This window comes from Achroia grisella, unplaced genomic scaffold (assembly GCF_030625045.1).
Source record: "Achroia grisella isolate CSIRO2021 unplaced genomic scaffold, CSIRO_AGI_Agris_v1 utg511, whole genome shotgun sequence".
NCBI lineage: Eukaryota > Metazoa > Arthropoda > Insecta > Lepidoptera > Pyralidae > Achroia > Achroia grisella.
The window spans coordinates 3,871,600-3,943,688 of record NW_026712905.1 but is presented as its reverse complement, the minus strand read 5'-3'; the positions used below and the strand labels follow the sequence as shown (position 1 = coordinate 3,943,688).

Sequence of the window (72,089 nt, the reverse complement as noted above, 5' to 3'; positions counted from 1 at the left end):
AATTAGAATGAAGATTATTTCTATTTTTTACCTTATTATAATAACTCTCGTGTACTAAGTTTTACTGAGGTAGCCTTTGTATAAAATCTTCCGCGTGGATAATTCTGTATTATTTATTTCTGACACTAAGGAAATTGCTTTGTAAGAGGTGTATCATGATGAAGGACGAGACTTTTTATAATTATGCTAATGCTGTTGGCTTATAGCTAACCTTTTAGCTAATTTATTTATTAAAAAACCAACAGTTTACTATCCAATACATTCAAAAATGCTCAGTACATTTTATATATTAGCTTCTCCGGAAAGACGAGATATTATGACAGTGAAATTACATCACACCATAGGCCTCATGAATGACAACGCGTGAGTTCTACAGGCATCAAATGATCTCGGAAATGTCGTCAATACACATACATAAATAATAGGGCATGTAATGTGTGGCATAAACATAAACATGAATTTATGAATATTCGTTGTCTGGTCGCCAAACAGTCAGCACTAGGCTTTCAAGTTATTTTCGAGCTCCATTGAATCCCTGATGATGCTTAAGAGGAGAAAAACATGTTGCAATATGAGTGCAGTGGTATAAGGCGCGGAATTGATATAAAAGATCGTGACACTTCTAGCGGTTGTCTGGTTTTCGCGCTGAATAATAATATTTTGATAATTAATATTATTAATATTTGATAAAATAATATATCTATCAAGTGAGGAAATTGATGCAAAATAATACATAAATTTAGTAAAATATATAATTACCTGCTATTTTCCATCATTAAACCACTTGCTGCCATTTCAGTTGCATAAAAAATTACACTTACATAATTGCTAAACAATAAAAAAATTATGTGGGTGTACTATATAATTCAGTTGTAAATTACTGAATCTACAAATAAATCTTAAGAACAGGTTAAATATAGCTACGTCGTGTGGATCACTGCTCAATCTGAAACCAATTTGATTTATCCTACGAACCGAGCAACTGATAAATTAAATCCTGCTTGGCGCCGCGTGAATATGTGGCCTTGGTGAACATCAAGTAATAAATGTACAAGTACTAGCCGTTACCCGTGACTTCATTCTTTTTTTAAGACAAAAGATATCCCATATATCCATCTGTCATATTATCTATATAAATCTATAAAAATATAAAATAGAGAGAAATAGGCAGATTAGCTTTCGTATATAAATATAGTACATATTGGTATGATATAACTTACATGTATGTATAATATTAGTTATTTTCAACCGCAGATCAAACCCATATTCATTCAAAAGATAAAACCATTGACAACTTTACACTATAAAGGTCATATCTAAGCCAGATGAAAGTGAAATTCTGTAAATAAATTTTGAACTATTCAAACTAATTTCATCATGTGACCGCACAGTTAAATGTGAAGATTTAAAACGTATATTAAATTGTGTACCTTTTGGGGGCATTATTTTAAATATACGAATTATATTGATATTACTTTCAGATAGATAAAACTTTATTTTGCGTAAAACACACACACACGGTACAGTAAAATAAAGAAAAATATACCAAGTAAATACGTACAACTGCATTGGTCTGTCTACTATATACAATATAAATACGAAATCATATAACTAAAGTTTTGTATTGGTATTTAAAAGTAGTTACGTATTTTCTGAACACTCTTTAAATTATTGTTTAGACTTTGAGTTTCCATCTACCTTGAAACCATTCCGCAATTACTTGGAAGTCTCTCATAAACAAGAAAGTTGTGCATTTAGTACACAGATTTACGTAATGTAATCGTAAAAGCGAACAACATCCGAAGTCTTTTCCAATTTAACTTTACTAAATAAACGGAAATGACTACAACATTAGATTGAGGAACTATATTACATATTTTGCGAGAAAGAGCCTGCACAATAACTACAATACAAAAAAGTCCCTAATGTTAAATTGGTAGAGAATAAAATACTTTAACTACCGACAGTTATTCGCTTCTTCCGCACTGATCCGCAACGGAACCGTGTAGACTGGACAGTAAGAACTGCGAAACAAAACTCTAATTAAATAACATTAAAAACTACTTTCTGTTGGGATATATCCAACTATAAACTCGTGTTGCCATTATGTGAATAGTTGGATTATTCTTGTTAGCTCAAACTAGCTATAGTCTGCTTATTTACAAAAAGTAGCCTATGTTATTGCTTCTGATATACTCTATCTCTATATTAAATGTCATTACAATCCATTCAGCCATTTTGTCATGAAAATGCCATAAATAAACGGACGTACGCACTTTCGCATTATAAGTATGCAAACGCCACTATACATGGGTTGAACTTCTGAATGAAGCGATTGCAATGTGAATGAAATTTATAAATTATTAAAGATATAAAAATAAGTTTACGTACTATACGTACCATTTTTATAAGAATTGTACTAACCTTCATTATAAATAACCGACCCCTGTCCTTGTTTTTTTATAATTTAGGCTCTACTTCAAAATACACAAAGCAACATAAAATAGTTTTGTATACATTTTATAAATGGCCTTTTTAAATATGGTAATATGGAATGAAGGTGTTAATAGTCATAGTATTAACATCGCACATACTGCCATGACGCGCTCGTTATCCTGCGGCTGCTCGCCTTGCATATTGTGCATCTGTGGCGCTTTGCGTTTGCGCGGAAAAAACTAAAAAATGGTTTCTTCTGCAGATATTGCTCTAAACTATTGTACTTTTGATCACTAATTTTTTTATACTGTACTTCATTACTTTATCTGTCTGTAAATTACTTTTATTACAATTAAATTCTTATATACAACAAACCTGGCATATAAATAAAGCCCTAAAATATGATTATAGATCATACCGCCAACAGAAGGTCAAAATTGGGTACATAGAAGAAACTTGATTCATTTTGAAATGAAATTGTATGTATGTATTATTATTATAATAATTTTTGTTTTGCTTGTAAAAATGTTTTTCTATATAAATTAAAATCACGGTCGACCTGACATTGTATAATACTAGCAACGGTGATTCCATTATTCATTATTATAACTCTTCTCCATATTCTATTATATAAACGAACAAGTTTCATCTATATCGAGTATTAATACTAGGTACCTATCATCATCATCATCATCGCAGCCCGGAAGACGTCCACTGCTGGACATAGGCCTCCCCCAAAGATCTCCACGACGATCGGTCCTGCGCTGCTCGCATCCAATGCCTTCCAGCGATCTTGACCAGATCGTCGGTCCACCTTGCTGGAGGCCTTCCCACGCTGCGTCTTCCGGTCTAGGTACCTATAATTAAAGTTAATTGATATTACAAAGAACAATGCTAGTTATCTACTTGAACCTTTATCAATTATATGAAGGATATATAACTATACTTTATTACGGTAAATGCTCGTAATATAATATCCACCTAACTGAATAATATCTCGAATTACTACCTAATTAATTAATATGAAATTGGAGATATTGCAATCATCAATAAATGACTATTTATATTTTCGGTACAGGCAGCTTTATGAATAGTAATTTTAGACACAGACACTTAAATAAATACACAATGTATAACAAACTAGTTTTTTTAAAATAAGGAATTCATTTGAGTTTCTTGCCAGTTTAACTTAATTGAATCTATAGACTGAAATTGATACTGGGGAAATATATTATTACAAAACACTCGACTTTAATAAACAACTAAAATATTGTACTACATGAATAAATGATATTTGGTTTAATATGGTGCCCTCATGCTTGTCATTCGCTTATTCTAACCTCTGTCATGGTAAAACACTAGTTTTACTAGCTCCAATGTAATTTACAACTCCTAAAAACTTTGTGTTAATTTTATCCTGTTGTAATTATCCAGTTATAATAAACCGGATAATAAAACACTAAGGTAATTCGACAGATGATGGTCTCATCCGCTGCCGGGTTGCATTCAAGTACCTATAGCAATTACTACAACGTCTACAGTTCACGATCTCATTGAATACCCTATCTGGGATTATTATCGTACAGATATCTGAACATACACATACATATATAATTCTTCTATGCGTGTCTTTATCACCAAATTTCGTAAATGGCTAGATCGATTAGGGTGAAATTTTACGTGTATATTTAAATAGGTTACTCGATGGTTTGAAAATACAATTAGAGTCCGTATATAGATCTGCTTTTCAAAACAAGATGTTAGTCAGGTCCGCTAGTAGATTATATATTACATGCCAAAGTACACAACCCCAATAAACTTGGTATTACGTTAGGATAGGAGCGCTGAAATGTCATTTGTTTAAGTTGGCGGGAAATTGAAAAGTACGTGTAGCGTATCAAAATGAATTCACGAACACCACGAAAAAGTTTCAAGCCATCACATTATTATAGGTTTGTTTTTAGAGATAATTTTATACTATTATTATAAAAAGAGAAGACATTTTTATGTTTGTGCATTTGTAATGAAGATAATTTCAAAAACTACTTGACAGTTTTTATACAGAAAGATACATTACCGACGAATAACATACACCTATATGTATTTTTTAAAGATAATATACATTTAGCCTTAAACTAAAAGCAATGAATATTGTTATAGAAGGATTATAAATTGTATTTAAAAAACCGCGTCTAGGCCTAATAAAAACCGCCTTCTTGGACCTGACGAAAACTAGAACCAGACTTGTCCTCCCTGGATTACAACTAGGGTAAGCCCATAAATACTATCTACACTAATAGTTTATATTATTTAAAGTACAATATTTTCTACTCAAAAAATTCTTTTCTATTTTAAATATCTTTTCATCTATAGAAAACTATTCTATCGATGAGTAAATTCTGCATTTTATTAAAAAAAAAACTACAGACCGCTAAATTTGTGTGTGAAAAAACAGGCGGGTCGATAGTGATTAAAAAAACACTATATACAATACACTAATATTTGATTAAATTAGTACCAATAAACTCTTCAAATGCCTATTATAATCTAACAGTGAATGAATTGAATGTATATCGGAAAACTCATATAAATAGCATTAATATTAAACAAATAGATGATTCACATACTCACGTCTCTAAATAAAATAACGCTCGTAAATACAAAACGTATTAAAACAATGTTCTTTCCTTTATCACAATTCTCAATAATCAGAAACATCGAAAACCGTTCCACTGGAGCACATCGAATAATAAGAAAACAGTCGACACATCCATCACAAGTGTGAGACAAGGAAATTGCTATACACGCACACACCCGGCCTTATCATATCATTTTTCACAGTCAAATATTTTTGCGACGCAATAAATCTCTCGATTATTTGATGGGCACCTATTTTGGTCTAGAATATGGATTGAAACTACCCTAAGGTATAGGTTAGTTTCATCATTACATTATTAATCTTATAAATTTAGGCAGACTTCTAAAAATTTTTCTGTGTAGGTAAACTGTCTCACCTATATCAACCGTCTAACTGATGGTAATTGGTAACTCTATTACATATGTACAGCACTACGGACATCATGTTATAAAATGACTCCCGTAGTACTCAGTTGTCATTCAGGACTGAGATCAGTCAGACTTTTATCATATAATTTGCCTGCTTTATCTTACGCTTTATCTTTTTTTTATAACTACTGCTTTAAAACACTTGCTCCTAAACTTCTTAAATTGTTAAAAATGTGTCGGTAATGCGGAGAACTTCTTATAAAGTCTACCTCTTAAGTCAATTCTGAACAACACTTATAGAACATTTTATGCAATAATATGAGTATGAAAGATGTTAATTTAACAAAATAATAAAGGCAAATGGAATATATATAAAAATTGTTACTTTATTTTTATCATACTAATTTATTATGATTTTTTATAATGTATGTTGATAAAGGAATACCAGTTTGCATTATCGATATATGCAGGCGAAACACCAGTGAATAAGGGAGATAACTACGATGATTTCCTGAGAGGATCGCTTGGAAGTCAATCTGTCTAGTCGAGAGTATGTACCATGCCATATAATTTACCATATATTGTTAGCAATAGAGTCATCATTCTCCATTACTTACAATCCTGTATTTCTTACAGATACCAGTTACCATTATTCTTAAATCACTTTAATATCGGGTCAGACGTAAAGGATATATCGTATGAGGATCGATATAACTAACATACATATAAGCTAGGTGATATAATCAAGAACCTGAATCACTTTCACCATTAAACCAAGAAAGGAAATGTAAATTAGATAATTACTGAAATGAACTTCTGAATTAGATAATAAAGTAACTGAACTAAACTTCTGAACTTTTCACACCAAATTGACCACGTCATCGCGCAGAGTGTATGATGAAAAGTTATTTTCAATTTTCCACTTGACTTCTTTGGAAAAATTATTTGATTTAATTAATGTTATCAATATCTATCAATGACGTATAACCTTTAAACTACACTGTATACTAAGTAGAATATACGTTTTAATGAATTAACTTTTTTTGATCCAATTAAATACGTACTTTACATATATTTCTCCTGCCATATACGGGCGTAATCCTTTAATATGCTCTGATGCCTCCTCACAAATTACGAAACAGATCCTTTGAAATGTCACTGTATTTTTCGTCTGCATGTCCATTTAACGACTTCAAATACGTGATCTTCATAATACAGAATATTTTGTGGACATAATAAAATAATACATTATTAAGCGACATTGTTATGAATAGACACTTGCAAATCTCTAAGGGTCGGAAGTCAAAGTAATAATTAAATAGAAACTTAATTTAATAAAGCAGAAAGGCGTGGATGTCAGTTTTAATATAAAATTAGTTATATAAGTTCAAAGGAATAATGAAAAATAAATAGAACCAAGAAGACTGGAATGGTTATATTTAATATTACGTGGGTCGACCGATCTTTTATCAAGCTACTCTTCTCAAGCCAGAGTACGTTTGTGGTATTGTAATTAATTTTAAATGTTAACTAATTTATTTATGCATTCCTATACATATTATAAAGCAAAGTGGTTTTGAAGTTTTAGGCGTAATATTCTTTAAACTTTTCTGTAAATTGATTGAAATATACATACTACGCTTTGGTGACCCACCAATATTATCTAATATTTCATAATGATATACATTCACAAAAGTAATCATCAATGACGTAGCGTCAACCTCAGCGATGCAATGAACGCAATACTTAACATGCTCATATTTCACCAAATATATGTATATTTGAATCCATATTATATGTATATACATATTAACCAAATATATGTATATAGATATTAATTTGGTTCATTATCAATATTTTGTTCAATGATATATAATGAAAAAATTTAATACATAAAATCCCCTAGAAAATGAGTGTATAAAAATTAATACACTCATCACCTTTAGTTCTAGGGTTAATAAACCACCATGACACTCAAATATTTGGTTACTGTATATCTATATTTAGTTATATCTTAAAAATCTTCACTTATTTTTTGTTTTTTATTCCTCTACATACCCAGGGAAGAAAAGGACAAAAGGACAGTATTCTTACTCCATTACAACACGTAAAATGAAGACAAATTATTAGAGATTTCAAGATCTCATGAATAATTTACTGTTGCCATGCCAAGTTGCATATAAATCAGGCCAGTCGTTTTCTCATATTTATGGCATTGACAAAATGACAAATATATAGTTTTATTATTCGTATTGAAATGAATTTTGCAGTGTAGTAACCACAGACACAATTATTTTTCTTATTATTTCCTATGTATGTTAGTATATAAGTTATATATTAATAAAATAAAATAATTTTAATAAAATATATATAAAATTGCTTGAAATAAATAAATAAAAAATTATTAAAAATATTTTTTTTATTGTACGTACACAAATGTATTTTTTACTGACATGACGAATCTTGTTTTGCCATATAAATCAATTAGTTATCGACCTCCGAGGATAGAAAACTATAAAGGTACTAATATCGTTCACAATAATCATATATTTCTCTCGAGGTACGAGAGATTTACGAGTATTACAGTATTTGTAAAAAAACTCCTCCAAAACGGCTTGACTAATACTTATGAAGTTGTATGTTCTGTAGCTCTAGAAGTAAACCATTTGCATAGTAATAAGAGTTGGTCCACCCAAAAATTATTCATGGCAAATATTTCATTTTATTTGTACAATACCTACAAGGTAACATTATTAAACAAAGTCTAAACATATAATTACTTAGGAGAAATGTTTTACGACGTTAAAACATACAATTATACCTGTTGTTATTACTTTGTATTTTATCAAAGGCTGATATTGCCTTTGAATGTTCGTATCATAAGTTGGTAATGTATAACAATTTCACAGTCAAGAAAAAACATTAATTGGAAAAGTTTGTCCTTTGAACTAATCAGGGATTTCTTCCAGCCATGATAACGACAATAACATTTGACAATCTCTTTGATGGTTTATATTAGCCCGATGCCTTGAGTAAGTACGGTCCAGGGTTTGATTCTTTATTGAAACTATTATACACTAGCTAAGCCCGCGTCTTTGTACCCGTATAACCTTTTTATTTCTAACCTCATTAGATTAAAAGAAACAATACATTTTAAGAGCACTTAGTGCACATAGCGCACTTAAAGCGGTTTAGTCATATCTTAGATTAACGCACACAGACGCACAGACGCAAATACGTCTTTGTTATGAGTTCTATTAATCCGTTAATAACAGTTTTTTATTATACCTTTTATATTCAGACACATTTTTATTATAAATATGTATAGTAGGCCCTAATTTGTGATTTTTATTTGTTTTTTACTGTTTTTTCCATCGAGTTCTAATAAAAAAATAATATATTTAACAACAATACTATATTTTGCTTAAGTGATATTTTCATCTACGAATATTATAATATTTTTATGAATTTATTTATATTAGAGTATAAGCAGTGAACTAGATTTTCATGGGCCTTAGAACTGTAAAAAATTATCTGCGTACCTCAGTCTTACCTACTTCACTTTTTTATGGTAAAACTTAGGCAATACCTTTTTCAAGGTACAATTTAATTAAATTACTTTAAACAAGGTTTCAATTAAAAATCAATCCTATTATAATTAAATTAGATAGTACAAGCACTAAACAACGTTCATTATATTCTAATAATTGAAATATAATCGTGATTTACTTATAATAGAAATCCATTACTAATAATCAAACGCGAGCTTACTGCTGGTGACAGCTACTAATTACAAAATACAATTCTCACATTGTAATCTCTATAATTGCAATTAATCATCTAAGATTATCCTGCTATAATTAAATGTAGTACAGGATATATAATAAATATTTACCTTTAGTATCCCGTATCCCGCATCCCGCAACATTAATGTTCCGAGTTCGAAACTGTTGTGGTAAATAATCACCCAACATTGTAGGAAGGGTTGCCAACCTTAAAACTTTTTGCCTCGTACAAGGGAATTCTTACTTTATACGCTGTATATAATAATTAAAATTGTGTACTAAAGTCGGAACTTAATAATAGGTTTACGGGTGAGATATAGCAGTGAAGTTACAAGATAAGAGGCGTGACCTCTTTGTCGTCTGGAATTAAAATGGACGAGTGGTATCACTGGAGTTATCACGATAACGTTATGAAAATAGTGCTGTTCACGACAGTTACCACTTCCGATGGTACAACAAACAATTGTCATTACAGTTATCAAAAAAAAAATACTTCTAGATCTCCATATTTCAAAGTTTAGTACAATATTACAAGCGGATTCTCCTACTATTGGCATCCCTAATATGTTAAGAAATATACTACATTAGTGTCTGTTGACTATACAAATAAAAATATTTTTGTAAAGAGAAGTTGTAATTGTAATACTCGATAAATGAGCTCTATGAATAACCCCTTTATATATAGATTTTAAGATAAAAACAGTGTCGTAACCTCTCCTCCCTCTCCTCACAAGACAGGAATTAATTCTATATAGGATTTTATATCGTTGTCTACTCTCAGTGAAGTATTAATATTTTGTTTATATGTATTTAATAAAATACGAACCACTTTCAGTTAGGTTAATACGTATATAAAACTAAAAAATAACAAATATATAGGCAGATTTGAATTCCATCTTTCGCCTGTTAAGTTTAAGTATTGCTATAGTAATATATGTATGTGTAGATTTTTATTTGAAATGTTTAATGTGGTGTTATCATTATATAATTAGAATAAAAAGTAAAATACTAAAAGCTAAATATAAAAAATATAAAAATTAAACTTAATCATTATCTTTATACAATAATAACATCACAAAAAACTTATTTTTAATTTATGCAAAAGGCAGTAAATAAACGAACTTTCACGCATAAATTTTATTTGTATTACTAAAACATAACGCAAACAATAACATTTACATTATACAAAGGAACTTGAGACACCTATTCATTAAAGTAAAATATTTTTTATTTTCACAGCTCTAAACATATACCTACTTGTACTCCAATAATAGTAATATCACCATAGACAGGTTTGGTTACACCAATTAGAGATCATTGTTATCGTATTACATTAAATAATTTAATTACTGATATTATATGTACACAAACAGACAGCATCAAATTATTTGAATAATATATGCCTTTAATTCTTATCTCATATTATAAATACGTGATGTTTTTATTTCACTCAATTCAGTGAAGTCTAGAAATAAGACATAATATAAAATTAATATCAATTATATGAAATTTAAAGTTTTAAATCATACTAGGAAATGTTATAAATACATCTCGAGATGCCAGACTTCTTTTAAGATTATATTTTTCTACAATATTATTCTCGAGTACAATGCAAGCATAGAAATGATGCTTGTAAAACGCTTAAGAGAGAACAATGTTACTGTCGTTTGGTTCAAATATAAGTCGAATTTAAAATACAACGCAATAGAAATCGTTCATGAAAACAACAATACATAGAACAACTGTTGACAAAATAATATAGCAGAAAAGATTTAAAATTGGTTCCTATTTTGTTGTGAATATTTATGATCTAATTAAATAAAAAAAATCAAAATAATCCTGTAATAGGACTGGGAATGGTAGGTCTTACAGAAATACTGCATTGAAGTCTAGGTACTTATATAGAGAATGTCATAATGTTTAGTACACTATTAAAATTATAATTCTATTTATGTTTTTAATTTACCATGCCTCGTTTTAATTATCCAAATAGCTATATACTAATATCATTAGTAATCACATATATTTTGATTATTTAATACCACTTAGCACTTTAAAATGGGTAAAAATAAATTCAACTTTGGTTTAACTGACTCTGCCTTAAAACTAACCCCGTAACGTTTTCGTCATTTATTTTGCACTTTTTCTTTCGATTCTATGGCAAACTAAATTGTACCTAAATATGCTTAAATAAAATCAATTTGTTACATACATTAAAACTCCTAAACATGAATGAATATAATATAACAACTTAACATCATCAAAACTTTCAACCAGTCTCAAACAAAAACGAATCTTATCAAACATAAATAATTCACGTGAATTTGCTCGAATTGCAAAACTTTCTGAAAATTGCTTCATATACTTAAGTTACATTAACTTAGAAATATCAACATTTAAGAGCCAATCTGAGGTAAGCTCCATAAAGTTAATTAACCGAATAATAGATTTCATTGCTTGCGTTTAGAATTTGAAGATCTTAGTTACGTATTCGAATGATTCCATGATACATAAATTATTAAAATAGAAAGATAAGTATGCTTTTTCTGCACAAAACCTTTTAGCTGTATTTAAATTTTAAAGAGAAAACAACCAATTTTTTGTATATTAATAATAAGCTTGCAGTAGCTTTGTTTTTAATTGCAATAAAATATACAAAAAATTGGTTGCTTTCTCATTTTTTTTTAATTCTTTCACAAGAGATTCTTTTCCAAATGCTTTAGTCTTTATATCATGCGGACAAACCCACGGAGTACTGCGATTTATGTGAATCGACTTTGACTATTCTTTTTTTTTATTTGAGAGCCATCTCTCACGTCTCTCTGGCCCTTAGTTTTTAAGTAATCCTTCTAAATGCGATTGAAATCGATCTTTTTGTAGACTGATCACGGTAAAACTTGTATTACTCGTATTTTAGTTTTTATGAAGGATTTTACATTTATTTTAATGAAATCTACCATTTGAGCAGATATAATTTAAATACAGAGACATAACATCCTTAAAAACTTTCTTAATTAAATCAGAGATTTCCTTTTGCCAATGAACTTGTATGTTATTTATTAAAAGTATATGGATCAAATTCTATTACAACAAAAATTCGCCATTATCTCAATGATTGCTACCTTCTACGTTAGACAAATAGATATATTATTATTATAACAAAAATTGGAAGCAAATTACGAAAACAAATGAGAATACATTTAAATATTTCTAATTATGTAAATGAATACACAGAACAATACGAAAACGGAATTAAATCAACAATAAACAATATACTTAGTATTACTCCTAATTACAACATACTGGGTACAACTTAATCTACGTTAAGTTGTGACTGATTGCAAATTAAAATCTTACTTGTACTCTACTGTTAAATCATATATACTTAGAATAACTTAATCAACATGGCATTATTGATCGCAAATCTAAGGGACTAAATATCTGAAATAAATATTGTGTATAGAGAAGCGTTATATCTAGAGATACTGTACCTTTATAATATAAAAAATATTTCCAGTCGCGCAGTTCTATTTTTCATGCAACTAATGAGTGCACAACAAAGGCGCTAAAATAATAAAAAAGTACAATATCCCTACAAAGCTAAAGAGTTTATGCAATACGTACTTTAACTGTATATAAATGAATGAACTCAACTGTTCTTTACGCTGTAATAAAATCTAATAGAAATCATACAAAGTAAATGATACAGATATCATACGCAAGTAAATACACCGATGATAATTTTACTTCACAAATTGCTTTTTACAACAGCATCATTTCACACAGAGAATAGAGATTCTAGAATAAAATAAACATATTAACTTAAATGTGTATTTTCTAGACAAAAGCAATTTTCAAGACCTATCAACATAAATAATAAAACGACTCGCAAGTTCATACAACGATAGTTAGATTTTTAGTTTAAAGAGGTATTTTAGATACATTACCTACTACTATAAGTATACAATTGATTAGAAAGGTACGGAAGTATAAAAGGTCAGTAAAAACACTACAGGGACTAGGTGTATAATACAATATAGTACTCCTATATCGTCTCATATTTATTAATATCTCACTACATCTTTCTGATAAATCGCCTTCACGATTTTCTCTTAATATACGCACATAGAGTATCTACTACAATAACATTATTACCTAAAATTCGGAGGGTACTTGGTCACCCACTATAAACTATATTTCTCTAGTCAACAAATAATTTAATATAGATATATTTTATCTTAGAATTAATGACCAGAAAAGGAAATCACTGTGTGCTAGGCACAATGCATAGATTACATATTATCTAATAAAATTCTGAATACTAGATATTAAATCCAGTATATATTTTAGACCGGGCAGGGAAAAACAATAAGCGTATAGTTTACCATTACGTTCAGTCTTCAGGTTTCATAGTTTTTGATTTCGTCACAATGCTCCCACTGTCATTGATAACACAACTGTTGAATCTGTTTACAACGTCTCGTACTTTTCCTTTGCTTATGACAAGTTCTTTATCATATGTAGGAGTGATCTGACTTTTATTGCTACCATTACACACTGGTTTCGCGGGAATGATTGATGCAAAATTTGCGCTTTGTGATTTTCTGAATTCTCTAACGGCGTTGTCGATATTGTTGATAAGATCTTTCGCAACGAATGTTGCTATCTCGTGTTTTATGCGATCTCTTTCACTCAATATTTCAAGTGGTCTATGATTACCTGTATCCTTAGTATCAGTACCTCGTTCAGGGCTTTGACTTTGTGTGAGTGAGTGGGACGCCGGACTGTCGGGTCCTTGAAAAGTGATACTGGGATTGTTCACGATGTCTGTCTGAATGTGATTCAATTCCTCATATGATTGAGATTGTTGATTGTTAGATTTTTCTCTAATTAGCCAGTATGTTGTCATTTTACCTTTACCCTACAAAAAGATGTCAGATTATAGATTTACAATAGGTCTATATATTTCACATACAAGTATCTAATATATTGTATCATGTACGACATTAATGTCGTACATGATATTTATTTAAATAAATTATTTAATTAAAGTATTTCGATTGAAATGGCATTGTAGCAGTAAAGTTACTAAAACAATATAATCCTTAGATTTTACACAATGCCAATCTTGGGTCCCTAAATTTCAATAGCCATGGTTAGATGCCACAGTCTATCAGATAATCCGTGCGCTTGTTAAACATCCATATCATTGCTTCTATATAATGAGTACTAATGATATGCATAATAATAATAATAAAAATAGTACTTATGAAAGTAAATAGACGATATTTATTTCAACGCGTATGTAACGAGTGTTATTAAAATGTATTATAATACCTTCATAGTGATCTCGCCTCTGCATTCCAATTCGAAACAGTCGTAAATATCGAGAATCTCTTTTGTTTTTGGGCTGACGTGGATTTTGAGAGCTTCCCCATGGGACTCCATTCGTGAAGCAGTATTCACTGTATCACCGAAGAGACAATATCGAGGCATTTTTAGACCAACTACACCCGCCACACAAGGACCTACGATGAAAAAATATCCTTTACTTTCTAGAAAGTAAAATGTTTTATTATTAACCAACAAATCACACTAACACTAAATTGGTTGCCTACATATAATTATTACATTATAAGACATTCAGAATTGCTGTAATCCTATTTGGTAAGTGCGATTGGCATATTCTTAATTGGTAGTAGCGCCTGCGTGCTACTGTTGTATAAGAATTTAATAACTTATGTATATAGCTGGCCGCTACTGCTTCACATATACCTATGTACTAATGAAGAAAATGAGATCAGATTTCTGATGTCAATTTGTCCGTAATTAATTCTATAATTATGTTCCGATTCGAAAGATTTTATTAAGCAAACTTTTTCATTTTCTAAAATAGTCTGGTTCTGACTATTACAAAGAGAAAAAATGACTAAGTCTTGTTAGTATTTGACATCCGCTAATAAAACATTTTTTCATTCAAAAAGGTAACAAACTGCTCCGCACAGTTAAAGCAATGGCATAGGACAATGAATATCTCTGTATGACTATTTTTTTATTACAGTTTAATTAGACGTTTTCACTTAAAAGTTGAAACGTACAAAGTACATTTTAGTCACATTCATTCAATTTAAGAAAATAAATCGACAAAAAAGTTCACAACAACAACAACCGATAGAGTTGGACGGCTCGTAGCGACTCCATTGAATTTGAGTTGAATGGTTGTTTTGAAAGTTCTCTTTGGAGATGAGTTAATCGAACGGATAAGCCTATTCACAAACAAATCTAGTAAAAATTACAAATATTTTAAATATATGTAATATATTTGTTACATAGAAACTTAAAAATATCTAATAAAATTTACAAAAGTATATATATACATATACATACATATATCTATAGATAATACGTGTATATGCCACAAGACATTAAACTTAGTGACAATATCAAAGCAGTGGCGGAGAGCGTCGGATTTTCCACCAGGCGATTCACCTTCACCACAACTGCCCCAATATTGTTTTTGATTATATCTGCTTTGTCAAACCTGTGTGCATCCCAATCCTGAGCAGCAATCGCTCCCCAGGCCGATGGGGCACAGTCTTCAACCGCACAGCTCTTAGCAAAGCCAGCGACATCCTCGCTATTTCAGCTGCATGGCGATTGCCGTTTCTCATTGGTAACCCAGATACCACCATGTAGGCGTCTCCTATCGTCTCCACCTATACGAGCAACAACAATAATTACTCCACATACATAGCCCAACCATAACCGTTTACCATCAGATGTGCAGTGAGCTTGTTTGCTGTGCCGTGGATTTAAAAAAATATCGTAGTGACCAAATGGTACGAGGTACGAGTTAATAAACATAAATATTATCGTATACTGTCCATATAAAAATGTCATAAATATATAGATATATAAATGAATTCCTATTTCCTTTAGTCACTGTATCACGCGTTAGCGGCTGGACTGATTTCAAAAATCCTTTTTCTATTATGTTTGTTATTATCAGGAGAACGATCTTATAAAAAAATCGGAATTTAATATGAACAAATAGTTTTTTTTATTAAAACACAAGATTTATAGCCTTTAAGTCCATTTAAACTATGCAACGATGCTTACTGTTTTTTGCTATATTGAATAACTTTAATGTAGCTTAACATTAATATGTGCAGATAGAGATGATACTTGATATTGTAATACGCTCCATAATGTCTTATATTTCCGAACGCTCAATTAGTAATATCGTATATATAGTAATATTCGTATATATAGTAAATGTACCAATTAGATGTTAATGACAATAATGGCCAGCTACAACTAAATCCATACTGAAAGTAAAACTGTAATAGATTACAAATGGGTCGCCATTTTTCCAGGTAGCTACATGTCAGTCCTAATCGTATCACCACTCGAAGAGTTTCACTTTTCTCGGTTCAAATCTATATTCTGTGTGGCCCTGCCACAGAGTTCTAACGATTTACGACTATCGAATAAAGCTGGTTCTTTGTAACTTTACTCAAAAGACGCTGCAACAGAATGTTTCTTTAAAGAACTACTCGAGACTTTATCTGTACGGTATGTAATGTAATTTATGACCGTGCAAGTTTTCCAATGTCCATTTCCATGTCTAGAAGTTAAGTAAAAAGATATTTTGTCATGTTCAATTTACTAGATTTAACATATTGTATAGGTTTTATGTTAAATTCTTTTTTCTATGTCATTTTTTAAAATAAGAATGCCGTATTTTTATTTGTCATATTTAGAAAATTTCAATATATAGTTTTTCTGTTCATCTTCTATATTATTTTTTTTTTCTAAAACAATCATTTGACAATATAATATATCGAAACAAAATTTTGAAAATTTTACCTATTATTTTGGATTCATTATTGTTTCTTTAAATATAGTAACCATTTATCTAAGCACCATTACCTATCTGTCATAAGAATAAGAATTATTCGTCTTTCTCTTATTTTTTTAACGTATAATTATAATTACGTACCCTTTAAAAGAGATTTATTTTTGTCTTTTCTAGAGTACGTATTCATAATAATATATTTGAATCTTTTATATGAATAAATTTACATATAGTATGTAGACCACTATGTTTTGGAAAATTTTAATTACTCTGATTGCAGAGTAATTAAAATTTTCCAAAACATAGTGGTCGTGTATTGACACGAATAATTCAATTTGATAAGTTTGTAGGTACGTATAGGAATACCACATATATTTATTAAAATAAATAGTATTACATTAATATTTATATATTTTAAAGTAATAACTGAATTTATTTTATTTGAGAAACTAAAACAAAATAGTTAGAAATAGTTAGATATAATTTTCAATCTCATGTTATGTCTATATATATTTGAAACCATCTTCATATTCGACATGAAATAAAAATGACAAAAATAAAAACTTACTTTATAAACATCGAAGTTCTCAATAATAGAATCGAAACTTGTGTACAGATCGTTTAGGAGGTCGACAACCTCCAGTGGGGTTGACTCAGCAGATAGTTGGGTAAAACCGATGATGTCACTGAAGTAGATTGTGACCTGATCATAAGTCTCCGCCATCACTGGTTGACCCATGATAAGCTGTGATGCTACGGACCTGAACATAAAAACATTTAATACTGTATGTAGTTCACACATTGTAGGTGACACAGGTGGAATACAATCATAACGCACCTATTAAATCACAATATAAAATAGATGTTTCAGTAAGTCATTCCATATTCATAAAATAGATCACCTATGTTGATCTGCCCTCCTTCTCTCTAAACGGTATAGATAAATCTAGATAATCATTTTAATGTTGTAAATAGTTCGGTATATAACATATTTTAAGTTTTTCGTATATAAAATATTTATACCACAAACAGCATTAGAGTAATCCGGATAAAAATCCACAATCATCAAAAACATATGTCGAATTTTATAACTTTCCTATCTAGACGGTATAGACAGACTGTTGCTTTTAGTAGTCAGTAGATAAAATAGTAGAAAGCTAATGTAAGTAATAAATAATCTATCATATGGCAATCTTGTTTGCCACCTACGTGGTATAAAAAAATCTACATAATTAATTCAGACTAAAACCCATGGCCCCATAGAATTAATTACATATAACTCGACGAATTCTACCGAATTCTTGCTTTAATGAAATAATCTTAACGAAGTAGTTATGTTTGCATCGACGAATTATATTAGATAAATTCTGTCTCTAAAGCGGGGTTTTTAACCCCCTAAGTCGCAATCCGACCTTACGTTTCAAAGTGGGAATAGTCTAAATATATTTCACTACAAATATCCAACCAGACAGAATATAGTTTCTACACATAGATAGATCAATAAAAATCTAAAATTTTTTGATAGGGTTATACCCTAAAGTTTCTCACTTATTTCATCTAAGACATTGCGTTGGCGAGATCCCATTTTATGGTTCGTATATTCGCTTGGGAATCAAGGTCGGAGAGGTCATAGCGTAGATGACATATCATATCATAAAATACCCTTCTCTTATGAAATACGATGATATCTAATACCCATTAGTATAGTCAGGAAATCATATAGTACCATCATCAATTTGTATTTTGACTTGGTTTTGACTTCAGTCTTTTTGTAAGACCGGCCACCTGCCTGACGTCAACCCTCTTTGAGCTTCTTTTCATCAGGATATCAATTCCATAAATTTCAAAATATTACTAAAGCGAAAAGTTCCTTTGTCATACTTTCTATGAGAACATAGGACAATAACATAACAGGTAACCATCAGGTTTTGTCTAATTTTTGATAAAAATATTAAAATCTTCAAAAGGAACTAAAGTTTGTTTGAGTTAGAAATAATCCATAGGTAATATTATATCTTTTTATAAATTCAAAATACCAATACATTTTTTGAAGAATTTACAACATCTCAGGTGAATTCTATCAGAGTTATCGAAAATGAAAAAAATATAAGTTTACCAATTTTCCTAGAGGATAATTAAATTCTTAGGACTAGGTACTAAAATTTACATTTAAAGTATTCCTGAAAAGAAGGACCGAATAGAATCGTACAGTGCGTACTGCACTGTACGATTCTATTCGGTCCTTCTTTTAGTTGTCTATAGTGACGTATGAGGGAAGTTCTATTGTGTGCCTATCTACCCATAAAAACCTGCATAGATTAGGTACGATTGTAAGTAAGTGTACTTATTGCTCTTTGTTATAAGAAAAATCATTAGTTTTTCATATTTAATATACATGTCCATGATAACTCAACAAAGACAACAAAATAAATATATAACTTGAGAAAAAGTGATTAATTTTGCACAAACAACAATGAATTGAATGGTCCATAATGAAAGTTCTATTTTTACACACGAAGCTTAAAATAACATCGCCTTAATAAGTCTAGCCAGGTGATATTTATTAATAGAATTTGATTAATCAACTTTTCTTTGCAATAAAGAGTAAATATTCTTTTATCTCGCTTCATTTGCTGTTACTATCGTTTAGTTTAGAACTCAGACCTTTTTTCTATGTGAACCGATTTTTATTGGTTGAAATCTTATTTGAAAGCTAGTATTTCTCATGTAGTCCCGTATACATTTTAATAAGACCTACGGTATCTATTCATAATATTCCTTACTGTATGTAATCATAATATTACTTGTCATATCTCTAAAGATTGAAGACGGTCTTTTCGTATAATGAATACCCACACATAACTATTTCACTCGATATACTAACTTTGGTAAAAGTTGATAAAGCAACTCCTCGCATTTTCTCTTTTCTTCCAAGTAATCGGATGTGCGTTCTTCTACTAATGCTTCCAAATTATTGGCGTACTGTTCCACTTGAGTTAGAAGCATGTCCAACCGCGTTGATGTCTCGCAGTCTCTGATTTAACGAAAAACGATTTATAAGCATCCAAATGATAATACATATTATAATTAACGCAAGCTTGATGTGTGGATCAAATCAAAATATAAAAATTACATTTATATACGTCACTTTCAATGGTTGTCATAATTAATAATTAATATTCAATAGTTATTGTCACAAGATATAACGGACTTCGTGTAGTAATTTTATTTAACTCTACATAATACCGCAGTGTACTAAGTTTTATGTCTATGGAGTTTTTTTTTCTTTTTTGGTAGATAGGTATATAATTATTTGTGTAATAATTAAACTATTTCAAATTAAGTATTTTATTAACAATATCGCATTGAAAATAATTGTTACAAACCAGAGCAGAACTACAAATGATATTGTGACAATTTCTTTACTGTTTATATATATATACGTATATTATATTTAAATACAACTTATTTCAGTAGTCGGTTAAAATCTATTAGAAGGTAATACTTTAATGAATAAATAATAGCATCCAATTATGATAATCCTTGGGATGGAAAATGAAACTAAATATCAAATGGAGCTATTTATAGAATAAATAATTAAAATAGAATGATTTGTAAATTTTACAGTCCCTTTCTCGTCGGTTTATCATTAATATACGTTTATCATTAAGCAATTTTGACACATTTTTCATTTTCGATCTGTTTTAGAATACCTAAAAATTCATTTCTGAACAAGAGGTCAAATAAATGGCAATTGAATCTATTTATAAATCTACAGTCTGATTTTAGTTCCGTAGCCAAATGACATCTTCTAGACCCATGTCTATATGTCTTGGTTTGTTTTCCTATATCACTACACATAGACATACCTTTGCATAAGAAACTAAAGTCAAATACATGCTTGGAAATCCTTAATATTTGCCCTCGTGCGGTGATTTGATCCCGAATCTTTGTATGGAAACTTAATACCACCTAGTATCTATGGACTTATGTAAAGTATACGTTAATACGAACATCATTATAACAATTCCAATTGCTGACCTCGAGTCTACCTATATAAAAGGGCAATATTAAAATACTATAAACTTGTGGGCAAAAAAATAGTTTCAAGGTATTCAAGGTATTTGACGAGAAAGGGACTGTAAAATTTACAAATCATTCTATTTTAAATTATTTATTCTATAAATACCTTGAAACTATTTCCTCTTCAAAATGTTGTTTTTTATACACGAGTGTACAGTATTATTATGTTCCCTAAGTTGCCTTTTAGCGTAACCTGAGATAAAAAATAGTAATATGTCGCTTCACCAAGTATATAAATATATGTCTACAAAATTAGGAGCTTCTATGTACTATACTTACTTGTTTATTCTGTGTATGTTTTCTTTAAGAGCTGAAAAATCTGGTCGGTCGTCATCAGGCAATGTCCAAGGTGGCTCGCCAGTCAGAGACTGTCTCGGTGACGCAGACAGTGGTGACGTACCCCGATTACGCATCTCGGCATTACCTAGTGAAAAAAATATTTATATATGTTTCTTTAAATAACATATTATTGTGGAAAAACAAACTTTATTACATTTTCATGTTATGTCAAAAATATTTTTTTATATAATTGTAAATGAAAACAAACTGATGCCCCACCAAATGGTAGTTAAAAACAATCAATGACTATTGATATAGTGGTATAACCTTCGCCAAAATTCCTGAATAGTACTACAGATATCACGTTATTATGTGCCGGCCGAGATACATTCTAGAGAACTACTACTCTTATGTAATTTCACTGCCCTGAAACCGAAACACACTTTATAAAACAAGCTCCTTTGCGAATGAAATAGATGGTAAGTTTGCCACATATTTCATACCCACATAGCCGATATTTGTAAAACCTACGATCATAACGATTGAATACGATTTTTATTATCATGACATTTACCGAAATAGAATGCCAGCTGTAGTTGATTAGCAAGTACATTCCCCTCATGAAACCACCCCATTAATAAAAAGAATTAAATTTAAATCAAGTTGACTCATAAACTATATTCTGAGTTACACATACGACAAATACTTTTTTTTACTAATGTATAGAATATATAGCTAAAGATTTGTCTTCGTATATATTCACTATATATCTAATATGTCACAACACAATAGACAAAGAAAGAAATTCTAAAAACTTGTAATTTACTCACAAAATCTTGTAGTTTACTACAAGTCTTACATAATCTTGTGAGAAATCATTTGCTAATCATGCTTACAAATTTTATTGCTATACTAATATTGTACGGGAAGTGGAATTTTTTCGTGCACAAATTTTTACGCTAATTACACGATTCGAGGCATCTGCCCTGTTCCACGATAAATCGCATTCATCGCTAAAATTCCAGCTGAGAGTTGTTGAATAGCGGTCGCTAGAGAACTTTATGAAATACTGTATAATTTAAAATAATTTACGATTATAATTCCTTTAACAACCGTTTCTACTATCCAACCGTAATATCTCCCAAATTTTAATATAGTGTAATCTCTTGCTTTCAAGATATCTACAAAATTCTTAATGCTTAATTACAAATAATTGTTTTGCTTGCTACATATAGCAGAAATGGAAGATACAGAGATAACTATGTAGACTGTGTATATAGTCTACCTAGCCTCTATATTTATTATTTCATGTTGTTTTATTATCAATAAATGGGATATCTATGCACGAAGCCATAGTCAAAACAGAGAATTATCTTATACAGTACTTTCTGGACTATTTTTGTATTGATACAATTGTAGAGCGAGAAATATTTTTTTATTAAAGTATATAACATGAACATGAATGGCTTGTATGGATGAAAATGTATACAAAAAGAGAGATACGATGATATGACGGCCGATAGGGATCAGTGGAAGAGCTTACTGCGCCGACTCTAAGTATAATATATAATATAAAGGCAAGGCAATGATGAAGCAATATTTTAATTAAAATAGTTGTTTTCAATACTTACGTTTAAATTTATCCTCAAGTATAGCTGCGCAGTAATCACAGGCTAATGTGCAATGGGGTCTACGCATTTCCAGCAATGGACTGACTGCCCGGCGGGGACTGGGCGAGTCCGCGCCCCCCGGGGGCACCAAAGACATTACTCTGCAGACAACAACAAAAATATGTTATTTATTCCATAATAATAATTATCTACTTTAATCGAACGGAGACTACGAAAGAACGTATAGTATAAACCATTGATTAAAAATTATATTCATTTCAGATCATAAAGTAAATACTGAGAAATTTCTCTTCTTTGATTAAATAAAAGAATGAAAAATAATACTACAGGTCTTTATACAATATATTGTGTAAATTCTTATGCACGCCTATTATGCATGTGAAAGTTTATATTATTTTAAACTTCTGCTCTCTATTCACATTAGAGTTGAGCAAGTTGAAACTGTTATTGCTAATTATTTTCAAGTATCATATATATTTTTTGCAATCAGATAAGTTTATTCTAATATATTAATCTAATATATTAGATAAGTCTATATATATTATTATGTTCCTTTATTGTAGTCTACTTTATTTTAAAAAACGTTATATGACAACAGATATTTATAATTCATAATGTTAAATATAAAATTAAATATTAGCGCAATAGCACAATATCAATGCAAAATATAAAATTATTTACTGAATATTACATTCTCATTAAAATGACTACTTAATTAGATAACAACAACCCTAAATTGATAAAATGGCCTGAGCGGAAAGCGAAATTTGTGGTAAAATTTATTAAAACTTCCGCACGGGATTTTATCGAATTCTCGACCCAAAAATCTCGGGATTTTATCACTTTAATGTTTGAAATTTTTTAATTAGCAGGACCGTACAATGTTAACGATTTGGGTAAAAATGGAATGTTACCTAATGTAACTGCCAGATTTAATACTACCACTGCCTGTATAGTATTAATAAATTCTTATATCTATTATAACAAGATAAGATATCTTGTCCAAGTGAAATTTGTAAGCCATTTTCTTTCTTCACGATTTACGAAGGTATCTTTCGTGTGATCACTTATCCGAGGACGACGAAGTTTGACGGGGTGAAATCACTCAATGGTAAAAATTCGCCATTGTATATTGAAAATCCTTCATGCGATTCTTATGCAAATTATGTTAAAACTTTTACAATTTATAATATTTAATTTTACAATTATTCAATGTTACAGGGTTAGCGGGCATTTATCAATTTCATTTAAGTAGAAAATATAAGTAAATTGGTACTAAAAAGAGACTGTGTATATAATGGGTAGTTTGTTTATATGTATTTGGCATTACATATAAACAACCATTTTTAGATTACATCACAAATTATATGAACGTTATTATTCTCATTGCATGCCTCTATTTTTCTGATTCTACATACAATGCAATTTTTTTTGTAAACCATTCAACCACCAACTGTTTTATAATCAATCGGCTCTCTTATACTGATATGATATACTAAACCTGGATTTCATTCGACTACTGTGTTATTTCAATATTCATTATTCATAGAAAACTATATTCAAATGAATAGAAAATAATATTCTGATAGTCAATAGCAGCTGACACCAATGATATTTTTGAGATATTTACCAAAGTGTTCCATCGAAATACCAATAAGCTAGTATATGACGCTAATACCTCACATAATATTGTAGATTTTTACTGTTAACTTGAATTTTGCCTGATTATATTGTAATCTCCAATCACTGAGCGTCAGTCCAGTAAAAGAAGTAAAGCCAACGCTCAATGAAAACGGAATTTACGTAATACCAACGTCCGGGAAATCAATCTCATGCCATGAGTTTAGACCGAAGCTGTCTCTAGAGCTTAGTATTAATCTGTCTACAGTCAGACTTATAAAGAGTAGATAACAAGTAAAAAGAGAATTATATTCCTGCTCGTTACTCAAATACGAAAGGCAGACTTCGACTTTACACAAACTCATTTGCGAAGATACCTCTGTCTCACCTGTTTCAGCCAACAAACTGCTTGCTTTGTAAGTTGTATTTTAATTGAACGGTAAGATATGTTAGTAAAATTACCAGATACGGTTTTTTCGGACTATTCTAATGCTGTTGGCCGCAGCTCGCCTTTACAGCTTCACCGGACGATATTGGACGAGTGTAACTCCAAACACATGAAAGGACTATGGAGTGGCTGAAGGCCAACTCCCGCCTGACTATAGTCTAAAGGTATTGCTAGGAGTTCGTATCTCGGCTGAGGCGTCGTAATTTCGATCCCCGTTTGAACTGAAGGGGGATCGATCGGTGGCCAGATAACTAGTTTGATATGTCCACAGTGCTAGTGTGCTGATATGTCGATAGTATATAGGCGACGGATACCACTTACCGTCCGTCAGCTTGGTTGTCATTCCATTCACATACATAAACATAAATACATACAATTTTCGAATTTCTAATTATTTTTAGATGTTAAAATATCTAAAAATAATAATTAAAAATAAATTCTAAGCAAGTATATTAGTTTTAACTTGTATAAACCATAAAAATAATAATAAGCTTTCCCAACTGTCATCCAAAATGGGATAACACTAGAAACTGAATTTTGTTTTCTTTGATGTATTTGAAATCTTTTAGTATATCGCTAAAGCAGAAAATTTTCTGAAATTACCTCGAGAATTGGAGATAACAGATTGTGTACGGTAAAGCTTCTACATGCTTGAAATTTTGCGCAAGGAAAATAAGTGCATTGTATTTTGAACATTATTATATTTGTTTTTCGGTTTTAATCTCAATATCAATTGCCACGATAAAATAAAAATATAAGGTCATAAAACTTGATAAACATAGATATTTAAAAAACATCCAACAATACCAAAATTTACTTTACTCGACATAAAAATAAGGTATAAAATTGACTTAAAACCCGATGCAGAGGTCAAAGGAAAACAAATATGTCTTGTGTCTAAAATGATCACCTCCAAAAAACACTGTAAACTATCAAGTCCTCTTAAATACAATTTACAATTCAAATTCAAGTTTCAAAGCATTTAATTTGACTCTACACGTGAAACTGTAATTACAATACTGTACTAGTTTGCAGCGGTGTGAATAACTACAGACATATATATATATATATATCATAAAGTGGAGATAAACAACGTATCTAAGTTTATGTAAACTAAGTATGCCACCACTAAGTAAATTACTTGCCATGTCATATTACAAAAGTTATTTCATATAGTACCAAAATGTGTACTGTTAAATGACAAATCGGAAACAATCAACACTGTTCCTCCTGTACAAGATAGTATGCTATACCCGTTACTTATAGATATGAATAGCACAAAATATGGTCTAAGCTTTGCCAATTTCACTATCATAACTTACCTTTCAACTCAGAACACAGGATGCAATGTGAACGACTTGGCAGCAGAAATAGATGGTAAATAGGTATTCAAATATTACCCACACAGCAGTAACATGACATTGAAAGTTGTTAGTAAAATGAAAAGTACCATGTCTATTGAAATAGGGGACGCAGTGACTGTGCTTGACACAAATGCAAACATTCTACAATAGAATTTAAAAGTAGGCCATGTTTGTGACATTCTATTCTAAAAACTATCCAGCTCCTAACGTAAGCTTGTGCCATACCATACATACGAATAATGCATTTACTTCTACTAATATAATTGTATAAACAGGGTGAAATTTGAATGATTTGCGGCATCTTAAAAAATAATATATGCAAAAGAAGTTTTTATATAAATATTGCGGAAAATTAATTTGCATATATAAAATAACTTTGATACAGATTAACAAGGTTGGCGTGATGTATGACACTAGAAAATCATTCGTCTTTTATTTTGTAAATATAAAGCGTTGTAGCTTAAGCTTTAAAAATAATATATTAAATCTCTGTTAAACTAATTAAAACAATTGCAAATTGTATTTCTGCTACTTCAAACGAACAAAGAAGTAAGCCAAAATTAGGCCAAAACCGTTTTTAGATTAGGACACTCTAGAGACAGTATAACGCTGACATTAAACCGTCAAGAAACTTTCACAATAGCAATATATCAGACAAATAAAATGTTCAATAATGTTTAAACTTAATATTCCCTGTTTGTGGTCCAACTCTCAAAGGTTGTACGACTATCTTTCGCATAACTAAATTCATTAGACGAACTATTATATTTTATAGGGACAAACAGAAAATATTCAAATTAAAGTTGTTATGTTCAAAAGACATTGGTTAGCTCGATTCATGACCTACATTTCACATGCCATATAATTATTAAATGAGTTATGTTTTACACATGAATTAAATTAATATTCCTAAGTATCGTTTAGAAAAGTCAATGGGTTTTTTTATGGGAATATATATGAATGCCAAAAGATATACTGAAATTAGCATTAAAATGTCTATGTCTAAACGACAAACATGGCAATAGTTGTTCATGCACAGGATTTTCATTTAATGTTAGATATTTATACAATGTAAAGGCTTACAGATTCAATTGAGAAGAACTGGGAAGAAATACTAAAATGGATGATAGGGAAAAAATATTAATACAAAAAATTTTATGATCATTGCCTGGTCAAAAAACAAACCTCATCTTTAAAAACTGAGCTATCTTCTTTTTAAGCATGGTCGGGTTCCCGGTTACAAACGGAGGCAATCCTTTCCAGGCCCGACCATAGCCGGCTAAAATGTCCTACATGAATAAATGATTTTTGATTAAAAAATGCATATTTTAAATACTAATGAGGAATACCGGAGTTTGAATATTTCTATATACTAAAAAAGTAAGAAATTAATAACCTTCAGCTCATCGAAGGTACCGTACATAATACATAAGCCCAAACCAAATCCACCAACCCTATTTATCTTGACTACTTACGAATAAAAGGAGTAATTAAAACCAGAGATTTAAGCTCACTTAGCACTATTCTACATTACCTAACCTACCTAAATATACTAATATTAAAAACGCGAAAGTTTGTGAGTATGAATTATGTAGTATAGATGTATGGATGGGTGTTTGTTACTTTTTCACACAAAAAATACTGAACGAATTTTCATGAAACTTTACAGTTATAGTTATAGTTTATATAAAATAGGCAATAAACGCGAGTGTAAATGCGGGGTCAACAGTAGTTAGCTATGTAATTATAATATACTGTGGAATCACATACTAAATTCAAAGATTCGACATAGACGTTAAAGTATCGAATTTTCGTCAGGAGCATTGATAGAATTCATATTACAACTCGCTGTTTTTCAGAAATAATAAGAATTGCACTTATAAATATAGCAACAAATGATTCAAGTAATACGTTGTCTAGACATGTAAACAGCTAATAACAAACTCCAAACACGAAGAAACAAGTCAGACTTTGGGGAAGATTTATTCCTTTTTGTGTGGATCTTTGAACCTAGTATTCATCATACTATTACCATTGTCTGAGACTGTCTGTTTTTATTTATGATATAACCTCAAACCTCTTGAACATAGAAACCCCTAAAGTTGTAAAGAATGAGCATTTCGCGTATGAGACAATACCTACTACCAAATAGGTGAATTTATTGGTATAGAATTGACGTAATGAATGTCTAACCTTCACCTTACACGGAACATGATATGATTTACTGTGTAAAACATAACCTAGAATATAATGTATAGGTGTACTTATCAATCCTCTAATCGTTTAAACATGATCTATACATTAATATGTAGTTTTAGTTAAATTAACATTACGGTGTAGACATATTAGACTTCACTCGTGGTTTATAGACAATTTGTGTAAAATCGGATACTGTTTGATATTAGTACTTAGTGGAACTATGAATATTTTTCCTTTCGTATTAATGTACATATATTGCTTTAAAGAAAAGTCATGTATCTATAATAATAGTCATGTAATATTTTGGTATCTTTTCAACTTTATTACTCTTTCTTAATACTCTATTCAACTTTACGAATTAAAATAGATATATATGATTATTGTTCAAGGTCATGATATCTTCATTTTTACTGTTGTTTAAATTACTGTACCTTAAACTAGGCATAATATTTTATTAAGATATTGGTAAGAGAAGCTACATATATCAAACCGTTGTTAAATAAATTGAAAATATTTTATGGAATGATAAAGGTACAATACAACAGTCAATACAACACCTATTGCAATAATAGGTACAAAAAATAGAATTTATAAATTCAGTTACTTGTTGTTTAACTTATAATATATATTTATTATTATTGCTAAAATATGATAACTTGCAATATAATAAGTTTTGCTGGTCTTTTGTCTAGCATGCAAATTTTCAATCATTAATATTACTAAACAAATAACAGTATGTTATTTAATTGACAGAGTTACCTAATCACATAAGTAAGTAATCATATATAATAAAGTCCTGTTGAATTATGCATTATTATTTAGTATATATTAGTTTCTACTTTATTCATGAATTGTACATATTTATTAATTTAAAAAACTTAATAAATCAATAAATACAAAATACGCCTTACACTATAATTGTATAATTTATGTTTTGTGAAACTAAACAATGAACTATTCAACATAACTCGAAGTTCCCGACTAAAGTCACTATAGAAAGTTTTACCTTCTACTTGGCTCGACTAAGAATTGAAACGCCGGCATTATTTTCATGCAGTAAATGCACTGAAAATGTTATCAAAGCTTTTATAAAAATATTATGAACGAATATTACACCTTTTTTTCTTATTTTTAACCGAAATGCGAGCACAAAATTTCATAATTCTCCATAAAAAATCAGTGCACAAATCGGATTGTTACAGCTTTTATGCCTTGGTTTATACATAATTTCAACATTATACATTCCTATCTGTTGAAAGAGAATTTAGAGCAACTATATTACTATGCTATCTGCTAGCATATTACATATACAGTTGCACGCAACTTCGTCTGCTTCAGACTTTTCCCGTTCATACATTTTTATTACAGCTCCACTCCTATTTATCGTAGCATGATGTTATGTCATGTAGCTTATAGCCTTCCTAGATAAATGAGTGATCCAAAAAGAATAAGAATAAAAACAAGAAAGAAAACTAAAAGAATTTGCGAAATCGGATTAGTCTTTTTCTAGACTTTATCTCTGTATAATATTAGTATATATAGATTAGCCCATATTTAACAGCGTCTAAGTGTAAGTAAAATTTCAAAAAATAGGTAGAATATCTAAATTATTATCTCAATAATTATCTTATTACATAATATATATTATAGATCTACATACTATAGTTCCACAGACAATATCTAGATATTATAGAGTTGATTACATATTACATACATTTATAGTCCAACCTTATTGTATTCTATTGTTTTGTTATCAATAGAGACAAATTTAATTAAAATGTATGCAGAAATTTGTATACAGCAAATAGTGCTAACTATCCGGTCTATTCCTGACACCAATTCGAATCGATCGACATTGTATATACAGTCCATTTGGCACCTTTACGTATATTCGAATTGTCTACTATGAACATTTTAGTTCCAAATTGTCTGATCCTCGTAATGAACTAACCATTGTTATCGAATTATACTGGATAGACGTTTAACAGAATAAGGCAAAACTGGTTCGGGAAAGAATCGACTTTATTAACTGTTTTACAATGTTCATCAACTTAAAAAGTGGTGGTTTAATTCAACTTCTAGAAAAAAAACTATATCTTTACGTAACTCTAATTAAAAGTCTCATTAAAGATATAATTATTTGTCTAGAAGTTTAATGGGAAGATTATTTGCCCTCGAAGAATAAATAAAAGACGTCCATAACTAATAATATTTATTAAGATAGGTCTTTTCATAAATATGTATTGATACTAATGCAAATCATAATATTGTCTTTGATATAAATATTATGTATTTTGTATATAAATTCCTCCAACAATTCAAGGACATAGTTATTCATAAATTATTGTCAAGCCAGGCGTTCTAATGGGAAAACTATATAGCACTAGTTACTATAGCAAATTAAAATTTTTCATATTTTCTTCGCATAGGAAGAGTATTAGAGGGGTAAATCGTGTAATTCGTTTCTTCTACTAATAATTTTAATTCCTAGATAACGTAAGATATAAGATAGCATTAGCCGACATTAATTATCTGAGAAATTAAAGCTAAGACAATTAAAACTCGAAATAAACACTGTTCCAAACCTTTTCTAGTCTATTCGAAACTAAAGGGGTAAAGCATAGAAACACTTAAATACATTATTTTTATGTTTCCCATGAATATAAATGTTTGCATCATGTCAGAATCGAACCTCCGACGACAGGAGGATGACCATAAATATGGCTACCATTTATATACAGAGAAGAGATATGCCCCCAGAACTGTTATAACAAATAATAAACACGTAACAATTTACATCAGCCTTTAAGGTAACAGAATACAAAATGGATCTACTGTTTTGTATTTGAGCATTTGTAAGTTAGCTAAATTGGAGCTACGCTCGTTTAAATAGCCCTGAAGCTGAACGTAATACGCCCGCTGTTGCATTGTTAAGAACACACTCTACAAACCAATTTGATTACCCACTCACTGGGCTATATACGTCGTATGTTATATATTCTATACTAAACTCTACTCAAAATCATTTTGTGCTAGAACAGTATTGATAATACAATTATGTGACGCATTCCCATCTCGTCGACTATGAGCACATTTTATAAATTAATAATAATTTGAATATGCATATTTGTAACTCTACGATAAATGTATCCTTACGTAACAAAGGTTTTAAGAGGTTTTTAGATGAAGTTTCCCAACAAGATAGTCATTTAGGTTAAGACACCAGATGGCAGAGTTCTAGAGTGTTCTATTTTAATTTTGTAACTATTGTATTAAGTTTACATCCAAAACTAAACAAATAACTATAACACAAACAAATCAAGTATTTGTTAGAAAACTTTATAATGTACATAACTTCTATTCCTTCAAATATTGACGCTAATCCAAAACTTCAATCCAGGCAGCGGCGCATAGCTCATAATGCCTCCAAGCTAAACCACATTTCATATTTGCATGAGCGCTTTCAATCAAGAACGAAATTCTCCCGCTTCGAGACGAGTACCTATGTACTCGTATGTACCTGGAAAATTTGATTAGATAATAGAACTTCAATTTTCTGACATGAATTAGCTCATTCCTGTTTGAAAAAGAACATTTCTGATACAATATAAGATTAATTAACCTTCATTCACTTTTACAATCCTTATTAATATTAAACTCGCCTACTATCGTAGTAAATTTCGGGAGAGAATTAAATTAATAATAGAATATTCGTGGAGAATTTTGAGTATAGTATTCCCAACGGCAAGCGGTATGGGTACGACATGGATATTAATTATGGTTTTAATCGAAACGCCTACTAAGTCTATACAGAAAAATATGAAAGCAATTATGCTGAGTCTTAAACAAAAACATACAGAATAGACACAGACAAGTGTCGAATAGGTGACATTGTATGAACACATACAATGTCACACTGTTTCGTTTTGTTTAAAAAATCATATGAAATCTAAAAGGACCTTTGGTATCTTACATTCTGTAACGTTACATTTCAATTTTTAAAACACATTGTAACTTTTGTAATTTTAAGCTGTGACAGAGTAACATAATATAATAATATAATAACATAACTGTTTTATTAAGGAAAATTCAGTTTGTCGAGAAATACGTTCTCATTTGAATAAAATTTTATTATTATCACAGATAAACTAATGATTGGAATTTCTGACCCGTGGCCAAAATGCTTATAACAACATCGAAATATCGGGAGCTCATAAAAAAATAATCACAGTAAATATACCTTTATATATGTTGTACAATGATAGATAGAAATACTCAATATATTTGTAGCCCCGGTGATTTTGTATTGTTACGATGCCCAAATCTTTCTCGTATTATAAGATTTGTGAAGGAATTCTCAATGGAAACTGAAAGATAGAAGACCCTAAAAGGACCTAATCCGCTCAGCAAAATTGTAATTTGTGTTTGGGTTACAAAGGAATTCCTTAAAAGCATACTTAGCTCTAATACTTTTTAAATCAAAAGGTTTTATAAGCGTACAAATTTAAATAACATTTTAAACGTAATCTTTTTTACGGGCCAAATAAAAAAGAAAATAGTTATACGGTAGTCTGTATTGATAATTGAACTAGAAACCTCTCTAGATTAACCGACATATAAACTTTACACAAATATCCGTTTTAGAATAGCTTTAAACGTGCAATTTCCTAACAAAAACTAACTGTCGCCTGGTCCCGAACATGCGCGTAGAGGACTTCGAAGCCAATCTCACTGTAGTTTCACATGGCCTATTAGTATTCAAATGGTGTACGTATTTATTCAACCATAATTAGTACACTTAGCTTGATTGCGCTTCTATACTTACGTTTGGGTTAGATAAATCTTGTCGTGTTACGGAATATCTAATGATGCTGCATTTATCACATGAATCGTTTCGGAAACTTATTAATTGAATACAATACGTTTTGATTACAAATAATTTATTTAAACTTTAACTAGAGAATTATCATTTAAAAGAGATTATCGAAATATAAATTGTATTATTTTATCCGATTGCCGATACATACAATGAGGATATTTTTAATATGAGTGAAACAACAAAAACTGAGCTAATTTGAATAATTCTTATCTCGATTGATAGTCAGATTCAGTTTGTGAAAAATACTAATATATACGATGTCAGTTTTAGTCCACGCAGTTCGCCTGGAAACCATGATGTTAAATTCCTAAGGAATTTGATTTTCATTTTGACTAAATAATCTGACCTCATGCTAATGTAGAGCTTACCATCTCTGGAGTTAATTTGGTTTGCTATTTATTTATATATATTGATAGCTAAATAAGAATAAAATACAATTTTAGTATAAAAATAAAATGGTGAAATAAGAACCGCGTTTTGTGGTAGTCCTAACACTTGCATGAAATGGAACACTGATTACATAAATACAACTTGCACACGACAATTTTTATTTTTATTTAAAATCACAACCACTGACATTATGTTAAGTATGCACATATTAAGTAACTTGAAATAGTACATAGCAAAGTTTCTTTTTGTCTGTGTATTTCTGCGCTTACTACGCAATGCATTGTAATACGGTTTTCACTATAATATTTCGGAAGGTGTATATGTTGAATATTTGCATTTATATTATTTATAAATATATTTATATTACATTATAATGAAACTACAAGCAAGGAATTTCAATATGTACCTAACAATTTTCATAAACCGTTTTATTGTAATAAAAAGAAAAACTATTCTTAATAATAATAATACATCTGGACAATTCACACAACGCCATCTTGTCTCAAATTAAGCCGAGCCTGTGTTATAGATACTAGACAATTGATATAAATACTTATATATTATTTTTTAAACACATACATAATATATATATAGCATATATAAACCCAGCACCATGAATACAAACGTTTGTACCATGCGAGAAATCGAACCTGCAACTATCGAAAGTAAAGTGGTGTCCCTAACCGCTAGACCCACAACAACGTACCTATAATTATTAATATAAAAGTTTGTTCGTTTATTTATTTATACGACGTCGGTCATATACTGTATACCTGTGCGAAGCCAAGGTACATCACTAGTTAAGAGAATAAACCACAACATGCAATTTTGTAAAGTTATGAAACAGCCTACATTGTGGTACACGCAAAATACTCATTAGCTAATGTACCGGTAGCGCAGATTTACAAAGGAGTTTGCATATTCAAGGCAAGTATAAGTTAAGTGTTGCAAATTAAGTGGAGTTCTAATGTTACTTAACTGAAAGAAATTTTAAATAAATGTTATAATACGTTAATTAAAATAAAATTGTATATTGTATTATATAAATTAATTGGACAATTATATCCTCCTCCCACCTATTTTTCTGTCGTCCTCGTTTTTCTTTTTTGTTCTCTTGAATACCAATCCATAACATCCTTAGTCCATTTCTCTTTTTACTTTTTTCTTATTGCATGTCCTGTCCACTTCCATTTCAGTTTCTTAATGGTTTTGACTGCATCTGTCAGTTTGGTTTTTTACAGATCCTTTGTCCAATTTCTTTGTCAGTCTGATTTGTTATTGAGATAGTTTGTCCTAAGTATGTGTAGTTGTTAACATACTGAATGATGTTATCTTTTATTTTAATCTCTATAGGTTGGCACTTTGACATTACTTTGGTTTTGGTGGTGTTAAGAATTAACCCTACTTTTTCGTTTTCCATAATGAGCTGTTCTAGCATAGATTTCATGGTATCTGGGTCTAGTGATAGGAGTATTATATCATCAGCAAATCTGAGGTGATTGAGTAATTGACTATTTATTTTTATTCCATATCCATCCCAGTCAAGGTTCCGAAAAACTTGTTCTAATATCGTTAGAAAAAGTTTTGGCGACAGAGGATATCCTTGTCTGACGCCTCGTGTTATGTTAAACTCTGATACAATAGATTCTAATTGTATTCTTCCAGAACATCTCCTGTAAATTTCTATTAAAATCTCTATTAACTGCACTGTAAAGTTTCTTCAAAATTCGTTCAGTAATTTTTGCGTGAAAGAGTAAACACATCAAACATCTATTTTTATGATTTTTTATTTTATTTATTTGTACATAGATACCTACATCATTTCATTACATAGTATAAAATAAAGTCGCTGTCACTGGTAAGGTATAAACCTTCCTCTAGAATATATATATAATACTATGTACACCCGTGCGAAGACGGGTCGAGTAGCTAGTATTGCCATAAAAAGAAATTATACAAAATTTCGACTCTTAATCATTTTGTGAAATCATATCATTTCATTTGCCTGTCAATTAATAGTCAGAAATTAATATTGAAATATTTTTAAACTCAAATACAACTATAATAATGCATTGTTCAATACACTTCAATTGTATCTAAAGAAGTCACATAAAGCAACAACTGACAAATATAGCATAGTTATTATGCTCCTCTTTGTGTTTAGAGACCAAATAAACTTTTTTTTCCTTATAAAGGATGACACTTGTATTGGAAATATGTATAATAAGAATAATATTGTACATAACTGTGTAATATTCTATAAAACTTTTTTTATGTGTCTGCTTATCCACAAAAATACAACAACAAGCTCATTTTTTATAAAGCGGTAATAGTCGCATCTAGAATAATGAGCATTTCCATGGATACAAGGAATAGAGGAAATGACTGTTAATAATAGGGATCAGAATTTGACCGATTCAGTACTCTAGCGCTTTTACTTACTTCCACTGATCGACGCACGGTAGAATTCTCGCACCATGCAAATATATATATGCTTGAGTATCATTATTTGTATTGGTCTATATATTTAATATGTGTATGTACTTTTTATAATAGTGGAGAATGATAAGATTAACATAAGATCTTGACCATGGCTAATTCAGGAATTGATAACGATGGTTTCCAGGGGAACCGCGTGGAGATCGACCTGACATGGAACATTGCTAGCAAGTATTATTAGCTAGCAATTATTAGTCCATATTACTAACAATCCCCTTTTCTCTGTGTATTCATATTATATCTGTAATTACAAAAGGGTATATAAGTATATACTAGTTGTGTAGTGTACTCACAGTACAAGCTCTGCTTAGTTTGGTATTAGATGGCGATGTGAAAATTGACCTGGGTTAATATTATTATTAATGTTGCCATACACTAAATAGAAAAGAGCCTCCAATTGTAATGCATGAGGCATTGCAATTTCTGAGAGCATTGGCTACAGTGTCTTTTAACAATATTCATGTCACGGCTCAGACATTGAACAGAAAATCTTGTATTAATATTTGTATCGTACATAAGTAAAGTGATGACCTAATGTTTCTGGATGGTCTCAGCTTCGATTCCTGGCACGATATCAGACATTTGTCGTCATGAGACACAAATGTCACCAAATAAGGTAAAATTATTAGGAAACATACTAAGATTTACAGCTGGTTTTTTAATCCAGTTTAGGATAATATACATAGTGAAATTATAATACGGGAAGTAACAACAGTATTCAGTAAATAACATCGTATGATGTATTTTTTTAAGTGACAAAACACTTTTATAATTATGTATATAAATCTACATAAACATATTCTTCTACATATTTAAGATTGTTAAGTATTATGTATTCATTAAAATATAACCCTAATTACCAACGTAGTTATGAAATATTTTTAATAAAGGCATTGTTTATAAAATCCAACAACATTCCATGAAAAAATAAACTACGTTCGTCGCATTTGGTACAAAAGGTTCAAATATATGTATGTCAATGTGAACAACTCTTTAACTCCTAAGTGTTATTGATCTGCGTCTTTCATCTCAGCAATTAACCTAATTAACTTAAGTGATACCATTCTTCCTACACGTATATACGATCTCGTATAAGGTTTTAGTAATTACCTGTTTTAATTGGACATAAAAATGTTTACCTTCGAGCAGAGAAACTAACTAGTTTCGCAAACATGCTCCGTAGAGACTTAAAGTTTTAATACAAGTATAAGTTTACAGGGTTCAATCCCGGAGGGCGTATTATTTTAAGTATTACGTTATACTGCAACATAAATTAACTAAATAGGTTACTGAGATGATTCTTAGTCATTTCATCATTATAATCATAATTAGACTATTCTCAGACATTCGGTCAATCAGTGTATCAGTGGTGGACTTTGTAAGCTACATATCCGTATTTAGGTCGGAATGTGAGATATGGCAGTCAAATTTCACGAAGCTATATTATCTCAGATTTTCAGAATAGTAACGGCATAGGCATCATATAATATCCATTATATATATATATATATATGTGCCCTAACTTAATTATAGTAAAATATACACAGAATAAAGTTATTATTATTATTACAATTCCAAAAAAAAAACGCGTATGTAATTATGCTTTACACTTTCTAACATTATATGAGTATATAAAAACCAAAAAAATAAAAAGGTTCGTCTATAAATAACATAATAATAGGTAGAAAGTAGTTCTAATTTTATACAATGAGATTTTCTTGAAATTGAAGCAGTACATTATCTCTCAGCATAATCACAGCATCTCAGTCTTCACCTGAATCTTTAGAGCCAGAAAATATACCGTTGAATATTTATGGCCCACTGTGACTGTAGACTGATTTATTTATGACTTCCTCAGGCATTGTTTAATTTTCAAGAAATTTACTAGACGTTATTATTACTAGACATTATTATTATACTAAAAATTCTAATATTGAAAATAACTAAAGATATTATCATATTGATAAGATTTGGTTGCTATTTGTCTGATTTTTTGTTACTTTATTCATAAGATACAACGTCACAACTTGAACAATGAAAATGCAATGTTTCAGGATTAAGTTTATTGTGGGTATAATAATATAACATTTTTGTAGTCCACCTAAAGTTTTATATATATCGAGGTGTTGAGCTCTAAAATAAGAGAGGATATATTTGACGTGCGATAAGTTAGCATTAGTAAACTAATGTTTCCCAAGTGCGGTTTTCTCTCCACAGACAAATGAACACATAAATACAATATAATATATTGAAGGTACCCAACTTAAGTGTAGACGTGAAAAGGCCAGACAAATGGGACTCTAGAGCTTTGTTACTTTTTTATTTTCAGTTACTTATTTTAGATGCTTATTTTAAGCAGCATTCGCCAGTGGTGGACTTGTACAAAGCCTTGTACAATATTAAAAAATACTTCTGGCGCTAAACAGCTTACTTTTAGAGCTATGTTTCGGTTTGAGAGAATATAGGAACCAAAATTAGAGGGTACGGAAACATGACAACTTGGTCCTTTGGCATGAGTACAAGTTAATATGTAACAACAGTGTATAACTAATGTTTCCCCAAACAGCAATATGATGTCCATAATGCTTTTGATGTCTATACACATTGATTGTCACTTACCACCTGATGAGACAGGCTGATGAACTGGCTATATTTAAACCCAACATAACAGAGTGCGAACCCACAGTTACTCGGAGTATTTTTTTTTTGTAGCGGCCAGATTTAAAATCTCGACTTTGGAATGAAAGTCAAAGTATTGAACTCTAGGAGGAATGGCTCGCTCTAATAGAATAGTAAAAACATCCAACTATAATTGATATAGTCTAAGATCGTCAATCGCCAAACCAACCAACAAATTGAAGTACGTACTTTAAAGAACTTGCTGTCTCATTTTCTTGCAATAAGAATAATTCTGTATCTATCTTGCTATCTCGTTCTAATATAATATAATTTCTCTGTTCGCATTTTTGGGGTCTTCAATTAATTTTATGTCAGCAACTGTTCCCAAACTTTTGTGGTGCCGTCGGAAAATTTCTTCTAACTCACAGTTTAGAGGAAATTATCATAACTTTTTTCCAACTTTTCTCTGTTCGGCGGCTCTTTGATTATAAACTTAGCTATGTTCTATCTAAGTATACTATGACATCACTCGTTTAAGGCAAGAAAGGGTAATAAGATACCTATTGGTTTTAATGAAATACTCTTTTTTTAGATTATTTTTTGTGATGAAAGATAGTTCGTCCTCACATGCATTATGAGGAGGACCTATCTTTCTACTTCTACGTCAATCTTAATGAGAAACTTCATTAAAATCCGTTTCGCAGACAGGCAGACATATTTTTAGAGTGATACTCATTCAAGTCTGTATAAAAGAAATCCGGTAGTACAATTTACAGCCTCTAATAAATTGTCTCTGCTTAGTTCGGTATAACAAAATGTATATTGTATACAGAATTGATGCCTTTGTTTGTTTAGAAAGGATCTTGGTGATATTGACCTATGACACAAAGGGTCTAAGGGGCTCAAACAATCCCTTATACATAATCTGGCAGCAGAAATAACACTAGACCTTACTTGTAACGCCTTTCATTGTAAAATACTAGTATATTGTTACGTCCGTGTACCTCTAACTTTGTGACTTATGTATATATTAACATTAGCGGTCTATAACTGTCTGGCTTCGCACAACTAATTATCAAAAAAACTCAAAAATCGTAAAAGTATTTATACAAGGATTACCATTACATATATACATATCATGCAATATAACGCTTAACATATAACATGAAAAAGTAGTTATTGTGACATAACTGTAATAGTTAGATATATGGTATCACGGACTTTTTTGTAGTTATTGATGGGTTTTATAAAACTGGTAATATAGCTTTGTTGTACTGCCAATTATTTCTGCATATGACATTTATCTTGTGACGCAGTACATTTTTTTATATCAAATTTAAGTACAGGAAACAAGTAGTCGGAGACACTTTCAAATTTCTGATATTAGTATATGCTTAATAAATTTATAGTTTTACGAGCAAGCCCCAATGCTAATATAATCGATTAATTTCAATTATAAGTTAGAAAAAACAGCTTTTGTTAATTACAAATTAACATCAAAATAAATGATAAATAATATATAATTCAATTAATCCTACGAATTCGTTCTATGAATGGAATTTAGAAATTTGCTCTTCAAGAGCAATAATAAATGATAAACACTTTGAAACAAATTTAATATATGTCACTGATACATAAAGAAAGTTTAGATGTAGGCAATAATATCGTATGTACTTAATATTGAATTTATAAAATGTAATAAAAATATCTCAAGTTCTATCACGATTCTTTAATGTAAACCAATCAGAAGAAAAAGGAATATCGAGTGTTCATATATGTATAACATGATTATATAAAAATCCCGAAAATATAGTGTGCAAGAAAAAAATTTTTAGTATATTGTAGTTTCTATAAAAAAACAGTGTATTCATTTTTTTAACACATTTTAACAATTATATTTTGATACTTTGTCCCAAATACAGAAAAAACTTAGGTGAAATAAAAAAATTGTACATTAAGTAAAATAATAAATTTAATAAAAAAATCCTTCTTGGCTTAAATACATAAATAAAACATTTATAAATAGTATTGCTACAATACCATCTATTAACAGCAGATATTACATAGTACCATCTATTAAATAATATTGTCAAATAGAACTCATTCATATTATGGGAGGTGATGAAAAAAAATTCTTTAACATACCATAGATAACCATAATACCTTTTAACAACACAATCTGAGAAAATTTAATCCTTGTTTCACTAGCAGTCTTCACTTAAAATCATAAACAATCAAAAGACATCTATGTTTTTTAAATTTGTTTACTTATATATAAATTAATATTAAATATACCAGCAGTCTTCAGGGAAACTACACAAAATTAAGAATAAAATCACAGCATTCTTTATTTCTTTTACTTATATATAAACAAAGGAAAATATACGTAATAAAGAAGTACTACTAATACATATCTCAAAAAATGCTGGCAACCTCAATTTAAAGCTGTAACAATAACGTCGCGTGTAAGTGGTTAATATACACTTTGTTGTATTACTATATTACATAGTCCCTACACTCGAGCCGTTGCCGTTGTGCTATGCTTTAACATAATTTTATACCCGTTTATACCACGGTCTGAATAATACAATTTCTGAGAATTAGCTACTAAATTGTATACAACTGTGTATTCACTAAGATTTGAAACAATATTAAAGTTTTAATGGAGTTCATTTGCATATAATTTGTATTTTAATAAATATTTTTATATTTTAATAACCCGCCGAGGCTTTTTGATGCTCGAAACTTTGTGAGTGTTCTAGGTATAAGTATTAACATATATTATGTTATGCAAATTAAGTCCACCTATGCTTCTCTGCAAAGTATTCAAAAATTCGTTTGTTGTTTGAAAGAATAATCTACCTTTGAAACAACAAATTCCAAATCAGTCCAAGTTCCAGTGTTTAGTTACCTTATAACAAAGTCACGGTTACTTTTTATTATTAGTAGACTTTAAAAAAATATTTGTGACTGTCATTTGATTTCGAACGTTCAAGAACTTAACAATTCTAACAATTTAAGAACGTACCTAAATAATTATTCATGTTATTTTATTCTTTCGCCAAATACGAGGTAGACTGAGAGTATCGAGTACATCTGCACTAACTTCTATTTCACCCCATAGATTATTTTTTTAAATAAAAGATACCAAATTTTCGTCCTAATCTAACTTTATATCAAATTTAAGTACACCCATTTAGTCGTGAAAAGGAAGAAACGTACAGACACTGTTTCGCATTTGTAATATTTACGATCTTATAATCGTGAAAAAAAAACAAACAGACAGAAACGTTTTCGCATTTATAAATACGAGTATTAGCAAGGACTTTACATCAGAACTTATAAATTGCCCTTCAATTTCTAGAAAACTTAAGTAAGTCATTAATATTCTTGTCAACTTGTAACCAATAGAATTAGGTACATCCGTCTTCACCATCCCCATTTTAAGTTACTAGACCGCCACAAAATGGACCTAATACAATACTGGAATTAACTGAAATCATTTAGGTAAAAAGTTTAAAGTAGGTTTTCCAATATTTACCATTTTTGAGTTAAACCAGTACGTTCTTACCATGATATCCACCACTAAAAGCTAAACACTTCCCTTTAATTAATATTTCAGTGACAATATTAATAATTTATTAAATATAAGTGTCACTTCAAACTAATCAAATAAATCCAATCAAAAATTATTTATTCATGTAGAACATTTTAGCCGCTTATGAACGTCAAATCTTGTATTATTGTATTATATTTTTTCCCTACCGTCAAGATATAGATTCAATTGAAAAGAACTGGCAAGAAATTCAAATGAATCAATAGCAAAGACGAGATTACTAAATAACTGTAATAATAACTTCAAAAAAATTTTAACAGCTCCAAAGATAATAAATAACCATAGTATACCTATTTATTTATCATGAATATACTTAATTAGTAAGTATTACCCACCCCGCAACACACCACTTTATTTAATTGGTTTTTGTCACATATTTACCCCAATTAACCTCAAATAATGATTTATTGAATAATACATGGAAAGAAAAACATTTTCAGAGCACGATGTTTATTCTAAAGAGTAATTTAATTATAGTACTGTATACCAACTGTTTGTTGCCAAAATAAAGAGAAAAATTTGAGGTTAAAAGTTTTCCAAATAACAGCAATAGCAAAGTTGGCATAACATTGTAAGCTAATTTATACAACAATCTTTTCTGGTACTACAGAGACAGATTTTATGGTTTGATTCTTGTTTATGCTGTGTCTGAGAAGCTGTGCTTGCATGGTTGTATTCTAGTTTATAAGAAGAATGGTGAAATACGTTCCGAAGAACACCCTGGGGTTTTTAATCGATAAGAGTTCAGTAGTACCCGTCTACCTTCTCTGGGGCGGGCAGGTCTCCATGAGGAGATACATCAGATAAAAATAAGAGTAAGCAGGCATTATATGTTAGTCCACAGTTATCAAACCACAGGCATCTAGTAAAAGATATTGATAAGTGATCATATTACATGGCATGTAATCTGATCAGATCAAATATCAATTAACATACATAAAAGACCTGATATAGGGATCAACCCCAGAAACTATTTTTTAAAGTCAATTAAAATTTCCTTCACCATTAAATAGTTATACCTAATAAGAAAAAAGATATACATTCTAATATTTTAAAATAAAAAGTGTATCTGTAGGTCTTTTACCAGTTCTATATCAAGAAATTACACGAAGTAGCAGTTATTAGAAAATTAGGCTCACGTGGCATTAAATAAAATTTTATTAAGCTAACCTACTTTATTTTTCGGTTCAGTGCTACCGTCGCCTAATCATAACAAATGAAAATATAGGAAGTAAATTTGTGTAATAATTCGTAATTATGCAGACGGAGGCAACCTCGCCTCATTTGATGCTCAGCGGAGTTTACTGAGGAGAACAACCTTATTATAACTCTGGTATTTTAAGCATCACCATGCATATAACTAGGTAAAATATTTTTGTACTTATTTCTATTGTAGTAAAATACAAAATCCAAACTAATATTATAAATTCGAAAGTTTGCCTGTCTGTCTTTCTACTTATTTATCTGTTAGTTGCCTTTTTACGACTAATCGGCAGGTCGAAACTTAATGAAAGGCATCTAGAGAAATTATATTATATATATTATATACTAATATAAAAAGCAGTTAAAACAACAGGTAACATTATTTAGTTTGTAACTAAACCAATAACCAAACTATTCAAATATTTTTAAAATAATTCAAATTTTAAAAATATTTGTATTGAATAATTAATAAATATGTAATTTATGTATTAAAAATATTTTAATTATTTTAAAGTTAATTTTAATATAGTTTAAAATTACGTATTTACTACTTGTATCAAATCAATCGAATGCTTTATATACGTTAGGATTTCTAATAAATTTCTTGATAATCTCTGAAAACCACCGTGATAAGTTCCTTGTTAATTTGTCAGATTGGACTAACCGACCTGACCGCATGTTCATCTTATCTTCCTTCATTGGTCCAGCGTAAACCATTATCGCAGGTGGTGAACTAAAATAAAGTGAACTACTAAAGAAAATATCTACGTAATATAATGTACAAGATTGTGGCAAAATATGAAAACACATCTGCGAGTTTCAAAACATTGCCGAAATATACAAAGGTTGAAAATGAATGTTTTGTTTCAGAATTAATGGTAAACACGAGTAAATTGGGTTCCCTGTCGAATTTGAATGTTATTATTCTAAACTGAATTACATAAATATGAATAGTTCATGGAATGAGACAGAATGAAGAGGAATAATGAGAGCAGAATGTATGATCTCTGAAAATAGCTAATAAGCACGCTTATTTTAAAGCCTTTAAATAGAATAGAAAATACGACTAAATCACTAGAGATCCGTCTTCACGCTTTTTTTACGAAGATAGGACTATGTCACTAGGGACCCGTCTTGTCCAATACTGCTGAAGGAATTGTAATATTATAAATATGAAACGGCCATCTGTCTGTCAGAGACAGTCGAATGGAACTTTATGTCTAGCATGTAGTTAGAATATATCACCACGATTTTTCATCTCGGAGTTATCTTTAAGAATATAGACGAAGTGGAGTGATCAGTTTGCAGTATAAATACGACCTGTCTGTATTAAAAAACAATTACGTAATTGACAAGAAAATTGTCTATAGAACAGACAATTAGACAGATATTATTGACTATATACTATATAGATTGAACATAAATACAGACCGCTCGCAGATAGCTGCTACCTGGATTTTGATATCATAACTAAAATGTACTAACAAGTATGACTAGTTTTTTAGTTTTTCACGTCTAAATGACTAAAGGAATTTTAGTGAAATCTGTCATGAAGATAGATATGTACATTGTATCAGAATGACGAAAATGAGAACAGAGGACAGACAGACAAATTTCGTATTTATAATAGTAGTATGGATTATACTAATGATTGCTTCATTCTTGATGACATTTTTATATCTAATGCAAAAATACTAAGGAATATTCGTAAGAATAACAAACATCTGTGCCTGCACTGAACCGAGCAGTAGTACTATAAAAGCTATCCACTGCAGGCGCCTGGCGTTTAACAAGCATCCTTGAATGAAATTATCTCGTCTATGGAGCATCAAACAACGCGCTTGAATGAGCAGTTTAAAGCAAAAAGTATTAGTTTGTAAAGATTTTCATTTATGTTAATATGTTAATACACGAAAAATATGCGATGTTAATACATATAAAAATATACGAGTATATACATACTTTGGTTGAGATATATATATATAATATGCTGTCTTGTGTGTCTGCGTGAGTGACTCTGTCTCGCCTACATTGGCTGCCAATCAGCTTCTCTTGTACACTATCTTTCGCTTCGAAGTGCGAGATGAGGCAATTAAATTACCACAGATAAAAATAAGTAAATAGATATAGTAAGGGAGCGTAACCCGCATGCCAATAATATCTACGCGACATTACACATCTGCGTGCCAATTCGGGCGGCTTTGTCATATTGTGTACTACATTTAAGGAAAGCCACATTATTTTCATTAAAAAAATAAGTATTACGGTTAAAATAGTAGTAGAACTAAAAATGTGTCAAAAGGTGGAATATCTTATTATGGGTAATAGTAATATTATTTTTATTCTAATAAAAAAAAACTGTTACAAAAATAATTTCTTTTAAGAATATACTTTAAACTAAAATCTATAAATTTTAGTTAATAAATATATTTAATTTCCATTTTTTTATATCTTTTTAAACGACATTAATGTGACTTTATCTATATTTATTTAACGTCACATTGCCTACTATACACATGAAAATCAAAATAGCGATCACTAATTAAATTTTCAAGAACCTTTACTCTTTTGATTATAATAAAAAGTTATGAATATCTATTCAGAAAAAAATCATCTTTAATATAGGAAACAGCATAAAAATAACATATCTATTATGGTGAAAATTACAACACAATGAATTCAATTTTGAAAGTTGCTCAATTACTCTGTTATTTTGAGAGTTTACATATATATTTATTTTTACAATCGACATTATTTACCTACTATCTTGTGACACCAATTTTATAGATATTGTAATTGTTTACTTTCGGTGATTAAAACGTAAATACTATATTTTTAATTTTAAAAAATGCTAGTTCATGTCTCTGTTTATTGTTTATTGTATCTATTGTTGTTATACTATAAAAAAATCTCATACCGCATTAACTCAAAATCTACTACTACTACTACTACCTACTGAACGAATATTTATACAGTTTTCATTAAACAACAGAGTGATTCTTTAGGTGTATAAGCATTAAGATTTTCCGACATTAATTGATATACTCAGTTGAAACCGAGATGAGGTGTTAGTAAAATATAAATAAACAAACAATTGGCTCCATCGATTCTCTTAAACAATGGTTCAGTATGAAACAAATAATAGTTAATTGTTTATTGTTATTAACACGTTATAATCAATTAGTTAAAGCGATGTGCGTAAAAATGAGCGCTAAATAAAGTTTATGTCTTAATTTACTGCCAAACCACGCCCAAGCTATGTCCTTACGTCTTTTCTGTAGCCAAAACATACTTGCGATGTAGCGAAATAACTAAGCCAATATTGTTACAGTAACCTGATACTCATTCATATGAAAAAACATAACATGTATTCTTATTTATATAATTTGTATTTATATTTTAATATTCATTCAAATAAAATGAAAGCATCACGTTGTAATCCAGTGGTCCATTAACTGACTTCGACATCAAAGGTCGTGAGTACATATCTGTACAACAGCAAAAATTCTCTGTGTCAATTTATATTTTTTATTAACTCTCTGGTAATGGAGTCATCGATAACAAAACAATTTAAATCAATTAACAACGGTAGAGTCGCCGCCTGCCACATATCATGTAATAAATAGACATTTATAATATTAGTATAAATAATTTATTGTAACGAATACATTATTACCGCTATTTGATGTCTAATATAATGTTACCTTGAAATGACATTCACTTGACCAAACTAATAACATAATATAACAATTGACCTTTGATATTGTGTGAACTAGAGCAGTAAAATTACTGGATACTGTAACTGAAACTTAATAATTTCACATCACTAGAGTTCATTTCAATTATCAACAAACTCTCCCATGATAGAAAATCTTGTTGATAAAAGTAAACACACTGACAGTACTATGTACCGCTTCCCACCCATGTTCAAATAAAAAGCAATCTAATTGCTCTATTTAGTTATTTAAACTTTAATATAGAAATAAGGGAAAATTAAGTTTATTAAAGAAATATATTTAAGTAAGTATACACCATACTCCAATGTAGCTAAAAATACAATGAATATAGTTAGTAAATGTATGTTGTGTTTATTAATAATATTTTTTAAATACTACAAGTAATTAGATGCCGTCATGTACCAGGAAAACTGGCAAATAAAAAAATAAAATAAACCTATACATTCTGTTCGCACTGTTATGACTTGATTAAGTGATCTACGTAGTCCTATCACGTAACGGACGAATGAACTACTAAAACAAAAACTACAGTAGAAAAATTCTGCAGGTAACATTTATTAAATTATTAGCTTCAGCCCACGAATTTGTCTGCTAGACTAACTGATTGACCTCCGAATGATCCCCTGTCCCATTTAACCGGGATTCGAAATTACGATGGTCTGAGCCACGACCAAACCTCTAGTGGTGCTCTCAGACTTAAGTCGTATTCGTCAAGCATGAGTTAAATTTCAGTCGCTATCGCTATAAGTCCTTCCGCGGACTTGGAGTACCTTCTGCAATCAATTTGAAGCTATAAATATTTGAATATAAATACAAGTACGACGGAGAAAAAATATATAATATACACATACAAATATTAACATACCTATACAAAAAACATATCTCCAAAAATAAACAGAATATATATATTCATGTATAATATGGCTCATACGTTTTATATAATCTTATCTATGAAACTATTATAACGTATCAATGAGTTGGAAAAAGGCAATAATAGACGTGAAAGAGATAACATTTGGACAGAAATCGACAAGTAACACTTACTTATAAGTAAGTAATAATGAATTGTAGTTTGAAATTATTCGGTCACTGAACGCAGACTTGGTTGGCTGCCAAATCGAAAGATGCTTCAAATCCAAGATAAAAACAATGTGAGGGTACTTATAAAGTATACATCGTATTCATCAGTATGAAATTAATGCAATATATCCCAGTCATCCTCAATATTTCGTAAGATAAGAGATGTGGGCACAAAGCGAACCATAGTAATGCTAGAAACGTATAAGAAATGAGTTTTACTATTTCATTCTCTTCCACTGGTTATAGGTACATGTTCTTCTAGTCCCTTACGACATTTTAGGTATGAAAATAAATGGTTATTAACATATTGTTGTTACTCTATCATAACTAGTGATCGAACACGGCTTTGCTCGAGTGTTAATAAAATTGCGGGTATATCTTCAATTCAATCTCATTTGCTTTTATTATTTCATATATTAATCAAAATAGTAATACGAGAAGAAAATTTTTATACCGATTTATTATTCAATTTGTCACAATGGGCGATACTAAAAATTCTACAGTATATAAATATATAACATTACGAAACTTACATAGAATGAAACTTATCAATAATCCCTTGTCATATTCAAAGTATGATAGCGCAGTGTAGAGTGTTCTAAGTTATAACTTTTGAATGGTTCACTCAATGATAAGAAGTAACGATATACTTGTACTGTAAAACTTTGCTTAATCAGTAATTGAAGTGTACCGTCGTAACTTAACACGTTATCTCGTTAAAGTACTATACCACTGAACGAGCATTGGAAGATAACCTTTATCCTAAGCAGATACAATAGAATAATTCAATCTTATTTCAGGCACTCGCAGAACTCCGAGGTATAACGAAATGATAGTTCAACTAGAAACGTTTATAGCTTGTATAAATACAACGATGTTGGCTTTAAGTACTAAATTGTCTCGAAGATTATACTAATACCCAGACAAATTCTCTAAGATTAGGTGTAGTAGTAATAGGAGGTAATAATAATAATTAGAGATAATTCAAATATACGATCAGTTATTTTAATTGTTATTTATCTAAAAGTTATCTATACATGGATTGTTGAGTGAACAAATCCTCACGTTTATTTAAGTTTTTATCATACTAACCAAAGTAGGTTCTCAATTTAACGATGTTTTGTGAAATCGCTCCAGAACTCAGGAACATTCCTTCGTACTACTATTACTTTAGTTTATCTAAGTTTTATTTGAAATATGAAATATATTTTAATATTAATAATCCAGGAATTAATATACGTATATATTTATTAAAATTTAGCTTGGTAAATCGCAGAATACAGTCAATATAGTAACCGTACTAAGGAAGCGCCGTCTGGTGTGATGGTTTTAGGCCTCCCTTGTTCACGAAATCCTTTACAGGCCTTTCCGAATGTCGGCTTTACTTACCCGCCGAAACACAAAGGAAAATATGTATTTGAGAAATTCAGAGTGTTTAGCTGTATACACATACGACTATGCTGTGACCGCTGGCTTATTCGAAAAATATGATGTTATAATTTGTGAGTACAAAAGTATATAAATATAATTATTTAATTTTAAAGTGACTTAAATAATTAAGTATATTTATTACCTTCACATTTCACTAAAAACGCATTTAATTACAACTCTTTTTTCGCATTAAAAAGTAATATGCCTATGTCTTTTCTCAGAGTATACTACCTGTACAACAAATTTCATTTAAATTGGTTCAGTAGTTTTGACATGACAGCAAGACACACAGACATAGTTACTGTCGCATTTATAATATTAGTAAGGATTACTAAATAAGTACTTTGTTCAAAAGAGTATTTGTATTATGAAAATCACATATTCATACTTTAATATACCGCTGAGCGACCGTATTAACTCGTGAATCCGAGAAGCATTATATGAAACCTCACAAGGAAATAGGCGAGAAAGTCGTAAATTTAGAATACAATATAAAATCAATGATCTCGGGACGAACCTACTATAAAAGATATTACTTAAAAGTTAAACACATTTTTTTTCATACTTATTGAATAGTAAACAATCTAATACCACATGAAGAGTGGTAATAGTTGCCTATAGATATGGATGTCTATACATGAACTTGTACCTTTGTAGAAAATTCCCTACAACTAAACTGTTATGCTGAATTATGCACTAAATAACTATTAATAAGCATTAAAGTTAGTATACAAATATAATTTATTGTATATAAAACTAAAATCTATAATGTAACATTTCGCTTTTTATATCCTTCTATTTTTTTACTAAATTATACTTTAATGTTTTTATTTCGGCTCTTAATAATACTGTATCTTTACTGGTATATCCCAATAAAGATGATCCCAACTCACCTGATAATAATCAGCAATATTTGTGTGAGAAATACTATAAAACACTAAAAATTATTCTGGTAATAAGTAATATTTTTTTCATTATATCATTTCATTTGACATACTAGTTAAATCTGAAACAATAAATAGTCAAGAAACTCAAAACTGAATTTTCTTTTAGTGTTAAATAACATTTTTAAGAATAACTTACCATATACCTATCTATAAACATAAAACGCAATGTTTTACCTAAATATATTTCTTCCAAATAGTTAGAGCCGTTTCCGAGATGCACAAAATATAGGACAGCTATGCTTTATCTTACACTTTTGTATAAGTTAAGTTATAAAAGTTCGTTTAGTACCAGAGCTCTCTTGAAATAAACTTGTATGTTACCTTTGCATAGGACATTACCCATATGTATTTATAAGTTATAAAATGGTCAGCTAGCGTGACGAAAGTAGCTGTCATAGAGTATTTCTTACCACGCACTAAATATCAAGATGGCCTTGTAAGTTCTTGTATATATCCACCAACATAATATAAGTAACTCAGACCTATCACGCGATAAGTTTTAGGTAGCATGATGTTATTGAAATATTTATGGCTTTTTTTATAGGAACTGATTCAGAAGGTCAGATTATTTCGATTTCTTTGTTATTACTATTGAATGCTATATGATTACAGTCACTGAAGGAACAATTTGGAACATATAAATCTGAATAAAGCTGGTATTACGAGTAATATTCATAACATTAACAACAACTTTATGTAAAGTTAAAATACTAACGAATATTTTTATGTAAATGTGAATTTGTTCTTTATATTTTCATGAGTCATTGGAGAAGTAAATATCTAATTTACCATATAATTATTACTGACCCAACTAAGTATTACAAAAAACTCTTTTTTATTTGATAAAATACTAGCTGCCCGGCCCGTCTTCGCACGACTTCGTGTATAATACATGAACTCTGGGGGGAAGGGGATTGTTAGTAATGTGGACTCATGACCCCATTGCTAGCAATGTACCAATTCAGGTTGACCTCCACGCGGTTCCCCCTGGAAACCATCGTAAAATCGATAAATTCTTGGTGAATTTGTCACGATGGGCTAACTAACCTGACCCATGACTCATGCTCATCTTATCATCCTCCACTGGTGCCCCGCCAGCGTAAACCGTTAGCGCAGGCGGGAACATCATAGCATTATCTTCCATAAAAAAAATACATGAACTCTATTTGTACATTTATTTTTATGCATAATAGTTCATTCAATTAATTGGCTATAATAGTGAACCAACATTGATTTAATTTTAAAAAATAACAACAATATGTGGAATTTATATAATTTACGAAAGAGAGCATACCATAAAGCTTTCGATACTTAACAATGCTGCACACGTTTATCGCCCTTGCTAGTTTCAAATGCTTTAAAGCTTTGATACGTATACGAGTATATCGTATCGTTAAAAACATACGTCTAGATTTTATTGGATATATTTCATGAATCTGAAATTTCTCCAATATTAGTTTAATTAAATGTAATGTAAAACTGTTGTATCATATTATTATTATTATATATTACTGAAATGTTATATCCTCGATATATAATTAATATTATATAACATTTTAAACCCTACATTTTGCAATACATGAATTGTGTGATTTTTCACCCAATTTCAATAATACAAAGTTTCACAGTCAGTCTTACTGTACTGTAAACAACATATTATATTTACTTATTTATTGGAAATACAAGATTGTTGTTTTATTCCAGATTGTAATTTTAATGTAACATGAGATGAAAGTAGATAAAGTACAAAGAAGCTTAAAAATCTCGTTATTGGCTTTTCAAGCTCGTACATCGTTACATTTTTGACGACTAAGAAGAAGATGAGAAAAGGGGGGTGAGATTTAAAATTTCAAGTTGATAACTACGCCTTATGAGAATTCTAGTAACATTGTTGTTAGTTGCATCGTGGGTGCCTAAATGTTTAGAAAAACATTAAAACATTCAATTTCTATTGCCAGGCAATGTGCATTATTGTTGCTTTGAAATATTTTCGTTACATATACGTCACATTTTCGGGAAAAACTATTAATTAAGGGTGTAGAAATCTCCGCGTCGTAGTTCTTGTCATTTCAGAGCAATTGACCATACTCATATCGGACGCATCAGACATATTAATTTCTTATATAGACTAGTGTAGCCCCTATATAAAAAAAGAGAACCAGAGATATAAAAAACAAATTAAAAGTAACATTATACAAAACACTTCATATTGTCGCCACGACACAACAATGGCAACCGTATCTACATAGTCATTTATACAGTAGTGTACAGCGTGCGCGTTTGAATGGCATCTATCTATCTATCTATATGTATCTATACAATTCGTCGATTCAATTGTACTAGTTCATTTGCTTATGTTTTATAGCCTAAAGCGTATAAAACTTTATTGCTACTACATTTGTAACGGATCGGTTTAGTGGATTTGGATATAAACTATTTAAATTGATAAAATATTTTCGGCTACAGAAATTTAACAGAGTAACAAATGTAAAATTTACTTCTTATTATTTTGAACTCGGCATATTATTCTTTAATGTCGCACACGAGAGTCACTTAAGTTTGAATGACATTTTTTATTAATGTTTTATATTCCGCTAACAGTTAAATGTGAAAGTTCTATACATGTTTGAATATTCTGTACGTTTTATAATAAACTATATGGCATTTTACAATTAATTATCCAAGAAAGAAGCCAGGGCCGCCGAAGAACCAGGCAGGCGCCGCACTTCATCAGCGCCGACTAAAGAATGGCAGTGGTTTGGGATTAGCACCAGATCCTTGTTCGGAGCAGCGGTGGACAAAATTAAGATCGCCAGGATGATCGCTAACTTCCGGTAGGAGACGACACAAAGAAGAAGATAATAAACTGCATTAACTTAAGAAAATGGAACAATAATACGTATTTACAATTAAAATTTGAAGGGCGCTTAGTACTTTTTTTTATTGATGCAGTAGTATTATTCAGCGCACGATTATTTATTTAATAACACTGGACATTTCTAGAATACTTTGATCTAAATCTAATGATGCCGCCGGTGAACTTTAGATTTAATTGTTTGTTTATGTGATTATTTATTTGTATAAATATCAAAATTGCAAACGAGCTGACGGCCCACTTAATGGTAACTGCTAATCTGTTTGGCGGCTGAAATAGGTAGACCGAGGCATCCACGCAAGACGACTTTTTACAAAGTCTACCTCGATGAAAATATGAGGTTTATAATAATACTTTTTGACAATTCATACAATGTGTTCTAATCCGAAGCTAAGCAGGGCTTGTATTTGGGTACTTATATACTATTTTTTGTTTAGTTAATATGTATATACATAGAAAACACCCATACCGATACAGACAATCATACTCATGAATACAAACGTTTGTACCGTACGAGGTATCAAAACCACGATCATAGACAGTAAAATGGTTGTAGTTCAGTATATTTACAAATTGAAGTGATTGAGCTGATTGATTAATTAACTAAATTTAGTTCATCAATCATCAATGTTCTTTCTTTTCAATCCTAACGTGTGATTATTAATTCGTTCGGAAAGAAAATCCATACCAAATATAAATAACTATGAGTACTTTAAGGTAGATTATAAATAAAATTGAAAAAAGGAGACATATTAAAAAAGAGCGTATATTATTTAGATATATGTTATGAAAGCGTTCTATAATTATATCAATTACTCTATTTTTAATTGAAAGATATTCTCCCTTGTACTAAATCCACATAAATTTGGCAAGTTTAGTTTGTAGTATAATAAATTTAATTTATAATAAATATGTTTTCTTTATTTGTACATAAAAATCTATTCAAATCTGGATTACATCAATGTAAAATAAATACTAAAGAAAAATTGATTACAAAAGTGATCATAGATATCCGATCAGTATGCGAATATATTGTCTAAAAATATAGATGAATTCAATAACTTACTTACTTCTGAAGTTGAATTAATGTTTCCTACTCTATAGTAATCTATCCACATCCATAAAAAATCATTATCCAAATCAATGCTGAACCGATTAATGTAACAACTAATAAAATACTAAAAATAGGATCGTTCTAGAGCCTTCTTGAATCTATTGAAATAAAAATTATTTTGTATTATACAGAATAGTTAGTCCAATTAAAAATGAACCTTTATCTCGGAAGATAACAAACATTAAGAAGAGACGTGGAGCACGTACGAGATCAAATTACAACGATTGAGAGATCGTTGACCTATTTCCCGAGCGCGGTATCCCACTGTAACTTAAAACCGGTCTTTTTATAGCCTACAAATAAACCGTTAATAAATAAGTTAATTAAAGTAGTCTGACATTCTATTAAGAAATTTATTATTATTAGAGAATAAATTTATATTAGCATTATAAATACGGCATAAAATCGTAGAAGTCATTATAGTCTCCAATATTTTCTTACAATAATAATAAGTATAATAAAAATGATGATTAAATTTTCTTGAATTCGATTTCTTAAATGGTCATATATGTTATATCAAATATCAAACCAACTGAAATTATTTAATATTTCATATTCTAAAGGAATTTTCCAACTCACATAAATTACTCATGTATTTATTAGTACTTAAGTAATAAATAAAATTCAATATAAATAAACTTACGCGTCCAATTTGAATACGAAAAAAAATATCACACACTATTCACTGTTGTTTTTAAAGTCCGTGTTTTGAGCGATGTTTTCGTAGCGGCGCTACGGGCTACGAGCGCGTCTACATACGATCGAGCAGCGACTGAATCGTAGCGGCTACGGCTACGAGTCACGTGATCGATGAGCGTTCTAAAGCCGCTTTTAGACTTACAGCATTCAATATTCAGCACTTGTCATGAATAATATTCATGAAAGACATAAAATACTTTTATCTCAACTTTTGTAAATTACACTACGCAATGATTTGACGCTGGGCTACGCATATTTTGTAATATTTTTACATTTTCGATATATTTTTTGTCTTCAGTCAAGAGTGCATATAATATTGAAGGTTCAGTAAAAATATTATGGATATTATACCTAAGTTGAAGTGTTATTTCTATTATTGTACTTACGGGCGGTGGTCTAACGCTTTAACACGCCATACTTCCGATGTTCGAGGTTTATATTCCTCATATATCGTTAGTATGATTGTTTATCCTGTTGTTGTGTATAAGCCTGTGTGTTTTCTGTGTGTATTATGTATGTATTTACACAAAAATGCATCTATGTGAGTTATTTAGTATCCATAACTCTGCTTAGGTAAAATGAGGACTGAATGACCGTATGTCCGAATGAATTATCCTGAGATATTATTATTTATTTAATCGATACTTTTTATTAGAAATATGCAGTTATTATTAAATTATATAAATATATTATATATATAGAAATATACCTATAGTGTTATATATATCATAATACCATAAATACAAAAGTGTATAAATCTGTCTTCGTTATATATGAAGACTAAGCGGCTGAACATTTCTTAATGAAGTTTCACGTGAAGATGTATCTCAAGGGCTTTATTTAATAAAAAAAAGAAAATGGGGCGAGCTACATCTAATATATTAAATAACTTATACTTATGTCTGATTTATGGTATTGTCTGTGAATTTCTAAGAATTTTCTTAACCATATTCCGACATCTCTGGGATGTCAGATCTGTAATCGACTAATCTAATACGATTTCAGCAAAAAATCCTCGGGAAAAAGCTTCATTTTGACACTAATTTTAAAAGTCTGGAAGAGATTGCTTAGCGATAGGAGCACCTTACGTGCTACTTCACTTATATTTTCTACTAGCAATCCATCCCGGGTTTGAACGAGTATGATGAGTGTGATAATTGTTATGTAATACTCTTATGAAAGAACTTATATATTACTTTAATAGTTAATCAATTATAAACTAAAAAACGTACAACTAATCAAATCTTTTCTCATAGTAGTTAATATATATTACTTACAGTTAACATTTTCACATTTTACATCAAAAGTTGTGGTGGATTTGCGGCTTACCCCTATGGTTGCCGGTTCGATTCCTTGTATGGTACAAAAATTTGTATTCATGAATATGATTATTTTTTTAAATGTATATATATTATGCATTTACAAAAAATGTATTAAAGTACATCTATCAGTTATCTAGTAGATGCTGTGTGAATTGTCCTAGGTTAATATAATTATTATTTGTCCATACATTAGAAATTACAATAATAATTTTTAATCCTATCTTTATTTTCATTCCCTAAATTATCCTTCACGATATAAAGACAAGGAAAACCGTAATATTATGTTAAAAATATTTGGTGCGGCGGTGGCTATGATCTAGCCTTCTTCGATGGACTATATTATTGTATAGGAAACTGGCTGGTCAAATATGAATGACTTACCCTTACTTCAATGTGCTTGTTCTTCAGTGGGCCCACACGGTTACGGGAATCTCAGGAATTCACTCAGGTTGATTACAACTATTAAGACATGCGTGCGATATGAGTGCGACGTGCGCGCGCGGCGAAAGCTATGACATCACTGATTATTGAATTAGCCGGGAGGGGTGTCAATGCACATCAACAAACCAGGTACGCATCGCGTTTGGCGTAACCATGCCCCCCGCCTTGACATAATGTCAAAGTAAAATTAACAAAAAAAATAAAGGAACTACATAATTGAACCTTATTGCGAATGCGACAAATACAAAAAACAAGAAAGAAAAAATACAAAAAATATCAAATGCGGAATTTACTAAATAAGAAAAATGCAAAGGATTTTAACTTAACTTATTAACCTATTATAAATGCGTACTACCTATCTTATAGAATACATATTATTGCAAAGGCAATGGACATAATTTTACCACTGGCCTTTGAAAAATACCAGCCTTTGTTTTGACTGAGGCAACGCGAATAATGCCGTCCTTACCCTTATAAACTCGTGTTATAAGACCAAGAGGCCAATGTAATGGAGTTAAATTCTCCTGCATAACAACTACTATCGTGCCTTCCTGGATAGGAAAGGCCGGCGTGTTCCATTTGCGTCTCAATTGCAACGTATGCAAATATTCCCGATGCCACCTCTTCCAAAATGATTGAACGAGTTGGTCTAAAAGCTCGTGTCGTTTCAAAAGATGAGGAATAGCGTCACTTACGTCATGTGCTGGGAAGTGTTTTAGCGGTATAGTATTAAGAAAATGAGCAGGTGTCAATGCTTCCAGGTCCGACGGATCTGAACTTAAGACGGTCAATGGGCGAGAGTTTAATAGCGATTCTATTTGTGTAAGAACAGTCGTAAGTTCTTCAAAGGTTAAAATTTGTAGCCCAATGACTTTACTTAGATGGCTTTTGACACATTTTATATTACTTTCCCAGCATCCTCCAAACTGCGGTGCGTTAGGAGGGATAAGGGTCCATTTAATTCCATTGTTAGCTAATTCCTTATCCCAAACAGATCTACATTCTTGCGATAAAAACAAATAAAGTTCACGTAGGTAGGATCGTGCCCCTATAAAATTAGTACCATGATCCGTATACATGCATTGAATAGGACCGCGGCGAGCGAGAAAACGTTTTAACGCGGCGAGAAAACAAACTGTACTCAATTCACTTGCGAGCTCAATATGAACAGCCCGAGTGGTTAAGCACGTGAATAAGCAAACGTATGCTTTGCGAGTGGTTATACCACGACCGCCAACTCTTAAGAGATTGTCTGATAAAAATGGATTTAATTTAATTATTGATGCGGTACAAGGTTTTTTATTATTTAACTTGCTAATATCGTTTTTAAAATGAAACCCCTGCACAGCGCGAATAATTATACGTTCGGCGAAATCCAAATCGGAACTGGATATGACGCCGCGTGGAAGAATGTTAGCGAACTTATAAATATAACAAATTACACGAAGTAATTTCATCCATGACGAAAATTTGCGAGCGAGCGAATATAAATAAGGTTCCATAGAATCTTCAATGGTAACCAGTGCGATAGGGTTTTTATTTCCTTCATCGGAAGCTAACTGAGCTACAGTACGTAATGCTAAGTACGGGCTGCAACGTAAGCCAAATGCAACTTTATTAAATTCAAAGACTTGGAGCGGTTTATTAGGACTAAATCTATATACAATACGTTGAAAACAACGATCTTGCGGGCGAACTTTTATTCGTAAATACATTTGTCGCATCAGCTGAGATGGCGACTGCGAACAATCTCATATTCAAGAGAATAATAAATAAATCCTGTTGTAAGGAAGGACCTGTATGTAGAATATCATTAAGCGAAAATCCAGTACTAGACTTCGCGCTTGCGTCTAGTACCGGCCTTATTTTCGTGGACACTTTGTCCTCACGTAAGACTGCGTGATGCGGTATAAAATAACTAGGGCTGTTATTTTCAATTACGTCTACGGGAGAAATATATTGTTTTTCTATATATTCGTGAATTACCTCATCATAAAGGTATTTCAGTTGCGGTTGCGATGCGAATTTACGTTCCAAATGATAAAATCTGCGTTTAGCGATATCGAAAGAGTTCCCTAAAGACTTAGAACTATACTTAAATGGTAAAGCGACTTCGTAGTGACCTGATTCGTTACGAGTGGTCGTTGTGGTATAAAAATCTTCACAGTATTTATCGTCTATACTTGTTATTGGTTTGCGATCTACTTCTTCAATCTCCCAAAATTTGCGAATTAATACTGAAACCACGCACGAAGTGGTGGAACAGAACGAGAATGAAGAAGACGTAGAAGTTAAGGTGGGAGCTTCACCTAAAATAAGATAACCGAGAACAGTCTCCAACGCGTTTGGAGTACCAGGTGAATTTATAATTTTACCTCCAGACAAAAGGGTCGCGAATAGGTTGACACCAATCAAAAGGTCAATTTCTGATGGTGTTCCCCACGTATCATCTGCGAGCGGAATATTAGTTAAGTAACTGAGCGCGCCAACATCAATTTGACATGTTGGTAAGTTACCTGTTATTTTATTCAAAACTAAAGCGCGAATATTATAATATTGCTCATGATTAAATCTCGATCGGAAAGAGAGATCAACTGCACCCTTAACTGGTTGACCTATACCCTTAACGGTGGTATGTGTCCGGCTGCATGGTTAAACCCAATTTTAAACAACACTTAGAAGTAATATAATGCTTTTGTGACCCGGGGTCCAATAAGCAGCGAATGACAACATCACTCCCATTACGAGCAGTAGCAAATACCTTGGCAGTAGCAAGTACTTCAGTCACATACGGCTGCTCATGAATGGACGATGAAAGCGTGCATAACGACTCCTTGTCTCCACCAGTGGTGGTTCCAATAGGAACGGGAGTTGGTTCTAATCGTGTCTGTTGTGTGGGTTGTGTGTGCGCAAGCGGAGGCAATTGCGACGAAGAAGATGGTGGTAATTGGCGACCGTGCGTAGAAGATGTCTGTGCGTTTTTCGTACCCTGAGATACTTGCGTAGTTGCGGAATTATTATTTTTAAAACAAAGCAACGTATGATGTCTCGGATTGTTACAATTTCGACAGGCGGAAGTTGATTGACAACTGAAAGAGTTATGTTGACTACTTAGACATCTAGTACAAATACGGTTAGTTTTAATATAATTAAATCGATCATTAATTGTGAAAGTTGAAAATTGTTTACATTTATATAATTGAGAATGTGAATCACCTTTACATAAGGAACAATAAATGCGTTGCGTAGGATTAGTACCTAAAAATGTACGTGGCGATCGAGCGATCGATCGTTGATGCGACTGTGCACGACCACTGGCGGACGCGGCGGCGGGACCGTCCAACTTGGTAGCGGCAGCGGCGCCGGCGGTGCGGTTACACGTGCGTTGTAATATTTTTACGTGTTGACGTATAAATTTTATAAAATTTTCAAACTGCGGTATGTCATCTTCTCCTCTAATTGATGACTCATACGACTGCGCGGTAGCCTGATCTAATGTCTTTAATCCCATATAAATAAATATAAAATCATCCAGCTTTTCAATTTTAAGTTGCTTTAATGCTGCGATAGTCGACGAGAAAGTATCAATAAATTTTTCTAAGTTTATTGCCGAAGGACCGTTAATTGATTTTAAAGAAAATAATTTATCTAAATATGACGTTGCAAGAGAGCGTTTATCTTGATACTTGTCGATTAAAGCTTGCCACAATATAGGATAATTTTCGGCTGCTGGTACTAAGCCAGCACACAGATTTCTAGCCTTTCCTGACAGGTGACTCATAAGATAATGAAAACGTTCTGAGTCCGAAAAGGATTCATTGTCATGAATAACCTGTTTGAATGTTTCGTAAAAGAAAGGAAATTCTAAAATATCACCTGAGAAAACTGGTAACACAATTTGGGGGATCCTTACTGATCCCTGTTTGTTGTCTGGTAAAGCAGACTGACAAGCGGGAGCTGGAGTTCGCGAAGATTGAGGTTGTAACGAGACCGCCATCATCTTTATAGAATAAAACATTTCGTCAAAAGCGGTGAGAGATTGATAATTAACTACATAATCAGGGTTTAGTTCCAAATTAAGGAGAATAATTTCATCGACAATTTTAACATACTCGGTGCGCATTTGATCGATCAGGCTAACTTTTGCAATAAAAACATTACGATGTTTCTCCATTTTAGTTTTCGAAGATAATTCATAAATAGACTGAAGTTGCGAAAAATATTGTGCACGTTTTGCTTCATACATTTTTAATTTTGCGTTTGTGTTAGCCATTATTATTATTTATATATATACTTCTTAAAAAATAACAAAGGAAACCCAATAAATGCGATATATAAAACTATGTGCGGTAATAACGTACAACTATACCTGTACTACCGTAAAAGTGCGAGCGATAAACAATAATAACGTATAATAGGTATTTAATGTACTAAATACCTACAAGACAGACAGATGTACTTGTAGCGAAAATAAGTACACAAATGCGAGAAATGATGCGCGATATAAACTAGCATACATAAAAAATATATGCTTACTATGCTATAAAACTACTAATTAATAATGCGAAAAATAGGTACAACTATTATCTATATATACCTATATGCGAGAAAAATAAAATAATGCATAAAAGCAATATTTTAAATATGCGGTGCGAGAAGTAAATCACAATAACGTTTTAAACACTAAAGCGCGTGACAAATAAATTTATATATACCTACTCATAAGCGGTAGTATGTAGGTACATAAGTGCGACAATACGGAATGTAGGTATCGACCATACATCTACAAAAAAAATATGCGAGCGAAACATAAACTATACATAAAGCGAAATCGAAGTGAGTGATGTCATAGAAAATCAGATAATATATCTATAACTATAACTAAAAAGATATAAAATAACTATGTTCACAACTATTATTTTACGCGGGAGTAGTCTAAAGCGTTGTTGTTAGTCACTGTGTCGATACACCACGTATAACTTAATCATAGGTACGTAGGGCACGATCTTTAACCGACATGTATTGTATAAAACAGCTATGCGAACGAATACTCAAACAATTTACAATAACCAGCGTATTATACGGCGAGTACTGCAAGGAAATAAAATATCTATTACGAACAGAAATAAAATCGCTGCTTATCAATAATTATTCAGATTAAATAGTGTGCTTTCCCTGCTCACTTTCTTGTGTAAAGACTACGGTAACCAACACTAACAATCTTAACATTCAAACACTACAATCATCATACATAATATTCGACAGGTAATATTGTTTCGTCAAATAGTATAACGACAACTATAATATTTCTAGAAGCTTCGATCGATCGAACAATATCGATATAATGCGGGTGAATGTGAAATTAAATGAACGAAACAACGCAAACAGATATAAAGCGAAATTGAAGAATTGAGCTGCGAGTTATGAACAATTCATAAGCGACATAAATATAAACTTATTTATTAACGAAAATACCAATGTATCGTTATATTTGTGCAACCGTGGTATGCAATTTGAATAGATCCTATTACATGCGCAATAAGGTTCAATATTACATGCGAGTCATTCACTCGACTTTCACAATAGGAAAAAATTAAAACAAATTTTAAATAAATAAATTGCGATTCCTATTGTGATCCGGCGACGGAAGGCCAATAAATGGTGCGGCGGTGGCTATGATCTAGCCTTCTTCGATGGACTATATTATTGTATAGGAAACTGGCTGGTCAAATATGAATGACTTACCCTTACTTCAATGTGCTTGTTCTTCAGTGGGCCCACACGATTACGGGAATCTCAGGAATTCACTCAGGTTGATTACAACTATTAAGACATGCATGCGATATGAGTGCGACGTGCGCGCGCGGCGAAAGCTATGACATCACTGATTATTGAATTAGCCGGGAGGGGTGTCAATGCACATCAACAAACCAGGTACGCATCGCGTTTGGCGTAACCAATATTGATGTACGAATGTTCTTGAAACTATGCATAGCTCAGGATAAATTTGATACATAGAGACATTCAATCTGTCCAATTTTATTCAGAGAATATGATGCGAAGAACAAACACAGGTACGAGATGATAAAGGCCTCAAATTTATAACATCCCCCACTTTCACGTCGAGGGTTAAAAAAACATTTGTCATTTTTTTGTTCTAAGGAGCCTATTATCGTGAGGTTATTTTTATATAGTGTGGAAAGTATGTTCGTGAAGGTCCCTGAGGTAAGTTTCCGTTAAACAAAGAACTGCACTCAACACTAACTGATGAAAGTTTCACACTTCATGTAACTTCCACTTTCTTAATGTCATAACCGTCTACTATGCGATCTATTTAAGAGTATTAAACTAATAAAAATATAATGTTCCTAATATACTTTTATTTCTTTTTGCAGACAATAAGGTATAAATACAATATTAAAAAATATGTATTTATTATTTATTGAACACCGGTGGCAAATTGTATTAATATGTTTAAAAAGGATTCATTTATATACACATAGAATGAAGAAAGAGGCGAATGAAACAGGTATATCGAAATTATTTCCAATTTTAAAATTAAGCTTTCAAATCATGGAATAATGCCATATAAAATAAATTCAATAATTGAAGAAGATGACACGTTATTTAATAAAAAAACACAACAAATTGAGAATCTTTTCCATTTGATGTCGGTAAAAATCTATATCAAATTACCGTGCTAACTCAATTTAGACACGGCCACACAGTTAATGTGGGTATATAAATAAACATCGCCTCTTTTCACAACGTGAACATTTTCATGTTGCGCATAAATCTCCGCAAAGGTTTCATTACTTACCCACCACGTCCCTTAATCATCGTGAGACTACTTTCATCAAAATCAACTTTTAGAGCTGATTATCTTAAACAAAATTACAGATACGTATTGTATCATGTATTCAAAAGTTCTATTAAATAATGAAGGTTGTAACTCTGTTAGTACTTACTCTAATAGTAACCATTTTCCACAATATAAAAAGAGAGTGTATATAACGGTTCCATTATACTCATGTGGTTACCATTGACAGTGTCATAAAACTCATAATTGAATATGTTATCTACCCAGCAGTATAAATGTTCTATTTTGACATATGCTCCTCCATTCTTGTTGAGGTAAAGTCACCTTTATTATTTCGACTAAAAAATTGTAGGCTATTATTTTTGTGTGAAACGCTGAACGTGCTTACTGGTTGTTTTACAAGTGATTCTAGGTGCTAACTATGAAAATATTAGGGTCACTTTACTTTGCTAGTGTTGAAGAGTATTTAAAAATGCAATCGTTTGCCATTCTGGTGTTCGTTGACTGTTTTTCCATTTTTGTGCATTATTTATGGAATAGACAATAGGATGTATGCGACAGGAAGTCTATTGGAGTTTTTTATAATCTTTATTGCGACGGAATCACAATGAAATGAGTTCTTTTTGAAGTCTCATGAAATATCGATAGAAGCCCATATTATAGAAATTTCTAGTTCCAAGAAGCTTACTCTGTAATCTATATATTTTTTAAAGATGATTAAGTACAGTATAGGAGACATAACATCTTAGTTCTTTGGAATAGTAACGCAAGAGTAGGTATTTAACTTCCCATCAAGTGAACTGCTTATTTGCTATTCTATTTACATACAAGTAATAGTGTGAAAGTCTCTTGTCTGTTCATTACCTTTTTACAGCCTCTAAGTACTAAACAATTATACAATTGATAGAACTAGTTTTTATCTTTCGTCGAAAAGTTTTATAGTTTTAAATATTTGATTTCCTACCATCTGCAGAACGAGCATTGTTGTGACAAATAGTGTGAAATAAATTGAGATATGACGTCACAAAAACTGATTTATGGGCTTGAAATCCTATAGTTGTTTTAGAACATTGGTAGTATAAGGTTTATATCTGGTAAATAATCAAAATAAAAAGTAATAATAACTTATTGTACAATTGAGTAATTAAAAACTTCAGTAAGGGTTCAAATAATAAATAGTTATTTTTAAAACAAAATAACATCATAAATAATAGCCAATTTGGTAAATAACGGTATAGTATGGAAGAATAACTTTTTACTCCTCCAGAATGACAAAACGGTTTATTATATTTTACCTGGGGAACCTGACATGGTTGACTTATCATCAAACAGTGACGCCATATTCAGGATTTCTTCCCAAAAAACTAGAGAAACGAGCAAAATAAAAATAAAAATTATCAAATCAGTAAAAACCTTCTATATGAGTGAATTTCTCTTCAAAACCTACATTTTCTCTACAACACAGCTTTCGGACGTGCCGGCCGCTTGTTTGACATTCTAATTATTTACATGAATGCTTTAGCCTGTATTAATTTTAAGCTACAACTACTACGTCTTAAGGAAGTTACACCGTATATATAGTTACAACATAAAGGATATTAAACTGAAATATTGCGTAATAAATATATTTTCCTGTCGCCGCTATGAGCTCACACAGTTATTCAGATACATACACAGAAATGAATTTGCACAACATTTTTCAAATATACGCTGGTTGTATTGTATAAATAAACAACTTACCACGAGATTTATACAGAAATTCTTATAAGTAGAGCTGCGCTTGTTAGCGCGTCGCTAACTCGACTTAACAGAATACACTATTTTGCCAACTACTGCCTGAATATTATAAGTATTCATGTTGGGGAAATTTCCAGAATAATAAATCGTCTTATCAAGAATTAATTAAATATTCCATCAAAATAGCATTAATAATCTTTCCTCCTTAATTAGATATTTATTTTTGCATTGAGATAAAGTGAAATATATGATACATCTAGGAAGATCTATTTATTTCATTTTTGCTATAACTATTATAGTCTGATAGCCCGTTCTACCATCGCTTGTTTGCTCATAAATTGTGGATATTGTATCAATATATCTCTACAATAATGTACCTTTACAAATAATTAAAGAATTTTTCAAATCGATTTAGTGATTCCCCATGTTAAAATCCTCTTGGTCTCTCATACTCCTTATACTATTAGTAAGGAGTTCATAAATAGTTAATTAGTTATAGTTAATAGATATTTATAAATAGTTAATTCACCATGACTATTACAAAATCATAATTCGAAAACTAAAACTCTCCGACCAAGCATAAATAGAATTATTTGGCTCCAAAAATGTATCGTTTGCTTTTTTACTATGTAGCCGGAAATTTTATTGTCTACAACTATACGTGCGTTTGTTCTGTCGGAAATTGAAAACGAAAACTAGTTGCCTTTACACAACACACATTCATATGATGTCAACAAACGTAATTAGCCAGAAATCACTACGTCTGAAACTAGTTTCGATATTATTAAACTAGTTATTATACAGAATGAATCAAAAAGGCATTCCACAACCTATTTTGTATAATGATTACAGTTAGGTTATAAGATACTATTTGGAAAAATTAAGTCTTAAAAAACTCAAATTGGTAGAGCGTAATAAAATAAAAATATTAATACTTTTGTATTTAGTATAATATATACATATAAAAGTTTAGTCATGGAAGGCACTAAAATGTGATTCATCTTAGGAAAGTACATACTTAGGCTAACTTTTGATGTTTTTCTCCATTTAAGAATAAAAAGGGCTTTGCGTGTTTAAGAACTGAATCCATTAGAAGAGGAAGCTAAGTGCGCAAAATAAAAAGTACGGTTGTATTAAAATATTATATAATATAAATATTGATATTTATTTGATTATGTTTTCTTACAATTACTTGACCCACTCACTATAAGAAATCTCTTCATACATAACATAATGTTCTCCGTTGCTAACAATGTTTCTAATATTTATTTCAATTTTGTATTAAAAAATGCAATAAAGTATATACGTATAATATAAGCATGTACTTTCAGGTAGGGTATTGATTCGTATCACTGAGTTATCAATACTACATTTCAATGGAACTCCGATAGAAGAGAAAATGAACTCTCACTCTGTGCAGCAGTGTTTTTTGGTATCTAGATTTATGTTATGTTCTCGCTTTATAAAGCTGTATTAATATCGGTGATTTTCATTTCAAATGATATCGATTTATCGCCAATGAATAATCGATTCCACTGCCACCTCATACAAAATTATCTCAGATTCGCTACTCGACAATATTATGGAACAAATATGTTTTAATTTAAATATAGAAGTAAAACAAATCAAATAAAACTGTCAAGTTTTATGCACTAGACTGTTAGCGCACGTTAATTACTTTGCGTAAATGAGTTTAGTTCTCTGTGGGTCCAATTTAATGAGATTTTTTTTGTTTATTGTTCTTTTTTCTCGCCACATAGTGCATGGGTATACGTCTGTTATACGTAAAAGTAAAACAGATCTCTATGTACTATAGAGAGTAGAAATATAAAATTACTAACTCTCCGGTGTTAGAGACAGCTATATAATAACGAAATTAATCGCACCTGCTACGTATGATTCAAATATACAATAAAATATAGACAGTTCAAATGTTGTTAACCTAGATGTCGATAATTCCTCTAACTAGAAATATCCTATGTCAGATCGAGCTTTACATCCATTTTAGAAACCATGGTGGATAACTACTAATGAATTCGACATGATGGGTTGATGACTGACCTTATTTTATGCTCATGCTGTTGTCCCACCAGCGTAAACTGTTAACTCAAGAGAATTCCACAGACACATTCAACCACTAAACATGAAAACTCTCTCTATCTAGTCTATCTGAATATTGTCATGAAGTCATTGTTGTTATTGATATTAGTGTTATTAACCAATATTTTTCAAATACTTTAGACTATATTATACTCAGGAAAAGAAATTTTCATTTAATTAAATGTTATCTCAAATATATATTAATATAAGAATCAGTTTCCAGGGGCAATATATTATACAACAATAACTGTTTATCCAAGCTTATAACGTAAACAAACAGTCCCTACATTATTTATAGAAGATGATATTACGAAAACAATACGTATTTATACCACAAAACCTTGAATTGGACAGAAACTTAGTCCTACTCACGACTTCTCTTCCATGTTCGTGTAATTTCAATTTTTTGTATGTTTATTAATACTTACTTTAAATGGTCGTATATTGTAATGCCACCGTTTACAAAATATCGAATAAAAAAATAAGCTCATTAACAGTATACACGATTATTCATAAATTTAATGGTACTCATGCGTTTTTAAACAATCTGGCAAATCAAAGCAATATTATATCATCTAAAATAACTTATTACTATCATCATAATTGTTACGGTTTTCATTCAAACGTCAACATATAGCTTATTTTTATAAGTGTAGTGTAGACCTACCTAATGGAAATATGTACTCATTAACAATATGTGACTCTAAAAATGTTTCTATATTGTAAAATTTTTCTAATAATAATCCTAGAGTATTGTAATAATTATACTTATTAATAAATAACTCATCCTGTGCATATATTATTCAGCGCCACCTAGACCCAAGCTAAGTAGAGCTTGTAAAGCGACGTACTGACTAATAAAAATACTTAAACTGTGTCTTCTAAAACCGCCACCGTCGTGCATCAGACAATCAGTCAGTATAACCATAATAACAAAGTACCGGAATGAATTTAAATAAGTACTTCGTAAGGGTATAACCATAAATAAAAAATAAACTTACTCTTATAAATCATACAAATGTTCCTCGTATATTCAATATTGCTAATGGACTTATGGAATCACCCATCAAATTCTACGAAGATACCTAAAAAAGGTCTTCTCAGCTCGCAGATTTGCAGGCATATCACTAAAAGCTCTTACCTGAGCAGATTCCAAGCATTCTCAATGGGATTGGGGTCGTCAGATTGCAGACGGTACGATAACACCAAAACGGTGTTATCAGATCCCAGTGATTTATGACTATATAAAATGAACGTTTGTGTGTTTGTCTTAAACGCATTCCTAAACTATTCATGCAATTTCAACTAATCATGTTATGCACCGTTGAAGATTCCTATTTATAAATACTTAGTTTGTTCTGTCCAACCATAAAATTAGGCATATATATATATATAGCCATAAATCGTCTGTGTGTTTTAAACAATTTTACAACTAATACTTCGGGACAATTCAAACAACACCATTTAGTCTCAAAGCAAGCAGAGCTTGTGTTATGGTACCAGACAACTTATATAAATAATTCAGCGCCGAGGCCGTCAAATAAAATCATTATTTGATTACAATTAGTAAAATAATTATCGAAGTGGACTTATAAAAATAAAAAGTCGTCTACATGAGTATCTCAGTCCCTATTTCAGCTGCCAATTGCCTTTGTAAGCTGTGATTCGCTTGAATAATGAGACAAGATAATGAAATTATAGGATAATAGGCATGAAATGAATGGTAACGTATGTGTTACCATTAGTGGTATCTCGGAAGTCACTTGTAGATGTGATATCCGTATTATATTCATGTATATAGGCGACGGTTACATTTACTATCCGGTGGGCCGTGAGCTTGTTCGCTATTTAAATTACATCAGAATATACATATGTGTCTATAGTCTTTTATTTTTAGACAATTGAATAAAAAGTCCATAAACCTATTGACATGCAGAGGCACGTCCCTTTATATATATTTTTTCACGTGTGGCGTATATTCATACATAAATGAAGTGGTGAACCGTTGAACCTTCCCTAATACATTATTCTAATGATATTCTAACAGCTTTAGGTAACATTTACACAAACAGAATGTAGGTACCTATCCAAAGGGTGTTGAATACACATGAGAGAAATTATATCCATTTTTATTTTACGACAATTTTCATTCAGAGTTTTTGTTTACAGTTGAGATAAAAATTATTTCATATTTACTTATATTTTTTCGTTGATAGAATGGCAAACACAGACATTACATCATTTCGTAGGCGCTTGATGGCTCCTTGTGACTAAGATGTTAGACCTTCACGCCTTGTAATTTTACTCAATTACCTCACCTATGTATATAGGAACAGGCGGACATGATTTTGTCAACAAAGTTTCAAATTCAAATTCAAATTCAAAAATCATTTATTCATGTAGGACATTTTAGCCGCTTATGAACGTCAAATTTCTTATGAACTGCCGTATACACCGCCTTCCTATTACTTTTTACATTTTTTTCGCACTACTCTAATGCTGTTGGCCGCTGCTGACCTTTACAGCTTTACCGAACGATAGAGGATGAATGCAGATGGCACTCGACAAGCGGAAGGACTTATAGAGCGGCTGAAGGCCTTTTCTTATCTAGCGGATACGACTTTAGTCTGAGTGCACCAACCACTAGGGGTTCAAACTTCGGCTCAGGCTGTCAGCAATTCGATCTCCATTTGAATGGTACCGGCGATTTATCGGAGATATATTTCCTTGTTTGTCCAATAGTTGACAAGTAATGAAACATACGTATTTGTTGTTCATGTTCACAAAGACCTCGTGGCAGAGATGTGGACATGTTTACGTGAATTCTTGTAATAAAATTACATATCTTATTCTTACCAAATAATGATTCTACTGAATTGAGATCGTATAATCTAAAAAACAGTAAATATTAGGTATTTGCTACATTCTCATATATATATGAGAGTTATATATATACCTATTCTTTCATCATTTATCTTATATCCATCCATTTTTAGTATAAATACAGTCAATAATAAGAGAAGCTAAGTTTGATTATACCCCGATTGAAAAGAGTATGAAATTATTCTTTTTTTTAAGTATTTCATTCTAATTTTCTACTCCTTTTACCTTTTAATTTAATTCAATTCGGAGACAGTTCATTATCTTATTTCTGTTAATAAAAAAGGTACCCACAAAGTTTTAGTCACTACCCTCATAAAGGAAATCGAATCAAATACCATTGTACTGTAGAATAAGAAAAGAATACAGATTAGACGATTTCGTTGCATTTACCATTTGTCGACCTTTGTGAATTTTGTGGGACGTGACCAATTGAACTGTTTAACAAAAGCTTCAGAAAATTAAAATAGAAAATACAATAAGATGACTTATATAATTTTTTTAATCATATTCTAATAGCGAATGTTTTTTTATATAGATACATAATTGGAGGGCTATAAAGCCAACGGCCCACCTGACCGTAAGCAGTAACCGTCACTTATGTATATATACATGAACAACACTACGGACACCGGGGTACATCAGGGACATCGAGTAGCACTCATGTCTTACTTTACAGATGATCAAGACGTCTTTATCCTGCAATTACGTGTATTGTAATAGCATAATATTGGAATAAATAAATGAACACTCACAGACACAAAGAAGCACATCTAAGAAGAGCTTGTACCATTGTCACGCAACAATCCTTAAATATACTTAAATACAATTTAGATTATTCTTGAACGTCTGTGGTGGTGGTGGAGCGGTTTATGTATATAGTAGACATTTTCATTCATGTACATATATAAAGTATATAGTTGATGTGATCTTTCCATCGCGTTCTTTGACAACCCTGTCTTCCAGTCCCGTCTTTTGGGTACCAAAGTCT

At 30.8% G+C, this 72,089-nt stretch overlaps 1 protein-coding gene across 1 annotated transcript; it reads right to left on the bottom strand.

Annotated features, from left to right (window-relative positions):
- Window positions 1-13,620: 13,620 nt before the first annotated feature.
- On the bottom strand, window positions 13,621-55,805 carry LOC131846599 (atrial natriuretic peptide receptor 2-like). The gene is made up of 8 exons (XM_059195934.1): window positions 55,743-55,805; window positions 23,079-23,218; window positions 21,448-21,592; window positions 19,970-20,119; window positions 17,654-17,846; window positions 15,769-15,943; window positions 14,565-14,755; window positions 13,621-14,148 (listed from the first exon to the last, which is right to left on the bottom strand). The coding sequence occupies exons 2-8, from the start codon at window positions 23,212-23,214 to the stop codon at window positions 13,621-13,623; spliced, it is 1,518 nt and encodes a 505-aa protein (XP_059051917.1). The 5' UTR covers window positions 23,215-23,218; window positions 55,743-55,805.
- Window positions 55,806-72,089: the final 16,284 nt, after the last annotated feature.

Coding starts and splice junctions, on each gene's coding strand:
- LOC131846599 (XM_059195934.1), bottom strand. CDS start 23,214: ATGTCTTTGGTGCCCCCGGGGGGCGCGGACTCGCCCAGTCCCCGCCGG. Junction 15,944..17,653: donor AGAACTTCGATGTTTATAAA/GTAAGTTTTTAT, acceptor TTGCTCGTATAG/GTGGAGACGATAGGAGACGC. Junction 14,756..15,768: donor CAGGATTGGGATGCACACAG/GTTTGACAAAGC, acceptor TTTTCATCGTAG/GTCCTTGTGTGGCGGGTGTA.